The sequence below is a fragment of the Podarcis gaigeae genome (assembly GCF_964106915.1).
Source record: "Podarcis gaigeae genome assembly, chromosome: 3".
NCBI classification, from domain to species: Eukaryota; Metazoa; Chordata; class Lepidosauria; order Squamata; family Lacertidae; genus Podarcis; species Podarcis gaigeae.
The window spans coordinates 40,236,547-40,308,635 of record NC_139680.1 but is presented as its reverse complement, the minus strand read 5'-3'; the positions used below and the strand labels follow the sequence as shown (position 1 = coordinate 40,308,635).

General features: G+C 41.5%; 2 long non-coding RNA genes across 3 annotated transcripts; both read right to left on the bottom strand.

Moving 5' to 3' along the window:
• Positions 1 to 13,878: 13,878 nt before the first annotated feature.
• LOC310840847 lies at positions 13,879 to 15,412 on the bottom strand. Its single transcript, XR_014562203.1, has 2 exons — positions 15,343 to 15,412; positions 13,879 to 14,012 (listed from the first exon to the last, which is right to left on the bottom strand). It is a non-coding gene; the product is annotated as an uncharacterized lncRNA (long non-coding RNA).
• Positions 15,413 to 32,124: 16,712 nt separating this feature from the next.
• LOC310840753 lies at positions 32,125 to 70,408 on the bottom strand. Of its 2 annotated transcripts, none has more exons than XR_014562090.1 (4): positions 70,287 to 70,408; positions 69,440 to 69,507; positions 34,585 to 34,719; positions 32,125 to 32,265 (listed from the first exon to the last, which is right to left on the bottom strand). It is a non-coding gene; the product is annotated as an uncharacterized lncRNA (long non-coding RNA). The 2 variants fall into 2 exon arrangements; XR_014562091.1 differs by lacking the exon at positions 32,125 to 32,265 and adding an exon at positions 33,897 to 33,995.
• Positions 70,409 to 72,089: the final 1,681 nt, after the last annotated feature.

Genomic DNA, 72,089 nt, shown 5'->3' with positions numbered 1-72,089 from the left:
GATTCAGGTATCTGTGTTCTCTTATGTGAGTGAATTTTTTTTGGGGGGGAGGGGATGAAGAAATGTATGCTTCTTTGCATTTTTTGTTATTTCTATTTATTTATTTTTGACTGTTGACACAGGCAACGCACAGGCAATCAAACACCAGTTATTGGCGGATGTCTTCAAGTACCTGCCGCAAGAACACTACTTTTTCACTAATAAAACATATTGGCTCAGGTGTTGGTCATTACGTTCCGAGGCTGAGGAGAGAAAGTTTTCTAAGACTCATATGAAATGCAAGTACGTGTGTAACACTGTCCAGAATGTTCCTGAGAGGAAGCATAACGGACCTGACACAAAGAGGAGGCCAGAGAAGTTAGGTAGAGAGCAATGGAGAGTGGTAGAGAGCATGCGTTGCCTGTGGAACATCCTAGGTTCCACCTCCAGCATGGTCTCTGCCTGAAACAGGGGTTGCTATTGTGGCACCCATGGGTACCAGTGTGCCCAACAGTACGTCCCATGGTGCCTGTAGAAAGCAGTAAATGTTCCCAAACTTCCTTTTTTTATAATATTTTTATTAAGTTTATGAAATGTTGGAAGTTTGGAAGTTTTGAATGTTCCCAAACTTCCAAAGTGGATTACTGCCGTGCACTTTGTGTGGGTCTGCCCTTGAAGGCTACTCAGAAACTTCAGTTGACCCAAGTGTATTACCAAGATGACTGGCTAGGGTTCCATTTAGATCTCCTGAAACTCGGGTTTTAAAAGAGCTGCATTGGTTGCCATTTTATTTCCAGGACAAATCTGAGGTGCTCACGTTAATGTTTAAACACAGGCCCCAAATATCCGAAAGACCACTTCCTTCCCTATGGAAGCTCTTGGGTGTTAAGGTCAGCCCTCTTGGTATTTCTGCTGCCCTCAGAAGCGCAGGAGCTGGTTGCCCACAAGAGGATATTTTCTGTGGCAGCCCCTAAGTTGCGGAAAGCCCTCCCCACAGAGGGACACATTCAAAAACATATTCTGTCAGTGTAGAAAGTTTGTTATGCACCACATGCCTAAATTAATTTAGAAACAAACATTTGTATCTTCATAACCTTTTGCGCGTCAAACAAACATTTGTATCTTCATAACCGAAACCCACCCCATGGAAATAAAGACACAGTGGAGACAGAATTTAGTTTAAAGGTTAATGGGCAAATTTAGGCCACAGCTTTATTGAATACACAAGTGTGACTGGCATTGGCTTAGGCATTGGTATTCAGTGGCTATAATTGGCTCCTGCCCACCCTGCTGGGAGCCTGCAAAGGGTAAACTACCAACAGGGGGAGCTCCATCAATGTCTATTGACTGGTGCTCATCCCTACAGTTCCCGGGGCTCCTGGAATGGCCTTAGCCCCTCCCTGGGCTTTGGACGAGTTCCAGACCCCCGGATTCCTTTAACGGAATACCCTATCAAAATGGAGGTGCAGGTGATGGCCGCACCTCCCCTCCCCACATTCCCCTAAACCAATGCCGAAGCAAGAGGAGGTCCCCACGTCGCGCTACCGCTTAAATACCCCCGCCCCCAACCATGCCACCCCGCTGATTGGCTAAAGGCCAGTGGCAAGATTGTGGCACCACCAGTTGGAGCAGGGCAAAGCCCAACCAATCCGGTTGGGGGAGTCCCAGTTCTGCACACAACATGGACCCTCAGTTAGGAGGATCCAACCTGTCACTGTTTTGCTGTGATGGTGGTGAATATCTTGCTTTCTGACTGCTTTGAGAGAACAAAGCAATAAATAGATCCGTCGTGATTGTAAAGGTTAGTGGTCGTGTCAGAATGCCTACATAGCTATGGCATCCCTTTGCCACATTGGGCAGGGGGGTGGGGAGGGAACGATGCGTAGCTAACATCTCATATTATGCCCCATAAACAGCATCTACATTTGCAGTCATCTCGTCTTAAAATATTTATTCAGCTTAAATGAAGAACAGATTTGTAGGGAGATTTACAAGAGGCTTACGTGCTTCTTTTGGGACTTTGTCCTAATGTTCCATGACCTCAGCATGCTCTTTCTTTTCTTTTCTTTTTAAAAAACTTATCCAATAATGATTATGTGAGGGTTAGGGGAAAGCATATGAGCTTCCAACATTCTTGTTCTTTTGATCAACTTTCATTGACCTTTATGGGTCTGTTTTCTTATCTAAGCAAGGGATTTTACATACATTACTTGGAGCAGTTTTGGGAATTTCCCACAAAACCACCCACAAACCATATGTGTGATGATGCTCTAGGCTACACATTATCTTTAAATATATGAAAGTGCGAAGAAATAAGGAAGCTGAGATTGCTAAGCCATAAATACTGAGACCACTGCAGTCAACAAATAATTTGTCATTGTGTTATTTGAGTGCATAGAGGTGATCACAGCACAATGTTCATGTTAAGATCACACTTGAAGCAATAGTTCATAAATGTTTGGAATACAAAATTCCCTTAATAGTTGAATTAGATGACTGTGGATCCATGGAAGATAGCCAAGAGACCTAAAGCAACATTATTATTATTATTATTATTATTATTATTATTATTATTATTATTATTTTATACCCTGCCCATCTGGCTGAGTTGCCCCAGCCACTCAGGGTGGCTTCCAACACACACAAAATTAATAATAAAACATCAAACATTAATAGTGACAATCAGATCGTATATAATAACTTTAAAATAAACAACTTTTACCAAATAAAGCAATATGCAATAATGCATTAGAATCCAATAGTAAATGCTAAAATTAAACATCAGCAAGTCAAGTAATAATTAGAATGTTTACACTCATTACAATAAAGAATTACTCATCAATAATCGATAAAAATAGCAGGAAATCACAATGCATAAAATACCACAAATAATAAAAAACAATGTCAAAGGATTAAATTAAGAAGCAAAGACACACAAATTATTTAAAACAAAACAAAAAAACTATTCCTGAACTCTCTCCTGAACTCTTTGCTTTTTCAAGAAACATATTCTAAATATTTCTAACATAACATATTTTTATTCCAGAAGGAATAATGGCAAACCAATTAAAAGAATCATTCATTTCTAGGTCCTGCCATCAGTGATGGCCCCTTGGCCTTTTTATAAGGCTCCAATCCGCCCTCTGCCAGATTTCTAAAGAGCAGCCACCACATTCACTTCCTCAAAACTGCATAATTGAACCACTGCTTTTTTGCCCACCCGCCCCCCAACACAGTTACAAGTGTTGGCTATATCATGGCTTTGATGGAATTCAGAAGTGATTTAGCCTAACCTTTGTACCTTCTGAACTTCATCTTGTGAAATGGTAAATTCAGCAACATATGACATCAGTTGTGGTGTGGTGGTTATCGTTAGACTGGGGTGATCTGCATTCAGATCCCCAGTGAAGTCGTGGTGCTCACTTGGGTGGGCTTGGGGAAAATTCCTAACTTCCAAACTAATCTGTCTGATATGGGTTTTGCATGGCTTTAGGTGGCACAATTTCATATACAGTTGGTACCTCGGGTTAGAATTTAATTCATTCTGGAGGTCCGTTCTTAACCTGAAGCACCACTTTAGCTAATGGGGCCTCCCACTGCTGCCGCACCACCACTGCACGATTTCTGTTCTCATCCTGAAGCAAAGTTCTTAACCCGAGGTACTATTTCTGGGTTAGCGGAGTCTGTAACCTGAAGCATCTGTAACCCCAGGTACCACTATACAATGCCCTAAATGCCTCTGAGGAAGGTGCACTACAAATGTGATACAAAGCTAAAGAAAATCAATTTCTTGGATATTTGCGAATGCAAAACAATAACCCAAACATCTATGTTACAAAAGTAAGTATCAGAGAGCCAAGGTTATGATGTTATCATCTGGAAGGGAAAATGCATCCTTATTCATCCAATATTATCATCTCCCCCAAAACTGAAGGGTGAGTTATAATCATATTTAGCTCTTGCAGCATAGGTGATGAAGCTACTCCACACAGTGTGAAAATCATAGGTGGTTGTTCACTTATGCATTGCTCTGAACTTTTGCATGCCATACTCCACACATCTTGGTACCATTCTCCCAGCATCCCGGGAAATGCTGGGAGACACTATTCTTTCCAGGGTCTCACTATTGCCAGTCTAGCAGCAGCAAACAAGAAACCATTTATATATGCCATGTCAGTTTTGCTTCACCATGTGTGGGAAAGCCTACATGTCAATTCCTTCCCCGTAAAATAAATTGTCACACAAACCTACCCTGGGTTTGTTTGTTTGTTTGTGTGTTTGTTTCATCATTTATATCCTGATTTTTTCGCTATTTCCCCCTATGATGTCTAAAAAGCGAAAGTAATCCAAATAAAACAGCCACACAAAAAACACATCAAAATGTATCAGCAAAAAACCCTCAGAACCATCATAAAATGGCTGTAAGTCCTACTCTATTAGGACCCACCTTATTCTTGTGGTTGCAATTTGTTTTAAAATGTTTTTAACATTGTACTGTATTTTAAGTTGTTTTGGCCTTCCAAAGGACTCTAGGGTGAAGGGTGGATAATACATCTATTTAAGAATAACAATAATTAGTCATCTATCACAGTCGTTCCATTATTGTGTGTATGTGAGACAGATGAGACTGCAGACCAGGGAGATGCCAACAGCACCAAGAAGGAAGAGAAAGGCTTTCAAAGCCTCTATGAAAACAGTAAGTTTGGAAGATCTCCCCAGTGAGTGAATTCCATAAGTGCAGTGCCAGCACCAAAAAGTCCATGTCCTTGCTACCCACCAATTGAAATAACCTTCCTAATCACAGACCAGAGAGAAGAGCCTCAAATGTCAGTCTTGGGAGTCACCTGACTTTATATGTGTGCAGATAGTTTTCGTCCTAGACTGTTCGGGCACTCGAAACTGAGCCTAGACGTGATGAGTTGGCAACCAATAAAAATGGTTTGGCACCAGTGTAATGTGTGCTGGCCATCTTGCTCCTACCAGCATCCTGGTAGCTACATTGTGCATAAGCTGCAAAAGAAATGCCAGTAGAAGACTTTGTAGCATGTGAGTCGGTGGTCTAGGCCCATGAACCCTAACCTTCTCAATGTGGTCCTCCAAGCATTTAAGTTGCTAACTAGGGAGATGGCATGAATGGTTCATTTTGAGACAATCATTTCTAAAAGTGATTTAAATCTGTCGAGTTAAAAGCGTGAGCTTCCTCTGGCTTCCTACAGGCGCCCTGTACCTCCGAAACCACAAATTTGTGCACGCAGTGGATTCTCTCTGGCTGCACTTCCAATGGCACAGTCTGTAAGCTCTTTTAATAAGATCTTGTGACATACTTCCCCCTCCCCCTGGGCCCCGAATAGGACTAGTCCAAATCCCTTGTGGCCAACAAATCATTTACATGTGCTCCATCTTTTTGGAATTATTTTCCTGTGTCAGCTTTAAGAAGGCGGTTGCATAACTTTGCCCAAAGTCGCTGCTCTGACAGTTCTAAGTAGGTCTGAAGTGTGTTTCCAATTACAGGCCATTCAAAGAAAAAGATGGGAAGTCATTTCACACAACTGCTGGTGCACATTGCCTCCAGAAATGCAGGGCTGGTGATGGGTGGAATCTAGATAGATGAAGATGCAAGCATGTGGCCACTGAGAAGAGGAATGGTCGCCCAAAGCAAGGCACATCTGCCACAAGGCACCGTCCGAAGCTTGCCACAGATGATGAAAGCAAATGGCCAGCCTCATCTCTCCAGAAGGAAATATGTCTCACCACTGATAATATAGCACACAGAATAACTGAACATACTAATAGTTCGACAGGAGAGAGAAAACTAATAATAACCCAATTTTCATCAGTCTGAATGGCTTAGCTACCCATGATTTCTGCCAGTCCCCAGGCATGCCTCAATAAGTTTCCCTCCTCCTCTCAGGGTAGTAAAAGCCAGTACCAAAAAGGGATTGTGAGACACTCCAAAAAGATGTCTCCAAACTTGATGAATGGACAATAAGCTGGCAAATGCTCTTCATGATATGCTAGTCTAAGGTAAGGTTACCAGGTTTTTTTCAATGAATCCAGAGACACTTTTCAACTTCAATGGATTTTGTATGGGGACTGATTTGTAAATCTGGGGACTGTCCCCGGGAAACGGGGACGTCTGGTAACCTTAGTCTAAGGTGATGCAGATTGGGACAGAAAATCCTAAGAACATAAGCAGAGTCCTGCTGGATTAAGCCAGTGGCCCATCTCGTCCAGCATCCTATTCTCACAGTGGCTAACCAAATGCCTATGGGAAGCCCACCAACAGGGCCGCAGCGCAACAGCATTTTCCTCATCTGTTATTCCTGGAAAGACTCTCCTCCCTGGAAGAGAGGGGAGTGGTTGTGGGCGGGAGCCCGAGCACCGCCCCTAGCAGGGGGCGTTAGCCCCCTGCCTCCACCTCTCCTGGCTGGCGCCCACGCCCCTCGGCAGGCACCCAACCAGGTGCCTCCAAGTGGGCGTGCTCAGCAGCCTTTTGCTGCAGCGCCAGCCTCTCCCCAACCTCATTCTTCACCGTCGTCTTGTTGCGAGTCATCACAGGGAAAGTCATCGCAGGGAAGAGCTCAGCCACGAGGTTTGGAGTCGGGGGGTGTTTGTGTGTGTGGAGGCTGTCTGGTTTCTGGTTTGCCTTTTTAAATTTAGGAGGCTTGCGTGCGCTCATTGCTTTACTGCTTTTAAAAAACCTAGGCACCCAAGTTTGCCTTGCTGTCTTGCTGTGCCCTCTTTTCTGTGTAAAAACCTACATTTTATTTTCCCCCACTCCTGGTGCTGGATTTGTTTGGGCGGTTTAAGTGTGAATTACCTTTCTTAAGCTGCAGCTTTTTCCTTTGCCCAGCACATGGTCTCTCCACCACCAGCGAGGACTGAGTGTGAGTGCCGTCTTTCTATCTCCCTTGTCTCCTCACTTTCCTTCCCTGGCCTCTGCCTTGGTGGCTGTGCATTTTATTTTAATTTTGGCCAGGGCGCCTGTATGTTTTTCTCCTCTATTGCCCTTGCCCGTCCGATTGCCTGGCTGGTCTGGGTGACTGAGTAGGTTTGCCTTACATTTTAATTTGTTGGCCAGGGTGCTTGTACGTTTTCCCCCTTCCTTGCCCTTGCCTGTTCCTCTCTATCCTTGTGTATTCATTTCACATTGTGGGGGTCGGGTCCTCGAACCACAAACTGGGGCTATGTGGTATTACCTCCAACAGTGGAGGTAGAAGCCATTGACAGTCCCATTCTTCATGAATGTGTATGGTCCTTTTTTCAAAGCCATCCATGTTGGTGGGCACCATTATATCATGTGGGACCGAATTCCATAGTTTAACTAGGAAATGTGTGAAGTAATTTCTTTGGTCTCTCTTGAATCATCAGACATTCAGAACTCAGTGCTGTAGGTGGGGAGGGAGGAAGGGAACTGCAGCTTTCTGGTCCTTGTTGGAAATGAAGTGCTCTTTCCTCCTCGATCACATTCTGGAGGCAGTAACAGATCCCCAAGCACCGTATAACACACAAGAAGAATTGTGCACTTACTATTCAGCTGCCCCTTGGAGGCTGAGCATGAAATAACTCTCTTTATGTCCTCCTCTAACCCACCACTGCTGAATCAAACCTGCTATTATTATTCCCTTCTTGCCTCTTCTGGTGGAGGAATGGCGGCAGACTTACAGGCAAGCTTTATGGGACCAAATGTGGTAAGGATGCCCTTTCAGTAAAGTTGAACCTCTTACCACCTCAGGAGACAAAACACCTCAAAATTATGTCTGGTGCAACTAATTTATTAGGTCTGGTGTGTGTTTGTGCTTTAAAGTTCAGAAATATCAACACTTCAGAGGTAAGGGAAGCCATAGCTGCCCTTAGTTACCCTCACTGACAGGAATCTCTGACAAACAGCTTCATTTCTTTGCGCTATTATATTTTTGCAATGACCTACCAGAGCCATTCATGGAATTACCAAGCATTTGCAAAAGTGCTTTGAGACACAGGCATGAAAGTATTTCTGCGTATGTATGGTATTATTTTTCTATGCAGATTTGTTCAGGTTTCTACTCTACGTGCATCTGAGAATGTACCATGTCCCATATTCTTCATCCATAAAATATTGTCTGTTTTTGAACATATTACAGTTTTTCCAAGCTACTTAAGGAAGTACCTGACCTAGTAATATACAGTTAATGTCTTTACATTCACTCTTTTCGTTCCAAGATAAATATATAGCGTTCAAGAGTTTTCAGTGCGGTTTCATCTTCTTGCTCCTAGGCCAATCCCTCTAGTCCTATATAAAACAGAGCTGCTTTTCCTTTTTCAATGAAGTAAATCTAGATTTGTTATGACTCAACGGCTAATAGCATTTTGCTATTTATTGGAAGCATTCCACTTTACTGTCGCTATTTAACATTTGCTTAGTGCCAAGAGGCAATTGACAAATCTAGGGCACCGGGAAGGTAGAAGAAAGTTAGCAGGGATGGGAGATGAGAGAAGCAGAAACGTGAAGCTATTTGGACACCATTTATTTATTTGTTTTATATAAACATTCATTAAAAGGGGCACCCAGGGCAGTTCACGGCAATTACGCATTCAAAACAAAGGTGAGGGCAACCAGAAATGCCACTAACATTGGCAAGGAAGGAGGGCGGCTCCATTAATTTCCTCTGGTGAGGATTCTATCTGCCAACAAGTCAAATGCCCACTATCTGCTGGTGGGGAAGCCTGCATCTTACCGCCCAACAGCGGGAGTCACTGCTGCTTGCCAGGAGGTGGAGGGGAGGTGTGGGTGTTGACCCAGTGTGGTCACCCACACATTGGTGCACCCACTCAGTACTGATATTCATGCTACGTTATCCCTCTCCCAGTAAGCAAGTTCAGAGACTCACTGTTGCCTTGCCCTGTTGGCTACCACTACAGCTGTCTGAGGGAAGAACTGTGTGCTAGGAGCCACCCTGTCCTCTTGGCCTGGGCACTGTCACTGGCTCAGGGGAGTGCTTCGGGAGAAGGCTGCTGTTCTCCTAATTTTGAGAATACAGTGGTACCTCGGGTTAAGTACTTAATTCATTCCGGAGGTCTGTTCTTAACCTGAAACCGTTCTTAACCTGAAGCACCACTTTAGCTAATGGGGCCTCCCGCTGCCGCTGCGCCGCTGGAGCACAATTTCTGTTCTCATCCTGAAGAAAAGTTCTTAACCTGAGGTACTATTTCTGGGTTAACGGAGTCTGTAACCTGAAGCGTATGTAACCTGAAGCGTATCTAACCCAAGATACCACTGTAATAACTACAGTCTTACCTCAGCTCCTGAATGCCTTGGGAGCTGAATGTTTTGGCTCCCACACAATCAAAAACCAGAAGTGAGTGTTCCAGTTTTCAAATGTTCTTTTGGAAGCCGAACATCCAACAGGGCTTCCGCAGAGTCTGATTGGCTGCAGGAGCTTCCTGCAGCCAATCAGAAGCCACGCTTTTGAAGTCGAATGTTTCGGAAGTCGAACGGACTTCCAGAACAGATTCTGTTCGAATTCCGAGGTACAACTGTACAGCAGTTCTCCTGCAAGGGCAGACATTGCCATTTCAGGGTGGATGCAAACAATCATGGGGGGGGGGTGATAAGTGGTGGAAGAAGAAAGGATTATCAATTTCCAGGGGAAAAACTGGGCTAGGACACAGACACACTACCAGAAATTACTCAGTAGCCCTAAGAGTTGTTGGTGGCATTTTGCTCCCATTCCGTGGATTTTCTCTCCCCGGCAGAGAGATTTCTCTATAAACTTGCATGGGGGAAGGGGGAGTAGAAAACTAGCATAATTCCCCAGGAATCATTAGGCTGGGCAAAATGTCAGAAATATCCCAACAAGGACACTGTTATCCCAAGGATCACTGCTGTGTTAAATGGGTTTCTCTTCCAGTGACTTGAATGGAAAAAGGAATGTAGGATCAATCTCCAGAAAAGGCTGGGGCGTATAAAGTGTCACACTCCTACCCAACAAGGACCCCATTACACCAATGGCCATTTGTAGGGGCGTGCCTCTACCCCACCTATGGAGTTTTGAGGCTATAATGGAGATCCATTGATTTGCATACAAGAAGGCATAGATCCACATGGGGGGGGGGAACACACCATTTTAATCCCCTCTCCATTTAAATTTTATTTATTTATATTTTTGTTGCGATTGGAGTGCTCAGGGAAAATTTCACTGTAATTAAAAGCCAGGCCTGTATGTCAAACAAATGATGCCCCCCATCTCCCTTTCTCCCCTCCTGCGCTCTAGTGAGGATGGCATCATGGATCCAGCATCCCATTACCACCAGCAGCAATACTGCTGCATTATGGGACAGTGCAGGGGTGGTGCAGGTCATGCACATTGGTAGAGCTAATCTATCACTTCCACTGGAATACCTTCACTGCTCCAATGTAGTTGTGGCTGCCCCGCCCACAACTGTCTCATATGCAGCAGCAATGCTGCTGCTGGGAGGTCAGGTCCGCTGGTCCTAGGCTGGATCTATACAGATTTAAAAAACACTATGAAAAAAATGCTATAGGGGGAAGGAGCTCCCAAGGCAATCTGCCATTGACTTTGGATTCTGCTCTACAGCGCCATCTGGCGTCACATTTTTATAACACATTTATAACGTTAGAAATTGACCTGTGTAGCTGAGTCCCTGGGTAGAGATGGTGGAGCAAGTTTGTTCCGTGCATGGTTGCTGCTGGTTATTCAATGCTAAATGTTAGATCACAGTGAATGAAGTTTCAGATATTCTATAGGTTTGTGTAGAGGATAAGCTTCCATCAGTCTTATTCATTACTGTTTCTCTCGTTCTTATTCTCTCTCTCTCTCTCTCTCTCTCTCTCTCACACACACACACACACACACACTGCCTTTCATTTCAATCTTCCCTTATCTCAAATGTATTTTTAATTGCTGCTGCATGTATCCATTCACAAATGATATACAGAATGCAGAATATCACCTTAACAGCACACTAACTGCCTGCCTCTAGGCAGAACTCATATTTTTTAAAAGAATATATATATATATATATATATATATATATATATATATATATATATATATGCTTTCGTATATATATATATATATATATATATATATATATATATAAGCCTAATAATCTTAATAGTGTTTTGGGCAATAGGTAATTTAAGCATAAAAATGGTTCTTCTGGCCAGAAATGTGGCTGTTACAGATAATTTCCTTGCAGGCAGAAAGCCCTTTCATATTTTCCAGGGACTGCTGAGATGGTAAGGCAAATCAGTCAAACTACCTTGGAACACTGACTAAAATTCCAGAAACGATACAACTTTACTAAGCTTTTTACCTGAGGGTGAACTCATAGTCACCTTTTGAATCATCTCTGCTATTATAAATCATCTTCATTGGAAGTCTTTCATCTGAAATGCCTGATCCACATTTCCATTTTTTTTTCCTCTGCAAGGGAAGCCTTGAACTCTGAGATAGAATATAGAATTTATCTGTAGGGATAATGAGTAGTTCTTCCCCAGCCCTGCCCCCCTCCAGCATCTACTTGCCCAAAAAAAAACATTAAAGCTCCTTCAATTGTCTAACCTTTAACAGAAGTTTCCCATCTGTGTTACTGTACTAAAAATGTGAGTTTTGGACTCTTTGAAGTCCAAATAAATTTTGCTTCAAATGTGCCATACCATACAGCTTAAATAAGTCGCTTGCCAATGGATGCTCCTGAAGAACAGCTTCCTGAAATGTGCATGGTTGCCATAAGAGTGTTCATTTAAGGAAGATTATATATATGTATAAATATTTCACTTTTATTTTATTCCTGCTTGTACAGAAACTAACTATACATAAAGTGCCAATAGATGTAGCAAGAGTTCACACACCACAATCTTGCTTTGTTTGAAAGGAAAGCAGCTTTGAAGTAAGAGGGCTTGAAGAATTCGGTGGGTCTGAATTCTCAAGTGAAATCACCTGTTTTGCACCTGCATTTATGTGTAAATCAGAACATGATCCTCTTTGAAAACTGCACCCATAACAAATTTTGTGAGGTGGTTGGAGGGCTAACTGTTATTCGTTTATTTAAAACATTCTGACATCGCACTTAACTGAAAGATTTCAAGGCAGTGTATTGTTATTATATTATATATTGTTATTATCATTGATTTATTACCATTCATTTATCGCCTTGTATTCAATCAACTTTAAGTGAAGTATGATTATTATTATTTTTTAAAAAACCAGCTAATACATTTCATTTTAAACAAAACTCAAACCATACACAATAAGCATTCATGGCAAAGACCCATTTATCCAAGTGGGACAATCTGCCAGAACAAAACTGTCCTCAGTTGATTCTGGAAAGTGCAGTTTGGGGATGCCTGTCCTAACTCAACAGGAATGCTATTCCACAGAACGAAAGAAGTCACACTAAAATACCTGCTCCAGGTTACTGCAGAGTGGGCTTCTTCTGAGATCTTTGAAACTTTGCAAGAGAAACTCTCCCCCAGACCACAGCAATCTACTCTGCATACTGCCAATCAGGATACATAAAGCATAAAACAATAACCACAGCATCATTAAAAAGGCAACAATACCATCACCACAAAATTATATATATATTCATCTGCCTGAGTAAGCTAGCTGGCAACTAAAAACCTTCAAAAGTAGGTGCCAGGCACACCTATATATATATATATGAAACCTAGGACACCATATTTCAGTTTCTTCCACCATTTTAAACCAGTAATAGCTATCCAGAGTGGCTAGAAAGCATGGCTTATACCTTGTGAGTTGAAAATGCCCTTGGAATGATGGGGAATCTTAATGGGCTATAATAGGAGTTTGTACTGGGGAGGGGGAGATGGCTGCCCCAGGAGAGGCCGGTGGGGAGGTCAGTTATATGCAGAAAACTTGGTGCAGCCAATCAAATGCTCCCACCAGTGATTTTGCACCGCACTGACCTCCCAATTGCCTCTCCCCCTCCCCTTATTGTAAGCTGCAGAAATGCCAGTACAATAAGGCCAGGTACCACTGCCCCTCTCTACTGACCACTCCTGGTTGCCCCACTTCCTGGCCATTGTTTTAAATCCTCAAACCACCTCATCAGACCTTTAATAATAACTAGATATTTTTCAGTGAGGTGTGGAATCAGCAGATGAAATGCAGTTTGAGCAGATAGAAGGTGCAGAGGTGTGTGGTCTTTCATTTCTCCAGGGCACTCCGATCACAGTCATTGGGGTGGGGGTGGATTTTGAAGTCAATATTAAATACTGTGCTGTGGTTTTTTTCCTCCACCACCTATTTCCCAATGCAAATCAATGGAGAGAGTTATCTCTCCCAAGTGGAAGAGGCTGTATCCCCAAATATCTGTGGTGGAGGGCAGGGGCCCACACTCCACCAACAGCTGCTGCTGGCTCCTGGGAGGAGCAAGATGCAGGGAGTTCAGCCAGATGTGGGCACAGCAGCAGAGCAAATCCAAAGCTTCTGCCACCTGCACCATGCTGCCGTCCCTGTGCCCCATCTTTTACTATCTCTCAAAGTGGCAGCAACATTCAGTGTTATGGAGGCACGCAGGCAGGCAACAATACCCTGCTTGCACTACTCCACTGAACATTACTGACAGACAGTGCAACCAGTCCCAAAGAGTTAATCGCATTGTCCCCCCACCAGCACCTTGGGCACTGAAAGCAGAAAATAAAAATTGCAAGGCTGCAAAATGACCTAGTGGATCATCCAGAGAGAATGCTAGGAGATGAAGTTGTTGTTTCTGTTGTTATTTAAAGTGGGCTCCGAGTTAATCCAGAGCTTTAAAAATTCATTATCATGTTTATTCTCCAGTATTTTGGGTGTACCCAAACACTTAACTGTAACCATATTTATAAGAGTCTCCTAATTTCCTGAAGATGCAGACTGTATGACCACAGACCACAGTTGGGAACTTAATTTATTTCCAACGCATTCCCCACTCCACACTGCTATTGCCTCCATTTGTTGTGGACGCTGCCCCATATCTCAGGCTTCCAGATTTCCTCAGGATCTCTGCTGCTTTCATAGTTAATGCTGAATCTGTGGAGAGCAAGGCAAACACACCAGTCATGGTGGTGCAATGGGAAATGTTCATGTCTTCTCAATGCCTACTCAATTATGCTTGTAAACCATGACTAAGTTTGTCCGCACCTGTTTGCATATCAGTTTAACATCAATCGTCGTCACAGCCCCCAGCACCTTAAACTAAAAATGGCTTGTTTACTGCCCACTTAATCTCAGCACAAAATGATGAGCAATGAAGTGCTTCCTGCTTGTTACGTGTCACAAATCTTCAGCGCAGCTTGAAGACAAATACATCAGTTACCCTTTTCAGTCCTACTTCATTTTATTTTTTTTCTAAGCAACAGAAATGGCCCTTTGGCCAGGTTTGATGAGTCAGAGAATGGTTTATAGAATTTACTCAGCACCTACACTCAATAATACCATGACATTTGCTTAGGCTGGGCCATCTGAAATTTGCTTCCTGACAGGAGGTAGCGCAGAACTGCTTTGTAAAATTCAACAGCTATTAAGGAAGGGCAAATCTGTCAATTTGGATTTCAGTTCTGTCTCCACATTTGCACATCAATTTGTGACTTAAAAAAAACCAATACCTAATGAAATTTGTAAGCCTTTAAGCGTGCATTTATTCTAGCATGTACATTTTGGTATGCAAATCTGCTTAGTATACATACTTTTTGCAAGCAATATGTCTTAATATGTGTGTTATTATGCAGTTTCCTGTAATAGATGCATTTTCATGCACATTTTTTGGTGCAAAATTCAGAAAAGTGATAATTTCAAAGGATAGCTAATTCTTGTTTTATTAAGTAGATTTGCATTAAAATTTGAACCAAACTGAGCTTCATTTCCATCCCTAATTACAACTAGCTCCAATGGAAGTTTAGCAATGCACTGAGAATTTGGTAGTAGCTGAATTTTGGTAGAATAGGAGCACATGGAGAACTTCAAGATTGTGAGTTAAATTTTAATAGCCAAATTCTGATTAGAGATGGCTCCTTCTTTATTTAAAGGTAAAATATTAGGAAGATTCCATTGCTAAATACCATGTATAGGAATAGGACAATATCACTGCTTTTACTCTTGCCAACAGTCCCCCTCATCCTTTATTTCTGCACTGTGGCTGCAGACCAAATCACCTGTCAGGAGAGTTATGAGATTCAGGTGAGGGTCAGATGCCTTGTCAATCCCAGCAGGTATATAAGAGGCCTTCGCCCTGGCCAAAAAGAAAGTGCTTTGACATGGACCCGAAAAGCACAGGGCAACAGGTAAATGGGTAAGCCCCCTGGAAATTATTAAAATATTAGTGACCCTCTTGAAAGGAATATATATGCCAGTATACCTGAAGGAGCAGCTCCACCTTATTCATTCAGCCTGGACACTGAGGTCCACTTCCAAGGGTCTTCTGGCAGTTCCCTCACTGTGGGTGGGGTATAAACAATTCACTGGGCAACAATTTTTTACTTTTTGAATGTTGTCTCGATTTCTACAACTGATTTAGGGTATTTTTGCACTGCTGAATCAGGAAATGGCATCCGTTTCTCTCCATCAGGTCAGGTTTACTGTAAACTGAATGGTGGGCATTGATAAAGGTAAGTACACGTAAATTGCATGTTGCTTCACCATTTTTCAAACTTCAGGGCTTGAACTTCTGGAATGCTCAATGGCAGGGAGGTCTCTCTTCAGAGTCCAACAGTAGTCAGCCATCATGACTGCGTCCCAGCGACCCTGATACCTGGTCTCCATCTCTTTCATGTCCTGATGGAATCTCTCCCCCTGCTTGTCACTCATTGAACCCAGGTTCTCAGGAAACTGGTCCATATGTGAAAATAGGTAGTGCATCTTGACGCTCATGTTGCAGCCCAGGTTTCTCAAAGCAGTCTGCATGTTGTTGACAAGTTCTGCATAGTTTCTGGCCTTATTGTTGCCAAAAAAGTTCTTCACTACCAGAACAAATGCCTTCCACGCTTCCAGTTCCACTTCGTTCATTGAGTTTCCAAACTCTGGATCTCTGATGAGCTGACGGATCTGAGGACCGTCAAAGATGCCACCTTTCAACTTCTCCATGGTCAATCCTGGAAAAGCCTGGCACAAGTAAGTGAAGCAGTCACCATCCTTGTCCAGAGCCTTGGTGAACTGCTTGATTAAGCCGAGCTTAATGTGCAGCAGTGGGAAGAGTATTGGTTTTATGATTTCAAACTGATCCCTTTTCGACATAATCACCCAGAACTATCGGACCTGAATACTTCTTGTCATTAAAATAATCGTTTCCAATCAAAACAATTATTTGACATGGCATTTTACCCACTCCAACTTATTCTAAAATGCTCCACACAAGCGTACATGTGAACAAAAATGTAAAAAAAGACATGTGGCCATAGCTCAAAAACTTGACCTGATTGAGCAAAACCAATGTGATTTTTGGATTCAGCGCATCAGATTCATCCTAAATCAACTGAAAAAAATGCAGACAACAAATTTTTTGTTGACCAGTGTATTATTATTATTATTATTATTATTATTATTATTATTATTATAGATGGCTGTCCTAGTCAGTTTTAACCAAATTACCATTCCGATTGAGCTAAATACATTGCTAAGGAACTGCATCAGAACCAGAGCACAAAGTACTCTTTTGTGATTTGTTTTTAGTGCACAATGCATAAAGATTAACATTACATAAAACCATTACCCTAGTGTTTTCTAGAATCCCCCCCCCCCAGTAAGAGTAGAAAATTGATAAATTATATAAAATTCCCTCGGGGAAGCACTTATGGTGTATATATATATATCCCACCGCCCCGTATACAGGACAGAAGTGTATATCAACAACAAACAATAAAAAATAAAGTGTGTGTGTGGTCTGCATTGTTCATTTATGCAGACAAAGAGAGAGCTGTCTAGACTGGTCACAATATGTTATGCTCTGTTATTCACTCAAGTACAGAACTCCACAGTGATCTCTGAATTTTTGGCGGTGCCCCCTTAATGTTTGTGAAAAATGGAAACCATGTTTCAATAAAATTCCTTTGTCTAAAAACCCCTATTGCCAGTTTGCTTTCATGTGTGAGTTTTTCTCAGAATTTGCCAGAAACGAGTAAACCGGTATAGTATTGTATTCCTAGTTTTCCAGTGTTCGGCTATTTCGATCCCAGCAGCTGCCAGAGAAGGATGACTAATGCTGCAATCCTAGCCCCACCTACCTGGGAGTAATTGCCATTGAATTCAACAGGAATTACATCTGAGTAAACATGATTAGGATTGTGCTGTTAATCTTCAGGCAGAAGGTGATGATCAACAGAGCTAACAGTGTCTCTGGATTACCCATGGGTTGTATATGGGGAAGGCTCATAGCTCACTGGTAGAACATTTGCTTTGCATCCAGAAGGTCCCAGGTTCAATCACTGGCATCTCTAGGTAGGGATGGGACCATCCCCTGCCTGAAACCCTGGAGTGCCACTGTCAGTCAGCATAGACAACCTAGTTCTGAACTAGATGAACCAATGGTCAGTTTCTGTATAAGGCAGCTTCTTATCATCCTTTGAAAGGTTCCTATACCCAAAACTAAGTCACCATGAGGCAAGCCCATCATATCTGACACAGCAATCATCTCTCCTGACAACCTCTCCACCAGTTAAGGGACAAAGTCCAATTAACACAGTGCAATCAAACTCATGTGTAACTCTACCTAGGCTTTTCTTAGGATTGTGAAAAGCATTTTTAAAAAAGCTACATACTACTAACAAAATAATCAAAAAAGCCACTCAGAAGATGAAGCAATGAAGTTTGTTATGTTTTAAAATATTTTGGCATTATGAACTTGGTAAATGAGTACAGTATTTAATTCTTGTGCGGTATTCGGGTTAGGAAGTTTCAATTAATAACTTGCCAGTGGGAACTGAGGTGGCTGCACAGCATAATGAAATGGGAATAATCAGTTCCCTCATGTGGAGATGACAGTCGCTGCATCTTCAGAAGCAATAAATTGAGCTGGATGTGTAATTCTCTGGATTGGCATGGAATTTGGGATAGAAGATAATGACCAGATGTAGTTGTCACTCAATAGCTTATGAACTACTAAGTGTAGCTGCATGGGGGGAGGGCATTTCCTCTGTAAGCTCTTGCCACACAGCAACTGCAGTGTTACCAACAACTTCCACCCAAAGCCATTCAGACGAAGCAACACCAAAACACAAGGGTCACCTTGCTGTATCAGACCAAGTCTGTCCAGTCCACCTTTGCCTGATATAGCCATCTCTGTCTCGCTTCTGTCCGAACTTACTATGGGTGACTATTGTACAGATGGCTATACCAGCTATGACTGCAGTGGGCTGCCATGACAGAATTCTGGGCATATGGATTCATAGGATATGTTTTTTACTAATGAGATGCAGATCCTGATGTCCAACTATGGTCATTAGGTTCCATAAGAAATACATCAGAACTAGTCCTGAATACCATGCATAGTCGCCTAATTTTTTAGTGAGTTGCTTTTAAAAAAGTAAGATTACTTTTTGTAAAGGATTATTTGTAAATTTTGCACTTTATGTATTTGTATTATTTTTAAAGAACTCTGTGAACTTTTAATATGCGTATGATTTTCATATACTGGTGGGTAAAGGTAAAGGGACATCTGACCATTAGGTCCAGTTGCAGACGACTCTGGGGTTGCGGTGCTCATCTCGCTTTATTGGCCAAGGGAGCCGGCGTACAGCTTCCGGGTCATGTGGCCAGCATGACTATGCCACTTCTGGCGAACCAGAGCAGCACACAGAAACGCTGTTTACCTTCCCAGCAAAGCAGTACCTATTCATCTACTTGCACTGCGTGCTTTTGGACTGCTAGGTGGGCAGGAGTTGGGACCGAACAACGGGAGCTCACCCCATCGCGGGGATACTGGTGGGTAGTTTTGAGTAAATGATGGGCATGTGTGCCACTCTGATAAATTAATTAAACAACCCCATTTGCACAAGCCCCAAATAATGTAAGCACAGATTGCTATGATACAGCTGGCTTTCCAGGTGTCAAACTATTATTTACCTCCATATACCTTTGTAAATTTAATGTCGTCACAAGCTGTCTTTACTGTTCCAATTTCCCATAGAAGCAGCATCTTGTGGACAGACTAAAATGAGAATGAGACTGCAAAGTCCCACCCCTTCCTTTGTAATGCCAGGTGTCTTCCAGGTCAAGGAATCCTAGGAAACATTTTTCTAGAGCAAGCAGGTCTGTAGAATGGACCACTTTCCATAGGGAGCTATGGTTCCCAGGCTCTCTGAATGCTATAGTAGCATTCTAGGTAGCATTCTAGGTATGAGGGAAGAAGTCCTCACCCAGACTTCTCCCAAGAAACTTCTGTTCCCAGCTAAGTTTAAGTCAAGGGGAGCAAGCATTAGGGCAGGGCTTGGAGCAGGTGGGTTGGCTGGAATCATGAAGATGGATGGGTAGGGAAAGTATCCCTATTCTCAGAACATCATCTATGCCTCTGCTTTGAGATGGCTGTGTGGTTTCTTAAAATGCTTGTTTTATTTGCTGCGTTATTTCTTCTCCGTATAAACTGGAATTGTGATTTTTTAGCATGTTTTATTTTTTTTTACATTACCCAGAATTACTGATATCAGAAAAATGGAACAAACAAACATGACAGGTTTCCCAGTTTCAGAATTGGGAGTGGAATAAACACAGTTATTTCCCAATTTTTTTGGAAATTGCACTACAGCAAACTAATGATGGGGTTATTGTGCTTGAACAGCCATTTCTATAATGGCTCCATCATTCACTTTCTGGTTGCAAACTTGTGTAAAGATAATACATCCCACTGAAACATCTGAACATTAACATTTTCAACGTTCTTTCTCTTTAGAAATTGCAATGAACTGTAATATTCCAATAGTTTTGGTGACTTTCCAAACCCCCCTTACAACACACATGCACAAATACAGAGTTTTTCACTGTGGCCTGGACTGCCTCTGAAAATGTTTTGGAGAAATTTCCCTTCTCTTGTTTTAATTTAAAAAGTAAAGGATTCCCTCCACATTTTTCCTAAAGGCAGCTTCTCAGAGAAGAGTAGAAGGTGTTTAGAAACGGTCTTTTAATGCTTCTGACCCACTGCAGTTTACTACGTACATCTCTTTTGTCATCTTCAAAGGATCTAGTTACCTAGCACTCTGTAAGTGTTCCATGAATGCTAACTGTAAGATAAAGAAACTGTAACAGGAAAATAAAATGAGTGTTCAATTTACAATTCTTTGTAGAATCTGGGTGTTGGCCATTTTGGAAACACTTGAAAAGGAGCTTATACTGTATTTACAAGCTTCATATTTTGTTAATTATTGAAGAATGTAATCAGAAATTTCATGGTATAGTTTAATGGAAACAGTGGAAAATATGGAATTGCTGGTCTCTGTAAATCAGAAGCCGGAAGTGTCTATGCCCCACATATTGAGTCTGTAGTCTAACAGAGTTAAGCATGCTTATGTAAGTACAACACCTGCCCCGTTCCATTTTAAGGCTATTACAAACTTCAGATCAGGGTTGTTGCTGTTATTTTTCGTCTTTCCCATAAATGTCCTTATCTTCCCCTCCCAACACTGGCTTTTGCTTTGTAATTTAAGGTTCAGCCTGACCAAACAAAAAACACTGTGATGCAGTGAGAGCTTGCTGACTTCTCTGGGACCTTTTCATTGTTCCACTCCTATTAAATCTGCTGTGCTACTGTTACTTTTGGATTGTTATTTTTAATCTCCTTCTCAAGGGGTGACCCAGCAATCTGCAAGCATTGAATAAAGAGGCCCTGAAGACTTAAGAGTCCAGTCCATATCACGGACAGCTTTCAGAGACACATTTGGGAAGTCAGATGTTGAAAGTTGTCTTTGCAGCTGTTTCGCTTTGTTTTAATGTGCCTTGTCTTTCCACACCCAGCCAGTTCTGTTTTGTGTCAGATGTAAATGCATTAGTAACAAGAGACCTAATCTGATGAATAAGGACATACTGCTAAAGAATATGCAGTCAGGTTTTATATATTACTTTGTTAATTTCGGTATGACTCAGGAAATTAAATGTGCACTTACAAAGTGAATAAATGAAGCCATGAAGTTCTTTGGATCTTTTTGTGAGTTTGGCACCCTGGAGAAGTATGGACACACCACTCTGCTACCTTCTAAACACGAGAGGAGAGGAGACAGGGGCTTTGATCGTTTCATAACTATTGGTTCCCAACTTCATGGCTAGGAATGTAATCCTGAGAGCTTTTTTGGAACGTAGGCAAAGTGTGTGTGTGTGTGTGTGTGTGTGTGTGTGTTTTCATGCACATGTGCATGTTTCAAGAAAAGAAGCCAGAAACAAACAAACAAGCAAAAACATTAATCTGGTCCAGAGACAAGGAGTTGTTTGGCTAGCTTCATTCTCCATGGCAGGAGATATTGATAGGCAGCAGGAAAAGAATGAATGACTTGGCTTCTGCCAAGATTAGATCAATGTTATCCTCAGTGCCAAAAATTACCAGGGTGTGCTTAGAGGAGCTATAAATCAAGAAACGTGCTTTTCAAAGAAGAAGTCAGCAAGAACTTTAAAACAGGGAGGGGGAATAAAGATATTGGACAATGCTAGCTTGAACTGGTGGATTTTCATGTCAAGTAAATTCCTGCATGTTGTTTCAAATGCTGCAAGGAGGACCCTTTGGCTCCTGCAGGGCTCCCTAGCTTGTGAAAGGCAAATAAGAAGCCTAGGAGTAGATTCAGCTCCAGTCCAAGTGTGAAACCTTGCAGGCATTCGGGTGGGATGCACCGACATAGGAAAGCTCCCAAGCTGAAGATATGGCTCTCATATGAATTTGTAACCCGTTGGCAATCTGTCCTTAAGATTGGGCTGAAATTCTAGCCCTTGGTTGACTCAAATTCCATTTATGCACCTTTGAAGGTGACTCAGAAACTACAACTAATCCAGAATGCATCTGCTAGACTGGTGATTGGAAGCGCCCCCCAGGACCATATTACACTTGTCCTAAAAGATCCACATCGGTTCCCAGTACATTTCTGAGCACAATTTAAACTGTTGATATTACTTTTAAAGCCCTTAATGGCCTTGGCCCGGTATACCTGAAGGAGCATCTCCATCCCCATCATTCAGCTTGGACATTGCCCTCCCATCAGATGTGAAAATGATAAACAACCTCACAATTTTCCAAAAGACATCTGAAGACAGCCCTGTATGAGGAAGTTTTTAATGTTTGCTGTTTTGCTGTGTTTTGCAGCCAAATGGGCGGGGTATAAGTAAGTAATATGTTGCTGTTGCTTATGATTATTTTACTTTTCTGCTTATTGATCACTAGGTTTCTTTCCCCAGTCTCAAGCAATCCTACCTTTATCTTGTTTTCCCCCAAGCTAACTTTATTTCAGCGGCCTTTCTTATCACTCTCCTTCCTTATCATAAGTAAGATTGGAGAGAACATATGTCCAGGGCACAGGTGCCTGTCTTTCGTTCCTATCTGCAATAGCACTGGTGAATGGGATTTGGGAACAGCCCCATTATATGCCATCTGCATTGTGTTGAGCTAAGTTGAATGGTTGGCCCAATTCCATGTTCATGAAGTACACCATAGGATTCAAAATGCATATAGATATTTCTCCAAATGAGGAATTCAAGGGGAAGTCAGAAGACTTTGGGAAGGACTACTTACGTTTATTGGGGAATGCTATCATGAATTCCTAATTCAACAACACAAGATCAATCCTTGTTGATCGTCCTAAGAAAGGCACACCTTGACTGAACTTCCCATCTAAGAGAATAAGAACCCAAGTGGACCTGTTTGATGGTGTGTAAGCTATGCAACATTTCTGGGGACGTGGATGGCGCTGTGGGTTAAACCACTGAGCCTAGGACTAGCTGATCAGAAGGTCGGGGGTTTGAATCCCCGTGACGGGGTGAGCTCCCGTTGTTCGGTCCCTGCTCCTGTCAAGTTAGCAGTTTGAAAGCACGTCCAAGTGCAAGTAGATAAATAGGTACCGCTCCGGCGGGAAGGTAAACGGCGTTTCCGTGTGCTGCTCTGGTTTGCCAAAAGCGGCTTAGTCATGCTGGCCACATGACCCAGAAGCTGTATGCCGGCTCCCTTGGCCAATAAAGCAAGGTGAGCGCCGCAACCCCAGAGTCGGCCACAACTGGACCTAATGGTCAGGGGTCCCTTTACCTTTACCCAAGCTTTGCAACAATATGATCTGCATAGCCCCATTCATCAGGAGGACATTTTACACTCGTAGCAGCCTTTTGCACCCATAGTGGTAGCAGGAAGGAGATCACCCTGCCACCTTAGTGGTCACCTTAGGCAAAGTCAAAATGCTGGTCCACTACTTAATATTTCAATAGAACATAAAGACTGAGGGAGTACAGTTATGTTACCTGCAGCATGGAGTATGTGCCACATGTGATAACTGTTTGATGGTAAGGCTGGCCAAAGGGAGTGTCATGTGTAGAAAAAAAATTCAGTATGCAGTATTCCCCTTGCTAGACCATGGTCACTGAGCACAACCCTGAAGTCAGTGACTAAATCCCAGTGCCTCTTTTGCAATGCCTGAATTGCTTATTGCCTAACAGAAGGAAGAGCAGAATGGTGTGCATGTTGCTGACAGCAGCATGATGATACGCAGATTTGGACATTGTTTGCATCCCCGAAGGACACATTAATTGAATGTGACAATTAAAAAAATGAAAACAGGCATACCTCCATATGCCTTTTTTTTTTTTTTTTTACTGCTCCAAGCTTTGCTATACAAAGGGAAAATAATGAAGCAAAGACACATTTGAATTAACCTATGATTTACATTTATATATGTGACATCTTGGAAGGAGCACACAAAAAGATGGAAATGAATGGAACTAAATTCTGTTTAAAATTTCAGAGTACAGTATAAGATTAGAAAAACAAAAGGAATTCAATAGCTATAGAATGCATATTATTTGGGGCGGTATTAAATGAAGTCCTTGCATAAGCAGAATCACTTTCTTCCCTTCTGCATTTCCTGTGTCATCCCTAGATTGGCTCTGGGGGGGTTTAGGGGAACCCACAAAACAAATATAAGGGAGCACACAGGGGGAGAAGAGGGGGAAAGCCCCATTGCACAAGCTGAAGTTGCACAAGGATTTACTTAGTGCTATGCTGAATGTAGCCATTCTTATTGGATATCCATATTTCTTCAGTAATATAACTTAAGGCAGTGTTCAGAGAGTTCCTGGAATGTCTCCTGTTCAAGCACCAGGTAGACCTAAACCCAGTTGGCTGTACTGGGCACCACCTGTGATAACACACACACACACACACACACACACACACACACACACGACTATTTATTATGACATTTAAATGACATCCAAAGCATTTAAATGCTCCATGATAGATAGCCAACTGAAGTGCTATGGGGGGGGGGGAGTAATTTGGTCTGCTTCACAATATGCAAACTGAAATATGGCGATCCTTCAAAATTCACACTTTTCTGAATTTTGCATTGCTGTTTTCCAACCAAATGATACAGACCAAAATGTGCATGTTAAGGTAGAAGGTGCATGGAAAAATGACATATATTAGTGAAAATAACATACAAAATACTTTATATCCAAGAAAATAGTTTTGCAAAAATGTGTATTTTAGGGAAAACTGCATACAAAAATGTGTATATGAGGATAAATGCATGTTATAATACAGGTGAGTTTTGTGAGGTTTTTTATTTTTAAAAAATAAACTTATGCAGAAATGTGGAAAAAATATACTTAAGATTGGGAAAATGAGGAAAGATTAGGTTTGCTTTCTTTACTTTGGTGGTTAGTGCCACTGCAATCTGAAAAGAGGCCTATAATTTCTCCCTCCTCTTTCTCCCACCCACCGCTTTATCAAGACAGGGAGACAGATGTTAGTAGCGCTGGGCATCATCTCCTTTTACCTCCTCATTTCCTTTAAATGCTATATAATGCACAGCACAATCCTTTCAGTATGAAAGCGGTTCAGTCTTTACTTGCTGGAAGCTTTACCTCTCTCCCCAAATGGCAAGTTTCCGTGCTGAAACTGGAACCCTGTGAAAATCCAGCTGAGGGAAATCAGAGTTGCCGTGAGTGAGTTTCATTTCAGAGTTGCTCAGCTGCTGAAAGCAATGAAACAGCAAGCCCTCCACATGGCTTGCAGACAGGAACAAACAAACAAAATCCCATAGAAGGGAAGCAGTAAGGAAACCTCAAGCTTGAATTCAGCACCAGGGTTGAGAGGAAGGAGAGCATCTATCAGCAACCTAAATAAATAAATGATACTTTATCGTTTCAAAAACAAATTGTTCCCTTGGTTTCTATGGGAAGGCGTAGCCCATCTTTGATCACAGGTTTCCTGATGATAACGAAAAAAGGTACTCCTAACAGAACAAACACATGGCCTCTGGATGAATGTAAAACAGTATTGTCACTTAAAGGGAAAGCAAACACTTGATAATTTTGCATTGTTAATGCAACCAATGAAAACACAGGGTGGTATTCAACTAAATTTTACTCAAAGGAGACCTGCTGAAATGAATGAACATGACTATGTTAGGCCCATTCATTTCAATGGGTCTACTCTGAGTAAAATTTAGTTGAATACTCCCCATCGTACTTAGGGAAGTGAATTGCTTTCTTTGGTGAGAAAGTGTTCAGACTCACAAATACCAAAGGTGTGAAAATACAGCATCCTGGGCTTTTAACTGACAAGGCATTTATATAATTCTTTTTTTAAAAAAATCTATGCTGGCCTGATCTTCTTTGCTTTACAGAGGGAGTTCAAACACTAATTTGCTGGTGTCGAATTCTGAATTCAGAACTATCGGATTTAATGGGATCAGTATAAGAAACTCTTACAGTTAAAAAGGGGGCAGTACATGGAAAGATTAATGGCTGCTAACTGGACAGGAGATTATGTACATACTCCTCATATTGGTTCTGCAGGATCCATGTGTAGGATTATGTCCAACGCTGTGCCAGTGCAATTTCTCTGGCACAATTGTTTTCTCTTCTCCCTGTTCATGCACACCAGAATTATGCTTTGGACCCCCCCCCCCCAGAGCTACTTCTGAGAAGGTGCGGGGTGCTGGAGTGGACAGGTGAGGATTGGGTGTTCCATTGCATGCTCACAAGTCCCTTGCACCAGTGTATATGCAGCATTGTATATACAAGGTCTCCTCTAGTCGGTGCAACAGGAGGCAACAAGAAGAAAGAAGCAAGGAGCGGGATTCAGCATAGTGCTAAGTGAAGTGTGCATGTGGGGAATGAGGTCAACTCATGCAATTGCACTTCCCTGCTCCCCATGTGCACCCCTAAACTTATTCTAAGAGTTTCCCCAACCCACCAGAGAAGATTTGGGGGGCACAGGGGGCAAAAAGAGGGGGCCCATTGGCGAGCAGACCTTGTTCCACCCATAGAATCATAGAATTGTAGAGTTGGAAGGGACCATGAGGGTCATCTAGTCCAACCTCCTGCACTGCAGGAATCCTTTGCCTAATGTGGGGCTCAAACCTACAACCCTGAGATTCAAAGTCTTATGCTCTGCCGACTGAGCTATCCCACAACTTAGCTGAATCCTACAGAGGAATCCATTCTAGATTGTAATGGGTGTTCTGTTATCTCTAAAATATAGTTCACATTTAGCAATTGTCATATTTTTTTTGAGGGGGATGCATGTATTTTTTGTTTGTAGCTGTTCACAAGGGGAGAATCCATGATGGGCTTTTTCCCCGGTGAGGAAACTGGCCATGAAAAAAAATCTGAAATTTAGGGTTGAGAATCTAAAATATTTGAGTTACGAACACTGATGCAATATGGCCTAGCAACTCAAGCTCATATTAACAATGAGCAAGCCATTTAATCATCCCTTTATTGTGGCAATGTTCCCTGGAGTAGAAACATATATTTTAGAAGGGTTAGTGCTGGCAGTAATCTGTTTCCAAGGGGAGCTGATAGAAGCATCATCTATCTTCTCACAAAATTTCTAATTAACAAACCACAAACATCTGGCAAAATATTCCTTAAGAAGGTTACAGTGCCATGGACCAGATGTGTCATTAAGCCTGCTACACAGAGATGTGCATATGAGTCTGATTTAAATATTGTTATGGATTATTAATTGTTTTATAGCCATGTTCTTCCATCCGGAGTGCATTTTTAGAGTTGGAGTCAGTTTTTTTATTATTACTTAAAAGCCGGAGGATCTGCATACATGGGATGATGGCAAACTATTAACCAAGCTTCAAACTCTTTGGCTGGGTAGATTCACGCCTTTGACACATCCTTGTGGGGAGAGAATTCCACATCTATGGGGCTGCCACAGAGGATGCCCTCTCTGGGGCCACCACTGTTTTTGCCTTGCAGGCGAATCTGTGCCATCCTTTGATCCTTTCAGGTGGGGCCGACCACTTAGAAATGTGATAGTCTAGTCTCAGTATGATGACAAAGAATGTCATCATCAAACCTTTATTGGCATCACTTACAAACATTCAGAATAAATAAAGGTAAAGGGACCCCTTACCATTAGGTCCAGTCGTGGCCGACTCTGGGGTTGTGGCAGTCATCTCACTTTATTGGCCGAGGGAGCCGGCGTACAGCTTCCGGGTCATGTGGCCAGCATGACTAACCCGCTTCTGGCGAATCAGAGCAATGCACAGAAACGCCGTTTACCATACCGCCGGAGTGGTACCTATTTATCTACTTGCACTTTGACGTGCTAGGTTGGCAGGAGCAGGGACCGTGCTAGGTTGGCAGGAGCAGGGACCGAGCAATGGGAGCTCACCCCGTCACAGGGATTCGAACAGCCAACCTTCTGATTGGCAAATCCTAGGCTCTGTGGTTTAACCCACAGCGCCACCTGTGTCCCTCAAAATAAATAGGCCAGTACGATCTCATCACCATTTCAACAATACAGTCATTTGCCAAAGCGAAGAAGAGGAGGCAAGCAATCTATTTCACCTCTGTGGGTCTCCAGCAAGGGCAGGGTCCTGTAGCATACTTCGGCCACACACAAAAAATAGAGGAACTTAGCTACTGTCTTGGTGAGCTCCTGATCTCTCCCCTGTAATAAGAAGCGTATGACCTCTGTCTCTGGTTTCCATATTGGGATACATAGATGGTCTAAAACTTGTTGGCGGAGATCATCATACATTTTACATTTAAGGGCCATGTGAGCTAGAGTTTCCACCAGGTGGGCATCACGTGGGCATATCCTATCTCCTTCTGCTGTACCCAGAAACCTGCCCCAAAGGAGGTTAGAAGGATTAGAATTGAACCTAGCCAGCGAAAAAGCCCTTCTTTCTTGCGGGTTAAACAAAAATTGTAAATAATTAAGGTTAAATTCCTGTGCCCAGGAGAGTCGAAAATAAAGAGGGGAACATGTTTTTTCCACAGCTGAGATTAGTTCCTGGCGATCTGTGTCCCACAGCCTAGTTTTTAGCATGGCCTTGGCGACTGGAAAAGCCACAGCACCCAGGAGATCCTCTGAAAGCCCAAGTTGCGGCAAAGAATGTGATCAGGGGACTTTCATGCCAGGCAACAACCAGGCAGGCAGAGAAAATAAATGTGTCAGATAGTAGCAGTACTCATGAAGTGAGTGGGAATAGGATGACAAAACCCTAGATCCTATATGCGATTTCATAAAATAGCTTAGCATAGAACCAGCAACAAACTGCCTACAAGTAACATCCAGTCTGCTAAGAATTTTCCTCTGGAATGAGCACAACAATAGCCTCACTGGTTCAACACAAAAGCCTATTGGTTGATCCTCTGTTTTCCCTCAGTGACAATCAGAAAGCTCTGGGGACCCCACAAGCAGGGCCAGAGACCAAGGGTTTGGCCCCATTTGAGTTTTCCAGCAGCTGGCCTTCAGAGGCACAGGACCACCATTCCTGAAGATCACCTTCAGCTGTCATAACCAGCAGCCAGGGATAGCTTTCTCCTGCATAAACTGCCCTACTGTTGAACAGCACCGTGTAGACAAGAGGAGGGAGCACTGGGGGACTTGACAGAGGAGGGAGCAGGGGACTTGACAGGCCAGACAGTAGCATGTTGTCAAGTAGCAAGGGGGGAAGGAAGTTGGGAGGTTCTGATGAAGTAAAAGGTGGAAGCCTAATGTGTCTGACAAAAATAAGCAAAGGTTCAGCTTCTTCTCCCTTTTCACATAAAATGTAATTATATACAGAAACTGTGATCCAAGCGCCATTTTATAGCCTATAGTACAAGGAATCTAGTACGCCAACACATTTTTGTGGGTAATTATACACGAAGGAATCTATAGAACAGATGGCAATATTCTTTTACTATATTGTTTTTGTAGTGTGATATAAGACGTCTTGAGAACTTCTTTCAATAAAAGGCTAAGACTTAAAACAGTGAGCAATGGCTCTTGTACAGCTAAATATGCCTTTTCTTTTGGTGGGGAGGGTGGGGGAAATAAAATTAAAATGTTGTAATATATGATGACGGTCTCTCCCATCTTTTGAAAGCTGCTTTGGGAAGCTCTTGGGGAGATAAAGCAGGAGAAAACTTTTCTAAATAAGCAAAAGAAAAATTCACACTAAAATACTGAATAATTTTCATGAAGATTCATTTAAAAAGAGAAAACTGCAAATTGCTGCACAAACTTTGGTAGCTGAAAAAATGAGAAACTGGAAGAACCAAAACTGGCAGATTCACCCATCCCTAGTTTGGAGTAAGGCATACAGCCTGAGACCCTTCTTGCGCAAGTCGCTGCCATTCAAGGGGATGTGCTGGTGGTTCATATCTTCTAGCTACAGGTTCAGTGTCTCATATGTCTTGAGTGGGCCTTGTCCTATACCTGGGTGCTCCAGAGCTGCTCATTGCCCCTGATGCTTGGATTTCCTTCTCCTGTGTCCTAAAGACATGTATGCTGGACTCATACCTGCCAAACTTGTGTGCCACAGCACATACACTGGTGCCATCCCATACACAGTCCAACACTTCCAATTTCTTTTCCAGCGTGGGTTTGCCATTTTTGCAATTTTAAAATTCACTTCCAGTTTTTGTGCGATGTGCATATGCATGGTCACGCACATATTGAACGAGTCCAGAAGCAAATATGAATAAAACCTACACAATGAGGTAAAGGTACAAAAAACCGGCTACAGTTAGTAGCTCTGCAGTCCCTAAAATAGGTCAGCCTTGATCAGGAACTGCTGCTGCTGATGCACTTCACAGCCTCAGAAAGAGGCAAAGACAAATTGTTCTGAAAACTATTAACTAAATGCTGTTAAACCACCCTGTTAAACCAGCCTTTCAGATGTTTTGGACTACAACTCCCATCAGCCCCAGTCACTCATGCAAATTGTAGTCCAAAATATCTGGAAGGCCTCTGACTGGAGAAGGCTGGTTTAACTCTAAATGCATGCATTCCCAAATGTATGGTCAGGAAGAAAGCCTTGATATAATCATACTTAAAATGTCCATCAATATGGGTGGTATCTCTGCTTGTTTGAATTCTATTTTCCCACTTTCAGTATATTGTGGCCATAGCTTTTGATGGCGGGTGGGGGCAGACATTTTTGCGTTCGCTGGAATTACGGCTGCAAAGCACAACCTCGGCTCTGTCTCCTGTTTAAGCCTGTTCATTTCGTCTTGTTTTATTGTTCTCTTCTTAATCTAAAATAAGTACCATTCTGGCAGCATGCATATGGATTCTCTTTGCACTGGAAAAGAACGTAAGTGGGCCCCACCCAGCGCTGCCTGTTACCTCAGGCATCTGGTGGGTGGGGTTCACACTATGGAAAACAGCTTCAGTTTTCATTTTCACAGATGTCGCCCAAGGGGCTTGTGCTAAACTGGAGTCAAAGATAGCTTGAGTTACATAAGCAATTAATCTCTTTAAAATAATTTTTACATTAAACAATGCCATATCATGATTTATTGGGGAGTGACATCGTCTCCAAAATGCAACTTGCAGGCCTTTGTTTCTTTCTGCTTAAATGGAAAAGCAAATTCCAGAATTGTGTAGCAACAAACAGCATTGATTTGATATTTGCATGCTATTGCAGTTGGGGGTAACCCTGCGCCTTAGATTCCTCTATTTCTGTGGAGCCAAGGAAGCTTTGGATTACAACTCCCATCAGCCCAAGCAGGGTTGGTTGGGTCAGATGGTGAGGATGATGATATACTTATATATATATCACCTTTTTCCTTGACAGGGAGTCAAAGAGGCTTTCAGATAAAATAAGAACAGCTAAAAGCATTGGAGGTGTAATTTAAAAAAAAAAACCTATTTGAAATTAATAGAATTAAATGTGGGATGGGGGGGCATGTTTGTGATCTATTAAAAACACAGAGACAATCACAGCAAAAATAGAACAGCACCAGCCCCCTCATTACAAAAAAAAAGTAGTCAGTTCCCAAAAGCCTGTTGGAACAAGAAAATATTCACCAGACAGCAGAAGGACAACAAGGAGGGATCTAGTCTAACTTCTCTAAGGAGGGAGTTCCCAAACCTGGGAGCAGCCACAAAGAAGGCCCTCTGCCACGTACCTCCAAAGTGTGTTTGTGAGGGTGGTGGGACCAAGAGAAGGGCCTCCCCTGAAGATCTCAGAACCTACGCAAGTTCTTATGCAGGAATAGGGTCTTGGAGATAGCTTGGATATAAAGTTGATGGGAAGTTCAGCCCAGAACATCTTGTGAGCACCAGCTTGGTCAAGGCTGAGTTAGGAGGACTTTTCCTGCGATCCTCTGTGAGTAAGATTTGGTATGGCATGGTTGTGTTTCAAGAATCCATTCAAGGCAGCAGAGGGAGCAGTGCTCTCCATCCCGCTCCCCATTTCAAGCCACATGTGATTATTTCTCAAGAACATCTGTCCGCAGCCAGCTTGTTGGATCTACTTACCAAGCACTTTCTTATGAAGAATTAAATGGGTTTATATTTCAAATGTGTGTGCCAACAGCACAAATCTATTTGTTTCCAGAACTGCAAAAAAAAGGTGCTATGTTTGCGCTGTGTTGATAACATTGCTATAGTTATGGGGTATGAAAAGAAGATCTCTACAACCAATGCTCATGAAATGCGCTACAGTTTTTCTACTTAATTGTCAATATATCCTTTGAACCAGCTATAAAACTGTCCACATACCTTACTCTGAAACTGAAATACTTCTCAAGCTCAGCTCATAGCAGCAACAAAGCAGTTCCAAAAAGCAGCTTCCATAGTGCAATCCATAGTTTCGAAATAGTTCTCCTTGTTCCTTTGTTTTCATTTACTGTTTCTTGTTTCTTTCCTCTGTGAATATATAGTCAGTGCCTCTTGTTTTGTGTTGAAGCAGAAGCCCAAATTTTACATTATGATAGCCATCTTCAAATGTCTAAAGGGCTGCCACATGCAGGATAGAGCAAGCTTGTTTTCTCCTGCTCTATAGACTAGGAGCAGAGCCAATGGATTCCCATGACAAGAAAGGAGATTCCAACTAAACATCAGGAATAGCTTTCTGATGGTAATAATAATAATACAGTGGTACCTCGCGTTAAGAACTTAATTCGTTCCAGAGGTCCGTTCTTAACCTGAAACTGTTCTTAACCTGAAGCACCACTTTAGCTAATGGGGCCTTCCACTGCCGCCGTGCCACCAGAGCATGATTTCTGTTCTCATCCTGAAGCAAAGTTCTTAACCCAAGGTACTATTTCTGGGTTAGCGGAGTCTGTAATCTGAAGAGTATGTAACCTGAAGCGTATGTAACCCGAAGCGTATGTATGCCTTCAGATGTCTTTTAAAAATAGGATAGCTTCCTTGACATTTGATGGGAGGGCGTTCCACAGGGCGGGTGCCACTACTGAGAAGGACCTCTGTCTGGTTCCCTGTAACCTCACTTCTCGCAATGAGGGAACCACCAGAAGGCCCTTGGCGCTGGATCTCAGTCTCATCCTAATGATCCCTTGCAGCTTTCCAGTTTTATTATTCTATGAACAGAATAGCTCCTCATTTTGTAGCAAAGAGTCACTATGTGATGGTTCCCATGAAGTCTGTTGACTAGGCCATCTTACCAAGGACTTCTGGTAATTGCAGTCTACTGCCACTGAGGCTCTGTGTAACAGCAGAACCACCATACCATATATAGCCCAGCCACTCATGATGGAAGATGGGTCTGATCCCTGAGCCAACTCTTAACTGAATCCAGGATTCAGCAGATCCCAGGTTGGCTCCCCCTAACCCAACCCCAGGAATGCCCCATTTCAGGAGTGCCCACTGGCCTCCACTGATGGGGCTTTTGTTCAGGATGTAGCAATGGCCTGCACTCATGCTGGCTTCATTCTGCCAGCAGTGGCCAGCAGGAGGCCAGCTGACGCAACAGAAACGAGCAGAGGGATGCCACCACTCAATCCAAACCAAAGGTAAATTCAGATATTTCTACATCCATGAGTATAATGCAACCATATACATGTCTACTGAGAACTCAAAGAGTTCAATGGGGCTTACTTCCAAGTAAGTCGGTACAGGGAAGCATTTGCAGCCAGCATTTTAAGAAGGTTTCATAAAGGCACAGCAAAACTTGCTCAACTGTCTTGAGTTTCCAACACAGATAGCATTGCCCACAGGCAAGCTGAAAGCAAAGATCTCGGATGTATGAGTGCCAATAGGACAGTTCTGCACAGGCAAGTAACACAACTGCAGAACACTAGATTCTTAGATTACAAAATAAGTCTTTAGTTCAATAGCAGTATGTTTTATGGTTTTAGTTTTCACTGTTGCTTATCCTTTTTATTACTCTGCCCTTTGGTCTGATTTATGTTACAGCTATAATATGCACTGTGAACAGAGCTCTGCTTTTGGTTTGGTGACTTTAATCCATGGGGGTGAAAGTGAAGCAATCCATCCTACATAAGATTAAAAGCTTTCATTTATTTCATCATTTATATCCTCAAGGCAGAAAATGGAGAGGGATCTTGTTCGCAGAATAGTTTCTCCTGATACTCCAAACCACAGAACTCTAATAGGTTTAGATGGTACATGGTTTCCTAAAATAACATTTAAAAATAGACTAGCTTAAAGCAGACATCCAGGGAAGGTTAATATTAATTGTTCTATAATTACAAGCAAAATAATGCTTAATAATACAGTCCCCCTCAAAAAAAATTCTATCTATCCATGTCATTTGGGTATACATATTATATCTACTTATTCTCAATAATGAAACTTTGCCAAAAATTATTGAAATATGTAGTCATATATTTAGGATGTGCAACATGTACACACAGAGACACTAATCTGGACACTATTCTTCTTCAGATGTTTCTCAGTGTAGTGGTAGAGTATAATTTTTAATTTCAGATCTTTGCCTGGTTATTTTACGACTTCACTTTTACGTTAATGTAAAAGCAAGTAGTCCTAGCAATGAGAAGGCAAGCAACGAGAAGAAGAAACCCACAACAACATTAAAGTCCTCCACCTTGTGGCTGAACTTTTGACACACATTTCCTCTTTTCTGTTGCGTAGCCGAAATAGTAACCAGATCCCCTGTGATCCATAAGCATTGCTTTCCAGCATGCAGCCAAAATAGCTCTGGAGAAGGCATTAAGATCGTTAGTGAAATTCCAGGTAGCAAACCTTTCTCTCCTTCATCGTGTTGTTCCGTCCTCATAAGTATGCTGTGTACTTATAATGCCTCTTGCTGACTTAACACCATGGCATGGGTAGAGAGCAGCTTCTTAAGAGACACACATCACAGCAGTGCCAAGGAATCTGTAAAGGTAAAGGCCCCTGACAGTTAAGTCCAGTCACAAACGACTCTGGGGTTGTGGTGCTTATCTCGCTTTACTGGCCGAGGGAGCTGAAGTTTGTCTGCAGACAGTTTTTCTGGGTCATGTGGCCAGCATGACTAAGCTGCTTCTGGTGAAACCAGAGCAGCACATGGAAATGCCGTTTAACTTCCCGCCAGAGCAGTACCTATTTATCTACTTGTATTTTGACATGCTTTCGAACTGCTAGGTGGGCAGGAGCAGGGACCGAGCAATGGGCGCTCACCCTGTTGCGGGGATTCAAACCACTGACCTTCCGATCGGCAAGCCCAAGGCCCAGTGGTTTACACCACAGTGCCACCCGTGTCAAGGGATCTGTACTGACTGCGTATTAGCCACCAAGCCACTTTTAAGGTTCTGCTACTTACACACAAAGCCCTAAGTAACTCAGGACCAGATTACCTGAAACAATGTCTTCCTCTTCACTGCCCAGTAAAGACACAATGGTCAGTTAATGCTTAGCTTTGCCAAAGCCTGATGACTATCAGCTTGTGGTGACATGGAGATGGGCCTTGCTGAAATATAAAATGCCCCCTCTGTGTTGGCAGAATGCATTGGCATTCTGCTGACACACAAGTTTAGGCAAGAATTTTTCCAAACCGAACAAGTGATTTTATGGTTTACATTTTTTAAAATGGATTGATTTTATGGTTGCAAACAGCTTAGAAGCTATTTTGGCATATAATGAGTATATAAATGAAATCATTACAATATGCATATTTTAGTAAAAAGAACCAGGGCGCTTTTTTCTAGAAAAAGAGGTGTGGGAACTTGTGAGCCTTTCTTTAGCTTTTTTTAGGGGGAAGACTTTTCTTTTTTGCCGGCTTTGCATAATTGCTTTGCGTAAATATGTATTATAGGGGGAAATGCTGATCAATTTTCACAAGAACTTTTAAAAGAAGAATTCACAAACTTTGAAGAAATGTCAAGAGTTGAACTTACAATTGGAAAAATGAGAAATGGAGAAAAAATAAAATAAAATTGACACATTTTCCCATCCCTGTTTTAAAATGATCCCAGGCCTGGTTGCAGAAAAATCTGAGCAATGAACAGTGATCTGCTTCTTGCCCTATATACCTGAAGGAGCATCTCCACCCCCATTGTCAGCCCAGACGTGGAGATCCAGCTCCAAGGGCCTTCTAGCAGTTTCCTCATTGTGAAAAGTGAGATTATAGGGAACCAGGTGGAGGGCCTTCTTGGTAGTTGTGCCTGCTCTGTGGAATACCCTCCCATCAGATGTCAAAGAGATAACAACTATCTGACATTTAGTAGACATTTGAAGGCAGCCCGGTACAGGAAGTTTTAATGTTTGATGGCTTTATTTTGTTTAATGTTTTAATTTGTTGGAAGTGGCCCAGAGTGGCTGGAACAACCTAGCCAGGTGGGCAGCATATAAATAATAAATTACTACTTTTACTACTGCTACTACTATATTTCACACACAATATTTATTCAAAGGTAGCAATTAATCTTTCTAGGGTGTTGCTTATATTGGAAAAGTCCTTATATACAGAAATGGTCATTGAAATAAAAGGAACATAACTTGAACAAAAATTAATGCTCCACAGAAAGCAGAATATTTTCCATAATTATAAACAGTAAGCTTTTTTAAAAAAAGCAAATGCTTTAATTGTCTTAAATTGTTAATTGGCCCATTTCTTCCACTGAAGTCAGATGATTTATGCATCCAGACCTCAGTTGCTCCTTTATGGATCCAAGTTTTTGTCTGCCCTGAGAAGCAGTGTCAGTATCTGTTTATCCAACTTCCATATTTTTCAGATATTTTGATTTTACCAACTGCTGACATTTGGCACTACAATTCAAATTAATTCAAGATTAGATTTTTATTCTAGTTCTGATTATTGCTGACAACCATCTTGTAGGGGAAAGAAGAAACTTTTGCTAGTTGAGGGAACTCAGCTCGGGAAATATATTACAAGCTGTTAAGTTATTCCAAGGAGAAGGGGGTTGGGGAGAAACATATCTGCATTAAAAGGAACAATGGCATCACCAAGCCCAGCTAAAAGTGAAGAAAACTCTTAATTAGAAATAAGTAAGAAGCTCTTAATTGCAGCTAAGTAGTCACTGTGATAATATAACTGGGCTATGATGGATTTTCTATGCCTTGAAGTAATTACAGAGGATATTTCCTTCTAATACACCCCAGAAATCCTGGCTTTGGTTCAAGAGTTGTTGATTTTTGACGTGCTCTGGGCATGTTTACATTGAAATGTTTTTTAAAAGGTTCCAAAGTATGTTAAATCAACACACCCTGCTTCCACAAGCCACGTTGCACTAGTGCACAGCTGTCTGCAGTAACTCCCAACAAGAATGTGCAGTGCAGTCTCCCCCCCTTACAGTGGGGAATAGGTTGCTGCAAGGAAGGTTGGCAAATTAGAGTTGGGTACAGAACCATAGTGGGTCCCTTGGTCAGGAAGGCTGTTTCTGCATGTGCTGTAGAGGGAAGTGAGGGGCAGATGGGGCTCATCAACCTGAGAAGGCAGCTCATCTAGGAGAAGGAAAACTCCGATCCTAAAGCTCTGTGTCCTTGTGGAGCATCTTTGGGAGAAGAAAGGGCAAAGGAGTAAACCCTAAATAAATGTGGAGTGGTGTCCCTAAGACAGTTGGATGGTGCCTTGAATGTCTCCTTCCAGCAACTCCTGCAGACAAGCTGGTGTCAGGAATGAGCCAGCTCTAAGCGAAGATTTGCAGCCAACTGCAGAAAGCAGCCAGGAACAGAGAGGCTTAGATGTTAGACAGGCAGCTGCAGATTTTGGCTCTTCCTGACCTTGACGAACCGACTGATAAGGCAGTAGCTGAGAGCAGGCAGGAACACAACCAAAGCTTGCAGGAAGCACAAATAGTCACGAATAGACTCAGCCTCTCAGCACAGGAGGAAATTGGAGCTGATCCACTAAGTCCGAAAAGTCAGCGAATGGGAGGGCTTCAAGATAGGAAGCTGAACAAAAGATGTAAGAGTTGTAAGTTCAATATCTTCAGTCACAGCCGGAAGGAGTCTTCAGAAGGGTCATCTTAAGTAATGATGCCGGCAGCTTTGTCATAGCCGTCCGGAGCTATCTGTTTGTTTTTGCAATTAGTCCTCCTTTTTAATTACCCACACTTACTGTGTTATCAAGCTGAGAACCTGGACTTCTGACATCTGCTTTCCTTTAAACCACATCAGTGTAGCCGAGAGGGCGGTCTTGCCATCTGGGCAGCTCAGGACCACCATACACAATGCCCAGGTTTGCATCCTTGGGAGGTCACTTCAGTGATGTCACCACAGCGGTTTTACTTCACCCATGGAGGCGCACTCTATTGTTTTTCCTTTGTTCTGGGATGGCTTCTCTAAATCAGGGACATGCCTGAAAAATAGGGACACTTGGAGAGTCTGTAGAATACTTTTAGAAAAGTTTTTCTCTGACTGGATATGCACAGGTTAGTAAGACATCCTGAGTACTATAGTTTTTAAGGACACCTTAGAACCTATATTGTATTACAGGCACTCTAGAAAGAACTGTAGCTACCATAACGCACTGGGGCCCAACACTCTTTTTAGTCTGAACAATGCAGAACTTAAGGTTTATGAATGTCTCCTTTTTTAAAGCCAAATTAAACTCTGAAGAACCTCAGAGGTCTTCCACTATCTCTAGTAGCGTCCAAAGCTAAAGGGCCCCTGGGACATGAACTGGGGAGACCAGGAGAATAAACCTGAGTTGATAGCCCGGTGATTATATGTTAAAATCCCTTTGGAAGAACAATCCACTTTCTCCCTGTCTCCCAGCAATGATTTCCATGAGAACATTTTTAAAAGCTTATGTGAATCATCAGTTGGATGCTGTAAGGCCCAGTCAGCTCATAAATTACTTTCTCTTCACAGTGATGGCCATGGGACCACTCTGGGGGGGGGACTGTATGAACTGGGCCAATCTAACTGGGTTTTTTCAACACAGACTGCTGCTATAGGTGAACAATGCACAGAAGGTCTGCATCATGCAGAGTCATTTCAGTCATGGAAAAGAAGAGCTCTCTGCCAGCTCTTCTGATTGACTTTTGCTTTATCTCAGCCTTCAGAAGGGTCAACCTTTGTGACTTGGATCAGTTATCCATGTGACTGCATGGTTGGTGATGCAGATGTGTTTTCCTGATGAATATTCACATTTTCCAGCTACGATCAGAGCAGCTGCGAGCAGAGGCTAAAAACAGTTTAATATAACTTCTGTTTGGAAATGCTTTGTCATATAGCTAATCTATAGCAGGTGACTCTTTAATCCAGAACAAGCCTTTCTTGATCCTTAATACTTAAAACTGGACTGCGCTACCATCAACCTTAGAATGAAGGACATTACTGACTACTAAAGTCCAAGCAGATTAAATTGCTTTGGTTAACAGGGGGGCTGAGAGTGCAAAAGCTTATAAGTCTCATTATTACTCCAGCTATTAAACCAAAACATTTGAAGAATCTAAATAAGCTTTTGATTTAAAAATGATCTGTAAAACCTGCAGATATTGAACTCATGGACTGAATTTAATGTTGACTTATTCCCGGAATACAATCTCTCTCAATATATAAAATTTGCTCAGAAGGCTCTGAGGTTTTGCCACATGGCCATGCAAACAAGTAGGCCACCTTTCTGGTTAGCTTAAGGATAGGCAAATCTGTCATTTTTTGTTTCTCTCAGTTCAGTTTCTCATTTTTAAAGTCTTCAGTTCAGTTCGGCCTATTTCCATATCTGCCTGTGATTTTTTAAAAGAAGTCTTCATGAAAATTTATCAGCATTGTAATGTAAATTTCTCCTAATATGTATCTGTATACTTAGGCTATCCTTTATCCTAGTATATGCATTTTTTGAACACACTACATGGCTAGAGAACTGCATTGCAAAATTCAGAGGAGTGTGAATTTTGAAGGATGGCTATGTTTGGGTTTGCATCTTGGTTTTGATAAGTATGAAATGAATACTGAATCCATTTCACTCCCTACTCATTTATACAGGCATTTGTTTTCTCCGACAAATTTTCCCCCAGTGCTTTTGTTTTAATCTGCTGCACTTTCTCTGTTTTGTTTTTTAAAAAAACTGAATTATAATTTCTAATAGAGTTTAAGCGCTTTTAGCTGTCCTGAGGCACCAGAAAAGGCTTGATATTATAGATAGATAAATACATTACTGCCCCCCCTCCAAACGGCCTCGGCCCAGTATACCTGAAGGAGCGTCTCCACCCCATCGTTCTACGCGGACACTGAGGTCCAGTGCCGAGAGCCTTCTGGCAGCTCCCTCACTGCGAGAAACAAAACTACAGGGAACCAGGCAAAGGGCGTTCTCGGTAGTGGCCCCCGTCCTGTGGAACGCCCTCCCACCAGATGTCAAAGAGATAAAGAACTATCTGATGTTTAGAAGACATCTGAAAGGAAGTTTTTAATGTGTGACATTTTAATGTATTTTTAATCTTTGTTGGAAGCCGCCCAGAGTGGCTGGGGAAACCCAGCCAGATGGGCAGGGTACAAATAAATTATTATTATTATTATTATTATTATTATTATTATTATTATTATTATTATTATTATTATTTTAAAGTATATGTCTCATTTAATAACATGTAGAATTAACCTTCTGTATGATTGTGGTAGCAAAAATGATGTATGCTTTAAAAAAAAATGGAAAGCTGCAAAACTATCCTTGGCCAATGACTGGATCATCAAACTCTGAGAATTCTAATTATCAGAAGCATATTGGTTGTAATGAAAGACAATGTAACAGGAGAAATAAAATCATGAAAATAAAAAAACTTTATCAGCACAATTTACAATTATTCATTAATTATATTTTTTATATAACAGAAATACTTTTAATGCATTTTTATAGTGTTTTTAACTGATGTTGCATAACTTTTGATTTTTAAACCCCAATTGAAAACTTTTCTATTCCGTCAGGCTTATGCAGACAATTAAAACAATACGTCTTTCAATAGCTGTTAGCTGATTTCTGATTTTAACATTTTAATATGGCTTCACTGTTTGGTTTCATGTATAATTGTTGTAAACCGCTCAGGTACTATTTCTGAATAGGGGTATATGCATATTTTTCTAAATGAACCAATAAATAAGAGATTGTGAAACTTGTTGAAAATAAAATAAATAAAATGGTAAAAATAATACAGCTATATTAAAATAAAATAAGCATTAGAAAGCAACAGAATTCTCATTTTTGTACATAATATGTGATGTGAGAACCGCACTGGAAAATTCAGAGAAGGGCAGATTTCCAAGGATGACTCTGTTTCAGTTTGCACATTGTTTTGGAAACTGTGGATTAGCTAAGTTCACCATGAAACGTGAGGTGAAGTGATTGATGCCTTTAAAAGCTCTTAAATTTTATACGTGTAAGATGGATTCTGCATCTCTGACATTAGCCAAAATAAAGAAATACTGACTTGGTTAAGATCATTTCCCAATGATTTAGTATTAAATTAAGCTTTATTCTTTCATTAAAATTATCTCCCCTTCCACACGCAACTCCTAGTTGCCAGTTCTTTCTACCTTAAATGGAGGCAGTAGCACTTAAGGCAGTTCACAAGAGGCCTTGAAAACAACATTGTCTATGTACTGCTGACATGAACAGACATGAGGCCAGGCAAACTCTGGGAGGGGAAGAAATTCAAATATCAAATATCAAACTTAAGACTGTGGCATGCATCTCAACAGTCCCAATTTGAGTGGGGACGCCCAAGAATTAAAGAATCCATCCTGGCCTCACAGATATACTGAAAGCATGTGATATTCGTTTGTGTGTGTGTGTGTGTGTTCCTTTGTACAGCAGCGTACAATATTATTCAGAACAAAACTGTTGCAGGTAATAGTACCAAGGGAAAACCCATTGGCTTGCTTTTTAAAGAAGACAACCATTAAAAAAAAAAATCACAGAAATCCCTAAGTAAAGTGTTTTGTAGAAAACAGAGAGCAGTCTTCCTTTGATAAATAGCCCTGATAACTTTGTCGCAAAGTTATGTGTTATGATTTCATTCCATACTTTCAAAGCATCATTTTCCACAAGCAGGGAGTAAATGTGTCTGGGCTGAAAGTGCTATGTAAAGTTGCTGTGATTAACGTGTTTTTGTTTTTTTAAATGACAACACTGAGATAACAAAAGGTGTCATTTTTCATTGATGTGCTTCAGGAAAAAAACCTAGAATAGTTATGCAGAATTGGTAGTTTGGGCAGGCACAATTTATCAGATGGAAGTGAGAAAAGTTCAAAATGTTTCATTTCTGACTGGGTAGTTAACTTCCAAAAGTCTTGAGGTCTAAATAGCATTAAGTTTAACCTGCTTCTGTATGCAGCATGGCTAGCCTATGGGTCTTTGGCTGTTGTTGTGGACTACAGCTCCTGTCATCTCTGGCCATTGGCCATGCTGGCCGTGCTTGATGGGAGTTGGAGTCCAACAATATCTGGAAGGCAATAGGTTAGCCATCCCTGTTCTACATGAACCTTAATAGCTACTTGAGTTGCAGGTCATTTAAGTAGCCACTTTTGGGTGGGAGTTAGCACAAAGAAGGCTGATCGCCGAAGAATTGATGCTTTTGAATTATGGTGCTGGAGGAGACTCTTGAGAGTCCCATGGACTCCAAGAAGATCAAACCTATCCATTCTTAAGGAAATCAGCCCTGAGTGCTCACTGGAAGGACAGATTGTGAAGCTGAGGCTCCTATACTTTGGCCACCTCATGAGAAGAGAAGACTCCCTGGAAAAGACCCTGATGCTGGGAAAGATGGAGGGCACAAGGGGACAACAGAGGACGAGATGGTTGGACAGTGTCCTCAAAGCTACCATCATGAGTCTGACCAAACTGCGGGAGGCAGTGGAAGACAGGAATGCCTGGCGTGCTCTGGTCCATGGGGTCACGAAGAGGCAGACATGACTAAACGACTAAACAACAACAACAAGATTTGCAGTTGCCTTGGTTTATTTGTAAAGATTATTTCCCCCCAGATTAGTTGACATTAAGTGACACAGACCCAAATTCAGAAAAGGGTATCTGCACTTTTAGGGGGGTGAGGGGAGCTGGACTTAACTCTGCTTTCCATTCCCTTTCTCCACTAAACAACTGGTGGTGAGATACCAATTGTTTGTGTTAACTTCACGTATATGTGTAACTTCACATATGTTGTGCCCTGTGTTGAACTGGAGCCATTTGGACCAAGTTCACATATCCTTTTCAAGCAAGAATATCTTATGACATGGACATGGTGTGGATCAAACACTTTAGGAATTCAGTGAGCAAAATAGCTATTGATCCTTTATGTGAGAAATGTCTGAATATGTTAGAAAGTAAAAAGGACAATACAAGTCAGCGCTATGAGTCACAATCATCTGGCGTATAAACCAGTTTGCTTAAGAATGGGGAAATGATGTAATCACTAATTAATTTTCAGCTGGAAGTCCACATCTCATCAAGGTAGAACTCCCAAGAATTTGAATTAATCTCGGGTGAAGCCTGCCAGAGTAACTCGAAAGTCAATTAGTTAACAGAAAAATGCAATGGATGTCTGTGTGACTACTCCAGAGCAACGCTTGTAAAAATTGCTTCTGGCATTTAGCTTTGCAGTCTTAGCCTTTCAACACTATGTGAGGTGAAACCTCTTTCCCCTCCCAGTTTTACTGATCTGTGAAATAAGGGTAAAGAGTTTAAACAACTTGCCAAAGATTGTGTGGTATGCGACAGAGCCAAAAATAAAGCTTTGGTCTTCTGAAACCCATCCCTGTTGCCTTATAACCACAATATCATGCCTTTTCTTTCTCTAGGATTTCTTTGAAGTTTTTCATAATTTATAGCAACCATGGAAGATTTAACTTTCCTGGACTTTTACAATACAGGGAGTTTTATTAAAGGGAAGAACGAGTCATAAATCACCAAAGCTGATTTGAGAGTTCACATCAAAAGGCAGTGTTTAAAGAAAAGAAAAGCCGAGTTTGAAAGCAAAAAGGCATGTTCTCCTAATTGTACAGCAGATAAAACACACATTTGGCTTTTGCCAGTGTAAGTGAGATGAAACTTATGCAGCCTAGCTATAACCCTTAGGCAAGTTATAAGATGGAGGCTGGCTAGAATTTTGGTTCTCCAAGTCAAAAGACAAGACAACATGTGCAATCAGAAAGCCATATTGATTTGTTAATCATATAATATGATTTCTGTTGTAGTTGTGATCTTTAGCTCATTTTTAGTTGCTATTTTGTTAATAGTGTTTTATAGATTGTAATTGTTTTATTGATACATTAATTATTTTATATGATTCATGCTGTATTTGTGATGTTCTATTATGTTTCATTAGGTTATTGTTATTTATTGTTTATAAGCTGCTTTGAGATTCATTTGAATGAAAAGTGGCATAGGAATACAATAGTTTAAATCACTAATGCTCAGTTCACACATTGTGCTGCTTTTGCTAATACACAACTTGTTGTATGTTAAAATGCATAAGTAACATACAAACTGGCCTTGATGACCTCTAGGGGCCACACCAATTCTAGCAAGGCATGAAATATAGTCACATTTCAAACTCTAGTCCTGCAGATGTGTGCCTGTGAAGAGATATGTCTCATCTTAAAACTTTCCACACAATAGATGCACTCTTCCATTAAGCATTTTGGAACAGGCACTTGTAACATCTCTAACTTCCTAGCACTTCCAAAGATGACTTATTTAGAGTCATTTTACTCATGGCAGAACACCCAAGCGTTACAAAGATGTGTCCTTACCATTTTCTGTTTCTCTACACACATTTTCACAATGGGGGCACAGTATGCAGCATCAGAAGAGATCAGAGACAGAGATAATATGTGCACTTATCTGTACAATTATCATTGTTGCCTCTGTTACATGAAAACAGACTCAGCTGCTCTTTACAGTCATTGGAGAAGGTCCTCTTTGTCATGCTTTGGCTGCCAAATAGACACCTAATAACAGTGGCATCAATTCTCTGGAACATCCCTCCGCATGCAAACTGAGAAGTGTCGACTGTGACATACCTTGGATGTCTCTTAAAATCTTATTTGGGGGGGGGTGTCATTTTGATTCTCACTTTTTATTTGATATCCTGGACACATTTGTCATCCTCGGATAGCAACCATGGCTATGATATGGACCATTACATATGGTCTGACAGCCATTTCCTAACAGTAGTTCCAACACTGCTTATAGTAAAATGATAATGTAGATCCAGCCCTATTGCCTTTCTTTCAGATATGAGACAAATTGTTCCTACATGATGGTCTTGTGGTCTGTGATACTCATCTTCGTTCCGCCAGAATTACAAGTAAAATTGATACAACTGATACACTTCAACGGATTGTATAAACCAGGCTATGATTCTGTTATTTTTTTGGGTGTCCTGGAAGCAGGTAGAAATATTGTGTTACTTGCCAATTTAATGACAAGATAGCAACCACATACATGCCACTGTTATAGCCTATCACACTTCCTGATTCAGCCTCGGGGAAGCTGACCATTGACATCGATGATCCATTTGAAAAGGCACCTGCTATTATGCTGTTACCATTACAGATTATTCTAGTAAATGGCCTGAAATTCCTTTTACTCCACATGTTATTTCTGTTACTGCTTTCAAGTTTCTTACTTCAGTTTTCAGTAGAGAACCCCAAGGGAATTGATCTTAGATGATGGCACTCAGGTTTTCTTCTGTAGAATTTGAGACTTTCCTGTCAGAAAAGGATATCCAATATACTAAACCAAAGTTAGTCATTAATGTCAGTGGTTCCAATCTGAGTACAATTAACATCAGATACATCCCAAAGTCTTCAAACAGCTGGCCTAGAAGATTAGGCATGGAAACAGAACCCATCACCACAGTTTTCTTACACATCTATTTAGCTAAACAGAATGCCACAACACAAGTCACCAGCTGAATTCTTACAATGCAAGTTCACTGTTGCTGGGCAACAGATGCATAAGCCAAATGCACTCTGACAGAAGACAATCAGGACAACAGAAGCAACAACAATATAAGAAGCATATGGGTCACCATAACGAAGCCAAGGCACCAAAAATATAACATGGTTCACTTCTGTTGGTCGGAACACTGGGCATCCTGCTGAAAAAAGAACCAAGGTTCGATTTACCTCTCAAGGTAAAGGGTAGGAAAGTACAGTATGAATTATCAGATGGCTGGATATGAAGTGCCTAGCATCTGGTTCCTACCCATTATGATTCGGCCACAAATGGCCACATAAGAAAGGCTACACACCTGGGCCCTGCTGATTATGATGCATCTACTGATGTCTGGTCTCTTGCACATAGTCGCCAACCAGAACATCTGCTGCTCAACAGTTTCAATAGAGCAGGGGACAATAGTTAAATTACAATGTTGATGATTCTGGATTGCAGTTATATGCTTAAATATATTTGCAGGAGTTGGTTCTTCTTAGATAAAGAGATATATGGGTAATTTGCATACGTAGGGTTGTGAGTCAAGGCATAAAAGGGAGCAAGGAGCAATAGGAAGGACAAGGTGGGTTGGAGTGTTTGAAGAAGGACCAAGTTCTACTTCAGTTTCAGCTCAGAGTAAAGAACCTTCCAGCATTTGGCTTTGGTATTTTGGATTCCCCCCCCCCCCATGCAACACATTCCCAATTAGAAGTGAAAAGATATAGCAGCTTTAATGTCAAGAGCAAAATAGGTGTTTGTGTTTGTCTCATGAAGAAAAAGAAAAACATCATTTGTTACATAGGTGACCACAGGATAGGGAAATACTGTTATTTCAAAATACCATCACCAATTAAGCACACATTCAGTTTTAGTAAAAATAGAAACTTTTGGTTCTTCACAGGTTTTGTTAAAAAAATCACTGGTAACAAAGAGGGAGAAGTTTAGGGCTCATTATAATAGAACGACTGGTGCCTTTTGTTTGTAGATAACAAAGTACATGACTGAATGTACTAATGGAATATATAACCTGTGTCTGCTGTCAGACCTCTGCTAATATAATTATGACTCAGTCCAAAACACACTGTCTTTTGTTTCAGCTTCTAAAACATGCTGGTGTCAGCACTTCAGGATCATCCTACACATTTTAAAGAGTAAGATGTCTGAACTTATCACACTATCAACCCATGGGCCTTTGAGGACCTTTGCACAGAAAGGAAGGAAAATAAGCCAAAACGAGAACAAAGTGTAGACTAAGAGCAGGAACAAACAGACAGAAGATTCTAACAAAGCAATAGCCTAAAAGATTTTGCGGGAACGACACTTTGTGTAATTTTATACAGTGTTTCCCCCAAGAAGGGCTGACAGCATGATTCCAACACTCCTTTATGTCTTTCTGGTAATATATCTATAAACATAAAGGTACAAGGTTAGCAAAAATGTGGGCTGCAGTGGAATCACTAACACATAGAAGTGTAGCTTTGGATCTCAATATTATTGTTTCATTGGGCGTTTAGCTTTTGATAGCTTTTATTGTTTCATATTGTGTTTTAACTGTATTTGTTCTGTGAGCCGCCCATAGAACATATGTTGAGGCAGCTATTATAAATTATGTTAATAAATAAATGCCAAATTTATTAACTTTGGATTTATTTATTTCAAAGATTTCTTAGTAATCCTTCACCATATGGGCTCACAGCGGGTTACAATAATATCATCATACAGTTGTAAGAAAGAAGCAAAACAGTTATCATTCAAACTTTTCCAAGCAAAACAGAACAGTATTGGTTCAACAAAAGAGGTGGGTCACACAAGACAAAAGACCTTAACTGTCAAAGGCCAAGAAAGAGGGGCCTCTTTGGGGAGGAAAGTGGGCAGCAAAGAAAACACAAATGAGAACAAAATTGAACATGGTTCCTGTGCGCCAGTGACTTCAGGCTGAGGACAATATGAGAAAGGCAGAGTCAGTACAAGGACTCAGGGTCATCATGGGTAAGGAGGTGGGAAATGATGAGGGTACAAAATAACGAGAACTGTTGGGCTGCAAAAGCAGGATAAATAGGAAAAGATATGGCAGTGGCAGGCGTACACAACAAGGTTTTTTATTTCTGTGAGGAACAGAAAATATCCAAAAATTATTCATTTTATTTATTGATCATACAATCATAGAGTTGTAGAATTGGAAGGGACCATGAAGATCATCTAGTGCAACCCCCTGCAGTGCAGGAATCTTTTGCCCAAACCCACAACCTTGAGAGTAAGAGTCATATATTAGCCCAACTGAGCTATCCCAGCTGCCACAGCCAATCAGTGTAGACAGTGCTGAGCTCGAGGGACCAATGGTCTGACTTAGTGTAAGTAGGTAGAGCATGAGACTCTTAATGGTGTAAGTTGGTGGAGCATGAAACACCTCTTCTACTGGGGGGGGGGGGGGCGTGTTCAGCAGAGGTGCCACTCAGAAGAGTGTAATAGATTTTGGTTTCCTTTGCTTTTTTTCTCTTTCTCTTTTTGTTTTTATTTAGATAAGTTTCTTGTATTATGATAAAGCATCAATAAAATTTTATTATAAAAAGAAGAGTGGGGTAGAAATGTGGTTCATAATACTACATATTGAATAAGCAGAGGTTCAATAAGAGAGCTGATCACAGGCTTTGTAAACACATTCTATACAGTGGGAGAGTCGTATATTATTCTCAACCCAGAGTTCCAAGTTAAATTGCTGAACTCCTTTTGAGTTATTTTTAGCAAAGCACAAGTCATTTAAGATGTACTTGAGTGACTTCAGTCCTGAAAAGGAGAGGGGTGCTCCGCTTCATGTCTGATTTCAGATCTGTTTGCATTGGGTTTGATTTATCCCTTCAAGACATCTTCATAAACTTGGACCAAAAATAAAATGGAAAGGAATGTCCTGGGAAGAACACTTAACTTTCAAGTATTTACCATTGATATTCAAGTGCACTCACTCCCTTTGTGCTCAGCAGAACAAAAACAATGGCTTTCCTTCATGGTGGGGTGACTCGTTCTTTCTTGATGTTCACTTTCATCTCCAATATTATCATCACAATAGAGCTATTCAATTCGGATGCGGCAGAGAGCTGCATCTTGCTGATAAAAATGCACACAATATGTTTTATTATTACTTAGAAAAGTATAAGCATTTAAGCAATAGGGTGCCCGGGAGGCTGATGACCATCATCGGCCACCTGAGGAAGTTGCCTCACTCTGCCTAATGGAAAGGCTGGTGTTGCCACAGATAACCTCTTAGGCTAGGAGAGGGGGGAAGAGAGGCCTTGCAATGCCCTCCTCTTCCACTCCCTACCTTGCCTCCTGTCAGGAGATCAGAGTTGACATCTGTTTGGCAAAGAGATGGCTCCACAGACATGCCACCTCCTCCTGTAGCTCCTTTTCCTTGCATGAGAGTTAGATCATGAGACAACAGAGAGATGTTCCCAAACTGCTCCAAGAAGACTACAAATCACACCACAGATTATTCTGTTATAGGAAATACACTAATGGAAGTCTCACAAGAACAGTTGTGCTTGCTTCTGACATTTCCACAATATACTATGATAAATTTTTAGCTTTATTCTGTGTTCTGCTCCAATCCTATTATGACCCTTTGACAGTAGCCCAGCAGTTTGTTGCTGTCGTTATCTGGCTGGTTTTGAGCTTCTCAAATAATTGCACATGTTGTTTTACTTATGGGGGGGGGGAGACTCTTGTCTCACTAAAAGCAATGTGCATTTTGAAAGTATCTGGTAATTGGGAATTATCTGGTATTTCTGTTTGTGCTAATTTTATTTTATTTTTTAAAAATGCTATTAGCCTCCCTGAGGTTTGGAGGTTAGAATGCTAAAGTCTAAAGTAATGAGGTAACTAAGCTACAGAAGACTGGAGCCACTGCCATATCTGCAATCAAGCATGCAGGCCGGGACTAGCAGGGACTAGCCCATGGTCACTGTTAAGTTGTGGGTGAACTTATCAGATGACATAGTGATTCTTCAAACAGCTCTTGTTTATTCACAGGCCAGAACTGAACTGAACTGAAGGGTTCAGCCAGCCTGCTTATATAGAGCTCCACTTGAACGCAACAGTAACCATTTTCTGTAACTATCCAATCACTGAACGTCACTTTCAATCCCTTATTTGCATAAGTGGACCTGAGTGAAAACTATCTACAGTATCCCCCTGCTGGCCCAGGGTGAGAACTTCAGTACATAACAGTCACCCAGTGAACTTCATGGCAACTGAGTAGCAACTGAGCCCAAACGGAGCCTGATGGTGTTGTGTGATGGCAATAATGCCAGGCTCAGCCCCACGCCCTTTCCCTGTCCGAGAACCAGGGATGGCTCACTCATGAGGCAAAGTGAGGCAATTGCCTCAGGTGGCAGCATCCACCAGGACAGCAGATCCTGATGTTGATCTTTCTCTCCTCCCCTCACTTGTTTTAATGTAGATATTCCTTCACCCCTTCTTCCCTTGCATTGGGGGGGGGGCAATTTAGAGGTCCACCTCAGGTGCCAAAATGTCTTGGGCCAGCACTGCCCAGAACCCATTTCAGGGTTCCTGTTGGCAGATTCTACCACGTTCAGCAGGCAGAAGAGGGAGGTCTGCATCATGGAGGAATACCTTCTTCCAATCCAACTCCCACTCCATTAAACTCTAAGGTAGTTCCGATTGCTATGTTAAGATGCAATTCTAAATATACTTTCCTGGGTGTAAGTGCCACTTAATTCAATGGGACTTACTCTAAGTAGACATCTGTAGAACTGCACAATTTAAAAAATGACATTTTAACTGTCTGAATACCTTCCAAAGTCCCACACTTCCCACATTTAGCCAGGATACCCTTTGCCCCTGAAATAAACTTTAACGTACAGATAATCTTTCTGTGCACGGCCTTTTTGATTGATGCCCTATATGCCGAATCAAGACTACAAACCAAACAGACTTCAAAGATTCTCATGTGCAACTACATGTATGTAGCCCACTTCTTTGTATAAGGATCTCTGGGCCAAACCAATTTTCATAGCTGTTCATAAACTAGCGACTAATCACATCTTATCTATTTTAAGAAGATATGTGTTGCAGGGTTCCGCTTTTCTGCAAACCCTTTGAAGATCAAAAGCACAATATGCATACTAAGTGCATACTTTTCAGCCTTTTCTGAGACAAATGTGACCCACGTCGCAATTGTAGGAGAACCAGCCTCTGCCCTCACATGATTCACACCAAATAGCAACAGCATGTACCTATGTAAGGCAAATGACCATTCAAGAGAGGCCCCCCCCCCCCGCCACACATACACATGCTGTTTTGTCATATTGAGATCCCTATTCATATAATGTTAAGCAGCACATGGGCAACAAGTTGAGTATGGGGAAATAGTACTGCTCCGCTTCACATCTGGACATTGTTTTCATCATTTTTCCATAGCCTGAAGGAGGCATCCAAGACCTATACCTGACCCACAGCCAGTCAGCTTAGATTTTGTTTGTAATATTTTTACAGTGACAGAATAGTTAGTTCTTAGAAAAACATTATTGGACATAATTGTTTACTGTCAGATTCCATGTGTGTTTCAGCAGCTTTCCCTCGGCCTGTGCTTTGCTTGTCAGTCTGTTATGACATGCTGTCCTTGGGAAAAGCATCTATGAATAGAGTGACATTTTAATTAAAGAACTAAGCCAGCTGAATGCCATTAATCAGTCACAATGAAACACACACACGCACACACATTGTTTATGGATGGAGAGATTGGTCTTTTTCTGTTCCATGTCAATTTGGTTTCTGTTCATTCATAAATACGTCCCATTCCTTTTCTACAATAATCTGCCATAAAAAGACAATCAACACAAACATATACAGTGGTACTTCAGGTTAAGTACTTAATTCGTTCCGGAGGTTCGTTCTTAATCTGAAACTGTTCTTAACCTGAAGCACCACTTTAGCTAATGGGGTCTCCTGCTGCTGCCGTGCCGCTGGAGCATGATTTCTCATCCTGAAGCAAAGTTCTTAACCTGAAGCACTATTTCTGGGTTAGAGGAGTCTGTAACCTGAAGCGTATGTACCCCGAGGTACCACTGTATAATGTATTTCAGGGTAGGCATGTTGGCACCAGTCTGCCTCAAGAGACAATGAAGGAGTATGCTATCAGGGGTAAAGTCAAACCTGTCTTTCAATATCGATTTAATATTGTCCTAAAAATACATATCTGAAGCATTTTTGTATGTTTGAGCTGAGAAATATATCACAAGATTTGGAGAAGTAGAAGAGCAACTTTCACATAAATCGAATTCCTCAAACAGCTGTAACTGTGAAACAGAATAGTCTTTTGATCCATAAAGTCTGAATTCTGCATCCCATTTGAATTTGCTGGACCTCGTGGTAATTAAGAACACAGCAACCTGTGCCATACCAAGGCAGACTATATGTTGATCCCACACACTATTACAAATTACTTGGCTGGTAGCAGATTTCTGGGTTTCTCATCACTTGGGCCATTTAACCTGCAATGCGAGGGATTATATCAGGGAGCTTCTGTATGCAAAGGATACGTGCTACGACTGAGGTTTATTCACTCTGCAGTTGTTGTTGTTGTTCTTGTTGTTGTTTAGTTGTTTAGTCATTTAGTTGTGTCCGACTCTTCGTGACCCCATGAACCAGAGCACGCCAGGCACTCCTGTCTTCCACTGCCTCCCACAGTTTGGTCAGACTCATGCTGGTAGCTTCGAGAACACTGTCCAACCATCTCGTCCTCTGTCGTCCCCTTCTCCTTGTGCCCTCCATCTTTCCCAACACCAGGGTCTTTTCCAGGGAGTCTTCTCTTCTCAGGAGGTGGCCAAAGTATTGGAGCCTCAGCTTCATGATCTGTCCTTCCAGTGAGCACTCAGGGCTGATTTCCTTAAGAATGGAGAGGTTTGATCTTCTTGCAGTCCATGGGACTCTCAAGAGTGTCCTCCAGCACCATAATTCAAAAGCATCAATTCTTCGGCGATCAGCCTTCTTTATGGTCCAGCTCTCACTTCCATACATCACTACTGGGAAAACCATAGCTTTTACTATACAGACCTTTGTTGGCAAGGTGATGTCTCTACTTTTTAAGATGCTCTCTAGGTTTGTCATTGCTTTTCTCCCAAGAAGCAGGCATGTTCATTTTGGTTTCTCACTTTTTCTATTTCTCTCCATTTCTTACTTTCCCAGGCTTAAATTTGACTCTCAACATTCCCTCATCAGTTTGCATTTTTAAAAAGAGTTCTCTTGAAAATTTGCCAGCATTTTAGTGCAAATTTCTCCTAATATACATGTCTGCATGTTTTGCCTAATAATACAGTATATATATATATATATATATATATATATATATATATATATATATGCAGGTTTTGGTGTCCTCGGGTGTCTTCCCGTGTAAAAGTTGGGGTGTCTAGGCGACGTTTCGACGAGGTCTCACTCGTCATCTTCAGGCTGGTGCTTTCGGCTTCTTGTTACTGGAACAGAGCGGGATCTCAATGTTTGAGTTCCTATAAATACTGTAGAGGGGGTGTGGTGTCTAGCCTCCAATGTTCTGGGCAGAGAGGAAGTTCCCAGGCTAGTGTGCCTTTTCTTCTTTTGTTCCTTAATTACTTGAGAGATACCTTGAGTGATTTCTTGAGTGATATCCTGAGTACCACTTAGGTGGGTCATTAGGTGTGGATTAGTTGCTAAAGTCTTTGTGTCTTGACCTCTTGAACTTTGGTCAAGACACAAAGACTTTAGCAACTAATCCACACCTAATGACCCACCTAAGTGGTACTCAGGATATCACTCAAGAAATCACTCAAGGTATCTCTCAAGTAATTAAGGAACAAAAGAAGAAAAGGCACACTAGCCTGGGAACTTCCTCTCTGCCCAGAACATTGGAGGCTAGACACCACACCCCCTCTACAGTATTTATAGGAACTCAAACATTGAGATCCCGCTCTGTTCCAGTAACAAGAAGCCGAAAGCACCAGCCTGAAGATGACGAGTGAGACCTCGTCGAAACGTCGCCTAGACACCCCAACTTTTACACGGGAAGACACCCGAGGACACCAAAACCTGCATTCCTGTACCCGTGAAAATCTACGAAAGCAAATATATATATATATATATATATATATATATATATATGTTATTGGTCCATGGGGTCACGAAGAGTCAGACAAGACTAAACGACTAAACAAATTATATAATATACATGCTTGCATTATTTTGCCTAATAACACATTTTTATTAAATGTGGGCAACCAGTGCTGCTATCGCTGAGGGCAAATGAAGCTCATTTAGAGTGGGGGTACAGCCCATTCAGAACAATGCATCCTGAATGTTCCATCAATTCCACAGCAGTACACACACACACACACACACACAGCCAAAGGGGACACATTTCAGTGATGATGGAAGTATTTGTGAAAATTGCCTGACTTCTCCTTTAGGCTTTAACAAATCAAAATACAATAGGGTTGTTTTCTGAATAAAAAGGAATGCCATCTTGAACTTCTTGGAGAAATGACTCAACACAAACAGTTTAATACATTCTTCAAATCAAGAACTGGCCTTAGTGAATAGATATTGTCAAATGTGCATTATGACAAGGACCTTTAAATTTTGAAATAGAGAAAGCTTTGAAAAATTTCTGTTCTTCTGAGTAAACCTTATTTCTGCAATTTGGAAAACAAATCCATCAATGATGAAACACCATGGGACATTTACCCTGTATCAACATGATAATTGGAAATTACAGTCATACCTTGGGTTAGGTATACTTCAGGTTGTGTTTTTTCGGGTTACGGACCACTGAAACCCGGAAGTACCGGAACGCGTTACTTCCAGGTTTCGGTGGTCGCGCATGCACAGAAGCGCTAAATTGAGCTTTGCGCATGCACAGAAGTGCCAAATCGCAACCCGCTCGTGTGCAGATGTGCCGCTGCAGATTGTGAACACTGCAGGTTGCGAAAGTGCATCCCGCAAGGATCACGTTCGCAACCCGAGCTTCCACGGTAGTATATTAATGTCTATTACAGCTGATATAATCATTATCATTCTTATTGCCTGTTGCAGACTAGCAGATGACCACATCTGACAGATGTCCAGAATGACAGAAGTGCTGATCTGGCCTACTTGTACTTTACAATAGTTAACTGTAAACCAGGGGTGGGGAACTAGTGGACTTCTAGATGTTGCTGGACTACAACTCCTACCAGCCCCAGCTTGCATGACCAATGGCCAGGGACGATGAGCGTTGTAGTCCTGCAATATCTGGAGGGCAACAGCTTTCTTAATCTTGTAATAAACTGAAGTAGCTTAAATATAAGAGTGGAGGTTTGCAGATCATACCATTTGAAATAATTTCCAGGGGAGCAGCCCTATCATTGTTATTTTTCCTCTGTCTAAACACAGTCCTTGGTGTGTACTAGAGATCTCAGTCATGCTAGCCGTCTCCATGAGAAGCTTCCAGCAGGACTATAAAAACATTTTTAAAGAAATATGGTCTTCCACATCCTTTTCTTGGCCAGGACTTAGCAATGGCTGCCTCTGAGCATTTGGAAACTATTTCCTTTCCTGTCTTAGGGATGAGGGAGAAATGTAATTTTATTTGCATTTTAATTTGAAACTACTTAATTTACATGTTTTGAATCAATACAGGGACTGGAACACAATTATCTTTTGAAATTAACACTTCTCTTTTTTGTGCTAAAGTTGCCCAACCAAACAAGGTGTAAAAAAGAAATGCAAATATTTGAGGGAAAGCATATCTACAAACGCATACATTAGTGGAAATAACATGTATCATATGAGATAAATGTGCTTGCAAAAATGTATATATTAATGAAAACTAAATACAAAAATGTATATATTAGGAGAAATTCATACTGGTGAATTTTCACAAGGATCTTCAAAAATTAAAGTTGCAAATTGCTTCAGCAGTGTGGAGGACTGAATTTGTGACTAGGAAAATGAGTAACTGAGGAAAACCAAAATTGACAGGTTGTCCCTACTTATGATAGCACATTTGGCATATATATATAACATGAACAAGCGTGACGACACATCCCGCTTGCCAGACATCTGGAAATTAGCCCTCCCCACAAAAACTGACACCAGATCCAGAGGCACACAGAACGCCAACACCAATCAACCACACCAGACCCAAACCCAGACCCTCTCCACAGATGAATTACTGACACCATCCAGTAGCCAATCCATGGTGGCACCTCCGGATGCTGCACCCCCCTGCAATCCCTACACAGATCTGGCTGACACAAGCCACAAAACCACAGCTCGCCCCTATACACGAAGCCAAGCCAAAGCACAACTAAGTGCAATACAGCCATCTTCTCAGGAAAACTCTTCACAAAGTTCAAGAGGTCAAGACACAAAGACTTTAGCAACTAATCCACACCTAATGACCCACCTAAGTGGTACTCAGGATATCACTCAAGAAATCACTCAAGGTATCTCTCAAGTAATTAAGGAACAAAAGAAGAAAAGGCACACTAGCCTGGGAACTTCCTCTCTGCCCAGAACATTGGAGGCTAGACACCACACCCCCTCTACAGTATTTATAGGAACTCAAACATTGAGATCCCGCTCTGTTCCAGTAACAAGAAGCCGAAAGCACCAGCCTGAAGATGACGAGTGAGACCTCGTCGAAACGTCGCCTAGACACCCCAACTTTTACACGGGAAGACACCCGAGGACACCAAAACCTGCATTCCTGTACCCGTGAAAATCTACGAAAGCATATATATATATATATATATATATATATATATATATATATATATTTTAGCTAAAAGAACACCAGTGAGGGACCGATTGCTGCAGCTTCCCATCCAGAACGAGAAACATGAACAAGAGTCATCATGTAAACCCAGGCACAAGTTAATGGAGCTGTTCAGATTTATGTGCAGACAGGCAAAATGGATTCCCTTGAAGATAATGAAGAATGTGTCCTTGGCCCGAACTTTATTTCTCAAAAGTATAAGATGATGACATTAGGAATGGAGCTGGACAGAGTATTTGTCTGGAAATTCAAATCCTGGAAAAATGAGCTCACAAGAGCCTGCAAAAAAATAAAGAAAAAAACTCGGCTATCATCCAGCAGAGAAAGATCCTGCTGACATCATTAGCAAGTGATGTGATTTGGTCCAGTGCTAAAACAGCCTGTTAAGCAGTCTGAAGTGCAGTGTCCTTCTGCTTGCAAAAAACCAATAGAAGAAGAAGGATTTATTTCCTTTTTGCTTGCTTGCTTTCAAATATGGTACAACAGAGAGAAATGGAAGGAACATTCTGGGGTGAAACCCAGCATAGAAATCAACTCCAGGGGACTGCAGGTGCTTGGGCACCCACAATAATATAATTGTGGGGGAAGGGCACCCATAAAGTCAATGAGAAAAGCCGGCAGGCGGCAGTGATGCTGCCTCCGAGAGAGAAGCAGTTCAGCTCCACCCTTCGCAGCCAGCAAACAAGGCACCTTTTCCCTGAGGGAGCGGCTCAGACATGCTGGCTGTGGATAGGAAGAGGAAGAGCTGTGTGCCTGTGATGTCACATGTCTGCATTGTGATGGTGGGCACCCATAATCCTGAGAATGAGATGGCACCCCTGAAACCAAGCCATCCGTGAACAAAGGATTGATGGTTCCTAATTTCCGAAAAAGGCTGATCGTCGAAGCATTGATGCTTTTGAATTATGGTGCTGGAGGAGACTCTTGAGAGTCCCATGGACTGCAAGAAGATCAAACCTCTCCATTCTTAAGGAAATCAGCCCTGAGTGCTCACTGGAAGGACGGATCGTGAAGCTGAGACTCCAATACTTTGGCTACCTCATGAGAAGAGAAGACTCCCTGGAAAAGCCTCTGGTGTTGGGAAAGATGGAGGGCACAAGGAGAAGGGGACAACAGAGGACGAGATGATTGGACAGGATTCTCGAAGCTACTAACATGAGTTTGACCAAACTGCAGGAGGCAGTGGAAGAATGGAGTGCCTGGCGTGCTCTGGTCCATGGGGTCATGAAGAGTCAGCACGACTAAACGACCAAACAACAACAACAATTTCTGAAAGACTGTTTGGTGAATAAATTGAATCCACACCATGCTTTCCTTTGGGTAGGAAAATGAGAAGACCCTGAAGACTCTTTTTACAGCCTAACCTTGAGACTCTTTTGTCTAGCAAGGAAGTGTTTAGTACAAAATGAAGCAACCATGATGCCACCACAGACATTTAGCATCAACGAAGGTAGCCCCCCACCCCCCCGTCTCCATGTACATTTTAAAACGGTGCCCTTTATAACTGCTTGTGCCTGGATTTGTCTATGCTTTACTTTACTTTCGGGAAAATATAAAGAAAGAAAGCTTATTTTTTTATTTTTAAAAAAACATACATTAGAAAAATGGATAATTGGAAGGAATAGCACTTAAATGTGAGGAAATGGCCATGGGCTTACATATTAAACTGTGGGAACTGGAAAAAAATGGCTTTGGACAAGGTGTGATACATAGCCATAAATCTGTCTATCTATCCATTCAACTATCCATCCATCCATGTAAAAGGTTGGAGACAGATTTGCTGCTCATCAAATGGAAGAAGGCACTAAGATGCAGCAGACACTCCTATTGGAGCAGTTCTATGCGAACCAGGAAGCAAGCTCTGCAAACAATGGAACAACTCCTCTTTTCTTATCTCTGCAGCTCTGATCTGGGTGACACAGATGCTGTTAGGCAGTTGAATGTGCATGCCTACTCTGTCTGTTTCCCTCCCTCCCACCCTCCCTCCATGCATCCCCAGGCACTGGCAACCTGCACTAAGCAGCTGCATTGGAGAAAGAAGAAGAAAGGGGATATTCACCAATCCCCTCTTCCCTCCACAGTCCTCCATTCCACCTCCAGAGCTTCAGATTTGGGGAAGTATGGAGGAAAAGAGAAATTGGTGAAAATCACTTTCCCCATGCTCTGCCAAGAGTTGGCAAGGGAGGCTACTTCCTTGCTGCCATTGTTGGCAGCTGCTGCTGTTCATTGGCCTCAGTGTTGCTACCACCTGCTTACTTCTCAGATAGAGTCAATGGGAGCACAGGCAGTGGCAGTTTTATCTCCCCACTACAGCCCAGAGCAAGAGGCAGGTGAACAAGCAGAATGCAGTGGGGAACAGATGGGGCAAGTCAAAGGAGTTTTTCTCAGCGGGTTCCCGACTGCGGGTTGGGCAACGATAGCGAGCCTTAACACCAGCCCTAGTCCCATCAACAGAGTTCCACACATGGCGAATCTGGACCCAACCCATATGCAATAAATTCTTTGCTTGCTTTATGCTTGACTTATAATAGAAATTTTTTATTTCTATCAACGAACAGCCTTTGCCAGATTGTTTTTCTCCACCTACAGGCACTGGTAATAGCAGGCAGAGAAACCAATTATTCTTCTGTGTGATTTCAAACCATTTCTTTCAAACTACCTTTTTATCCAGCCGCCCATCATTCCAATCTTTATATGATTAATCATTGAGTCCTGTTTTCGGTTTCCCACCAGCTGAATAAACACACATGCTCTCTTATAACTTTTTCACCCGAGCTCTACTTGGCTGTAGGTGGGTATATACAGTATGACATCTCAAAGGAAAATGCCACAGTTGTCAGTAAATGTGGGCTAATGTTGCAGGGTGATAGCAACGCACAGATTTAGGTCAGTAAGGGGACAGTGAGGGGTTTTCTTTAGGAAGCAGAATGAATTCTTTAACTCTAGACCACTTCTGAAAATGGAACCTCATGTGATGGTGACTAATACCATTGCCATGTAGCAAACAGTTAACAGCCCCATATAAAGAAATGTGCATGGTGCCAGGAAGTTTCAGGATATGGAATAACTGTTGCACACTGCCTTTCTTTATGCAGTAATGCCAGGTTTTGCAGGAGGGGTGGCGGGGTGGGGAATATGTAATGGTAATTGACTTTACTAATTAGGAAATACTTGTTTGGCCAAACTATAAATGTCATATTTGTGTCTGAAATTATAGAAAATGTTTGGGAAGCCAAAGGTTTCCTGGGTTATATGTTTTCTTTGATGTGTATGAGAGCAGCTATTAGTATTTTAGGATTTGAGTCATAGCTTTACATTTGGCATCTTATAAAGTTCTGCTTTGGAAAAATGTAGTCGAGTGCATGCAGAAATACTGGTGATAACTTTAACTTTGCTTGAATGCCTTTGAGACGCCTGTTAATCGAGCAATCAAACATTCTCAGGTCAACTCGGATTTGCAGATTACTTCATTTCCACCCTTCCAGGTAGGCCTGTCAAAACACAGAATCAATATTTGTCTGGATAAATACCATTTTGAAAAGTTGAGCAGACACTGGTCTTTTTATTAGGGGACTGAACCTCAGATGAGCAGCTAATAGGTGTGGAGAGGTATGTTGGGCTTCCCCATACTTCCTGTCTAGCTTTGCAAGGAGGCTGCTGCACATACATATTTGGGAATTTAAATATGAAAGGAAAACCATTTCCAAGGAATTATGCAACTTTGTGAGTTTCTAGCAATTTCCAGCCCAAATAACAGACACAAAATATTCTTGTCTGGACAGTACAGTGGGATAGATTGCCTGCCATATGATCTGTCATTGTTGGATTTTAAGGCCCGTTCACACACTCGCCACAATATGTCCTCTCCATATGTGGTGTTGATGACACATGCTGCCATTTGTACTCTGTTTACATCACACATAGCCCACCTTTCACATAGAGGCTGAATCCATGGCTACCACAAGGCATTGCTAGCAGGTGCATTGTTGTCAGAAGGGTATAATCCTGCTCTCTCCGTGGGGAAAAAGTTCATGCAATTTTATTGTGCGTTTCATTTATTTATTATTTCATTTTATTACATATTTTACATATAAAAATTTTATTTCATATATTTTTTACATATAGAGTTTTTTATCATTTTATTGTCTGCTGCATTGAAATTGTCTATATTGTTGTCTTGTAAATGAATTATTGTTCTGTGTTTTTTTATTGTAAGCCATTCATTGAAAATTAGTTGGGGTATTATTTTGTTTTGTTTGTTAAGCAAATGAAACAAAAAAAAAAATAAAACTTCTAAATCAGAGGAATGGCCAAGCCTCTCTCTGTAAATATTGAATAAAAAGCGGATGGTAAAAAACTTTTCCTTGTCTTTGTATATTCTTGGCAACCAGCCATGCAAGTTTCTTATGTAAACTGTGTTACTTTTACTGTTGTTAGCCGCTCTGAGCCCGGCTTTGCCTGGGGAGGGTGGGATATAAATATTTTTTTTATTATTATTACAGCGGCCTGACACCACCCAAGCGCACACCACCATAATGGGAAAGAATCACTGGTGTTGCTGTAGCTCATGAGCCACTGATTTGCTAGTGAGACAAGTAGTAAGTTGGCATGGTTAGTACATTCACAAAGACTATCTGGTATATGGGAGAATTTTGATCGAAAATATCCTCATTTTTGTTCTCTGTAGGAACTTCGCTTTCCATCCCATATTAATCTTCAGTGAATGCTACTAATCTTTCAGTAGGATGTCATTTTCTGGTCCAAAGGTTTGTTTTCATTTTCTTAATTAATCCAAATAGCAGCTCAAAATGAGGTGCAAGTCGGTTTTATTAATTACAAGGTCATAGTTTGAAATATGTGCAATGGCACTAAATGACCTACTGTCATTATATATGTACCTCATGGTCATCTTGTCAATTTATACATTTCATTGTAAAGAACAAGGAACCAAGAAAAAAGGGGGGGAGGGAATGTTGCTTTTGTTCTTGGCTATTCACTGCTGGAAGGGATTTTTTTTTATAAAAAAAAGATTTCTGAGTCAACATGATGCAGAAGAGGAGGGAGGGAGACCGAGAATCATGTGGGTTTAAAATCTAAATTTAATCCAGTCTTAATGGTCTGTGCTCTTAGTTTACTAAAAGTTCCCTACCAGTGATTTTCTGCTGTTACCTAGGGAAAATTAATTAACAAAACAAGTTGAATCCTGCATAATCCCCTCTTCAAAGCAGCATTTGTATATATTTTTTCCAACAGGAATCAGCAATTGATTTTTTAAAAAATATACTTGACTGAATGTTGAGAGCCATTGGAACAAAACCTGCTGTTTAATGTGGGTTTATTAACTGTCATGTTTCCCCCCCCCCCTTTAACAAGCTGAGCATTATTCTTCTGCTGCAGCGACATCCTTGTTAGTCTGCTCATCACAGTTTAATGAGCTCCAGTGGAACTTGGTGGTGTGAAGATGAAGAAGAAGAAGAAGAAGAAGAAGAAGAAGAAGAAGAAGAAGAAGAAGAAGAAGAAGAAGAAGCTCCTAATCATTATGATTACATCTGCCTCTGTGTCCCTTTTCCTGGTGAAAATGTATTTTACATCTGTGAGAAACTACTTAAGGATTATTCAAAATCCATATTCCGTGAGTGATCTTCAAGACATCACACTTTCCGAAACCATATGTAAGGACAAGAGGTCTTGGTAGCACAAGTTCATTATCCTAAAATGCTGTGTTCTCTTCCAACCTTGATTTTCCCTCTAGTCTAGTCAATTCATGCGACTTGTTAAAATATTCCCCAGAGCACTGGAAATTCTTGTGCAAACTTTCCCACTGCTTCAGTCTCTGCTAATATTGTTCTGCATCCCTGCTACAGTCCGTTGATGTGAATAGTTTCACTATTACCAATCCCAAGATTGGGTCAACACACATATTATTGGGTCTACACACTGTATTATCACACTGTGTTGTTGTTGTTGTTGTTGTTATTGTTGTTTCAATTTATTACCTGCCCTTCACCAACAGGTGCCAGGACAAGTTACAACAATGTAAAATCTATTAAAAAAAACAATTTACAGTCGCAGGAAATGGGTAGGTCCTGAAAACATGTGTCTTAGTTGTCAACACAGCGAAGAGACACATCTTCAGCATTTGACAGAAACTACATGATGAAGGTGCCACATGCACTGATGACATTATTACAAGATCTGGCAGGTGTCCAGGTAACTGTTCTCCTATTTCTAGCTGCAAGCAACACCCCCCAAAATATTGATGAGTCAGTTGCTCATTAATCCCTCTGCTGAGATCATCAAGGTCTTCATTCCATCCCATATTCATTCAATGAGGCCACTGGGCTAGATAGCATGGATACTTGCCATTTGCCTGTACTGTATACTGGCAACACCCAGTTCTTCCATCTGACCCCTATCCTGATGTCTTACACTCTAGAGCTTACCCAGGGTGTTGTTGTTATTGTTGTTGTTGTTGTTGTTGTTACAAATTGTTAGTCACCCTTTACCCTTTGGTCCCAAACCTTACCTTGTTTAGTGACTGGGCACTTTGAAAAAATGGTGCTTTGCAAAACTTGTGAGAGACAAAGAAAAATGGCCTTCCATTATCACTAGAGATAAGCATATTTTGTGGGTACTGTTCATTAAGTATTTGTAATCTTGTGAATATCCACTTGTGAATAGCATAGTGGCAGATCACCAGATGCATAATTCATCTACATCAAAAATATATCTGCTATATCACCAAGGTTCAAATAAAGGTGCTGGCTATAACCCCAAATGGCCCCTGTTGAGAGACAGCTTTCACTCCTATGTCCCAATCCAATTTCTAAAAAGTCAATCAAGAGCACCATCTTATGCTTACCTTTGTCAAATTCAGACTGCTGCAGAGAGATTTCTTGGTTGCTGCCCTTCAGAACTGCTAAGGCATTTCAGCAGCTCACGAACAGCTAAACCAAAGTGTTTTGTCACTCAATTCAGTGTAACCCATGGATGGGGACTCTGTGGCCCTCTAGATATTGTTGGACTTCAACTCCCATTACACCCCAGCCAATGACAAGGAATAATGAGAGCTGTGTATCGGCAATATTCAAAGGGCCACAGCTTCAACATCACCAGTGCAATTGCTAAATATATATTAGTTTTCAGTATAGTTGCCTACATTGTTCCAATTCTGCAGCTGCTTACAGCTGGGAACTCCACTGGCAGTGCTGCAAGGGTTGTGGGTTATTATGAAAACAGTAGCAGGATGCCTCCCAGAAACCTCCAGCCAACATCATCTTCCTGTCCAATGACCTGGCCGGACACATGAGTTGGAAACAGAAGTATATAAATGTGGGCTAGAAATGGGCTCCGCTGCAGACCTAGTCTCTCATGAAATTTCTTGGCAAAGAGCTGTAAGCATATCATGTGGCCCTCTGGGAGAGGTGAACAAATGTTAAAAATGCTTCAGATGTTAACTAAATGTTAACTAAAATTAGAACAAACCAGATTCTTCATTTAGAACAACGTACATTAACGTTCATGAGAGCAAAAACTGTTTGTGGAGCATTTTTCTTTCATTTTCACATTTCTTAGCATTTTTGTATCCACGTATGACCATATATAATAATAATATGACTCTATGTAACAACAACAACAACAAGTACCAGTACTTAAACATATACAGGGCATGTATATACTATTAAAAATACATAAAACTGGCTGCCCACTATTACCATAAGGAGTTCAGGAGTGTTGTTACTTGCCATAAACTTTTAAAAAATAATAACCCCAATGAAAGCCATTTTGCTATAGTGCATGAAATGTTAAGTTTCAATAATGGAGAATGAGGCTAATATTCCCATTTGAAGCTCATCCATTGTTCTTAGGTTAGTTACTATACCTGCATTTCAACACCTTGTTAAATGATAGTTTAGCATGAAGAAAATGAGCCAAGGTGAGCCTTGTTCTCCCCTCTCTTCCTTCTGGGTTGGCCACAAGGAAGAGTGTGGAAGCTTCTCATTCTGATTTTGATTAATCACAGGTAAGCATTAAATCTGAACCCTTAATTGTGGTTCGTCTTAACTATAGTTCATTGAAGCATGCCAACTTCATAAGTCAAAGTTTGAAGTTGGCTTGCTTCAAATGAACCAGAGTTAATATTAACCACTGTTTGTCAGGTTTGGATGGCATGACAAGCTGTTATTTAAATAATAATAATTTGCGGGTTACAAAAGCACATACATCATCTCTGTTTTCAGATCATAAAATCCTTGGTTTACTGTGTATCAGCAGTGTTCGAGTGCATGCAGCCTCAACAGTGCTTCTTCACTAGCATGAGTGGAAGCAACATAGCACAGCACTTCACTTATCTTGGCAGCTGAAAAAAGTGCTAATGGATTTGGTTCTCTCCAAACAAACCATGATCTGAAGCCAAGGTTTGTTCTTTGCTTCTTGATTGTGGGTTGAGTGAAACAAACCGCAAGTGCTGCTTTGGACATCATGGTAAACCAAGGGTTGTGTGAGCCAATGGGAGCTAGAAGAAGAAGAGGAGAAGAAGTAGAGGAGGAGGAGGAGGAGGAGGAGGAGTTTGGATTTGATATCCCGCTTTATCACTACCCTAAGGAGTCTCAAAGAGGCTAACATTCTCCTTTCCCTTCCTCCCCCACAACAAACACTCTGTGAGGTGAGTGAGGCTGAGAGACTTCAGAGAAGTGTGACTAGCCCAAGGTCACCCAGCAGCTGCATGTGGAGGAGCGGGGAAGCGAACCCGGTTCACCAGATTACGAGTCCACCACTCTAAACCACTGCACCATGCTGGCTATTGGGCACCATGTGCCACACTCTGGTCATTCACAGTAAGCCATGGTTTATGGTATATTGTGATGGCCAAATGTACCCAATGACACATGAAAACTAAAGTAGCCTTAAAGCCTCATGGATTGAAATTTATACCCACCTATTAATCAATTAAAGCTTCATTTAAGTGGTCCACTGATTAAAATATAGTGGTGGTAAGGGGCACTTGTTAGATCCTGTGGGACAGAAGCATTAAATATACCATTCACACAGGCATGCAACTAAGTCCACATGGCTCTAAGCTGCTACCACTGATGTAGGAAGGTTAGTAGGACGATTCTGAGCAAAGAGATTCTCAGAGTTCCACCACTGTGCCACTACTACAGCTTAGAGATATTGAAATGCTTATGATGTTGTTGTTGTTGTTGTTTAGTTGTTTAGTCGTGTCCGACTCTTCGCGACACCATGGACCAGAGCACGCCAGTCCCTCCTGTTTTCCACTGCCTCCTGCAGTTTGGTCAAACTCATGCTGGTAGCTTCGAGAACACTGTCCAACCATCTCGTCCTCTGTCGTCCCCTTCTCCTTGTGCCCTCCATCTTTCCCAACATCAGGGTCTTTTCCAAGGAGTCTTCTCTTCTCATGAGGTGGCCAAAGTATTGGTGCCTCAGCTTCATGGTCTGTCCTTCCAGTGAGCACTCGGGGCTGATTTCCTTAAGAATGGATAGGTTTGTTCTTCTTGCAGTCCATGGGACTCTCAAGAGTCTCCTCCAACACCATAATTCAAAAGCATCAATTCTTCGGCAATCAGTCTTCTTTATGGTCCAGCTCTCACTTCCATACATCACTACTGGGAAAACCATAGCTTTAACTATACGGACCTTTGTTGGCAAGGTGATGTCTCTGCTTTTTAAGATGCTGTCTAGGTTTGTCATTGCTAGGCAGGCATGTTTTAATTTCGTGACTGCTGTCACCATCTGCAGTGTTCATGGAGCCCAAGAAAGTAAAATCTCTCACTGCCTCCATTTCTTCTCCTTTTATTTGCCAGGAGGTGATGGGACCAGTGACCATGATCTTCATTTTTTTGATGTTGAGCTTCAGACCATATTTTGCGCTCTCCTTTTTCACCCTCATTAAAATGCTTATAGTTGCTTTTAAATAAAATAAATACTCTTAAGGAGCTATGGGGTGGGAGTGGAGAGTTTTCTACATCTCCTACAATCTACAATTCCAGTTGGAAAAAGAAAACCAATTCTTTTACAGGGTAGGCAGTTCAGGTCACAGGGGTAAAAAGTACATTCAAAGACATGGCAGCATGCTTTTTTGGTTGATTACAATAGATGTTGGAAATTGTACATTTTCTCCTTGATGCATATTCAAATCTCAATCCAGGTTCTATTCATGGAAAAATGCTTCATTTTCTTAGCACTCATGACTTCCCACAAATTTAGATCATACAGATGGCACACAGAGGCATTGTTTGCATGCACACGGATTTTCTTTTCCATGAGATACTAATCAGTATATTTTGCTTCACCCATCTGTTCCTTGTTGAATATTAAGAGGCTCTACCTAGCCACTGCCGTGATAAAAGAAGGCAAATGTGCTTTGCTCCAGTTCCCCCTGCAATTAGCATGGTGTAAGAAACTAAAGAGCAAACATCACAGAGCCCAACGCTGAACTATGATAAATCATAATGCTTCTGAGTTGCAAAAAGCAATAAAGGTGTCATTGCTTCTTAATGATACATAGATAAGAGAAAAAGAAGTTCACTAAGACTGCAATCTAAACACATTGAAGCCTGAAGAAGAAGCCAATGCAGTCGATGTTACTGCCATATACGGGGTGTTATGTTGATATAATGGGAAGATGGGTATGCTTGTATCCAGAAAAAATCTATAGGACTTGAATTCAAGTTTTAAAAGGGGCATAGTTATACATAACATTCTTGAGACTGCATCTGAGCACCACAGTCAAGTGAATAGTAATTTGCATGGGGCAAAAAGCTTTCCTGAAGTGGATTGCTATGACTATAGATGTAAGACGTTGCTTTGCAGAAATGTGCAGGGTGTAATATGAGGTAGCCTGAAGCAGGGGTGCCAACCTGCCCCTTGAGGGACTTGCCCCTTGAGGGGGTGTGATCATGTGACGTGTCACGTGATGCATCATATGATGCCACCCAGCGTGTGCTGGGCAGGGGTGGGATGCACGGAGGCTCGTCCCAGCCCCCGCCGGGCTGCTGGGCTGCCAGGTGGAGTTTGGGGCTGGGGCATGCAGAGGGTGCCCAGCAGGGAGTGGGCAGTCCCCTCAATATGGGGGGGTGCTGCCCCCTGCCCAAAAATATTGGGGGAGCTGAAGCCCCCTCCTTCCCCTCTACCTGACACCGCTGGCCTGAAGCATGTTGTCCAGAGGGGTCAGAGGTTCCCAGCAGAATCCCCTTTTCCTTCTTGACAATCATCTGTTCAGTGACAGTGGGAATACCACAAACATCTGGACAAATGTGTTTAGGATGGGGATAATTAGGGTTAAATGACTCCAACCATCACTAAGTTTCCAAGTAATAAATTACAGCCAAGTCTGCAACACATTTACCCAAAGTAGGGATTGGCAAATAGGACAATTTTTCTACCTCTCCATTTCTCATTTTTCCAGTGGAGAAGTTCAGTTCTTCACATTTCCACATGAGTTTGCATTTTATTTTATTTTTTAAGTATCATGAAACTTAACCAGCATTTTTGCATGCATTTTCTTCTAATGTACACTTTTGTATGCAATTCTGCCCAATATAACCATTTTTATTTTTATTTTGAGCAAGCCAATTACTCCACAGTACAACACATTGTTGTAAGTTACTTTCAGATTTTGTGTGTGTTTTATTCTGAATTTTTGTACTTATTACTTTGCTGAATTGCATTGCAAACTTCATAGAACTCTCAAGTTCAACCAATAATTGTGTTTCAGTCCTTGCATTGTAATGGAAATTATGAATTAGGTGCATAGCTTCCCCTTTAAATGTGAACCAAGTCAAATTTCTTCCCCATCCCTAGTCTTAAATATTAAGTTGGTTTTTCACCTCATTCTCCATTTTGATTGATCCACTATGCATTCAGTCTTGCTTCTCAGTAGTGTGCCCAGGATTATAACCTAAAGGCTATTGCATAAAAAACAAAGCTAGCACTATCTGTAACTAAAGCTAGTTACTATCTGTAACTAAAGCTAGCACTGTAGGTCTGGACTGTATTCAGGAGAGAACTACAATTAATTCTTATTCCCAGGTGACCATAACTTTATGATACCCACTGCATTCACACAACTACTGTATATTTGTAGGCAGACCTTGAAAACATATTAGGTAAAAAAGTAATGTCTGGTATGGTTCATCCTGTACTGAGATTATTCATTTGAGAATAAACAAATCAGTTAGCCTTGTTAATGGAGGTTCTGTTGACCATTGTGCGTTGTGTGTGTGCTTTTTTTAAAAAGGCCATGTTGCTGATCTTTATATGCGTGTTGTTAAGGAACAAGCATTCTACCAATGACGCACCACCACCAACAGGAAAGGCATGCTAAGTGTATTTTGTGACTCATTTCAATTTGCTATCTAGTGCACTCACAGTTTGCTTATTAGCCTCAGCGTCAGTAACTAATGGATACTCAGTAGGAAGCAATTTTTCATCATGAATGTTTGATGGAGAAATGGAAATGGAAATTGGGAAGATCTAGTCAATGGCAAATCATATAAAGGCTGGCTAAAAAAGGAGCATACTTTGTGTGTGCGTGTATGAGGGAAACAGACAGAAAGTTATTTTAAACATTTCAGCCCCCTTCCTTGAAATATTTTGCTATTCAACACAAAACCATCTATATATGTGAGATGAATCAGAGAAAGACAGAGATAAGGAAGAAATGTGTGGTCAAGCACATTAAGCTGTAATACCACAGAGATAGCTTTCTATAATAATAATTTTTAAAAGCAAAAGAGAAAGAGCAGAAGCTCTGAATTTGCAGCAACTCGTTCCAGACAGAAGAGGAGCATCCAATTCCTGTTAGTGCCTCCTCCACCAACAGAAGCCCCTCCCCCACCCTAATGCTAATTGACATACAGGGATGGAGGAGTTACCAAGACCCTGGCCTTAAAACTCACCTCTCCATATGCCACAGCACAAATAACTCACACCTTCTGACTTTCACAAGTTCCCAAGGACCACACTCCTGTGTGGGGAAAAAACTTTCAAGGGTCACATGGCTATGGTGGGCGGAGTCAAAGGCAAAAGTTGGCATAGCAATGAATGTGATTCTTAGTTCTGTGCAGCAGGCTATATTCTGGTCACACAAAGTCAGAGGTTTCTACACGCACGCACACACCCTCTAAGAATGTCTTCCAAAGCAAGCAAGAGGCCTTGAGGTTCTTTGACAATCAAGCGGCGTATAGATGTTATGAAATAAATAACTAAAATGGTCACAGTTCAAGGACACAGTCCTACCACAGAAAAGCACTCAAGAAGGGTATGCAGTGCTGGTGAGGGATACAGCCTGGGGAGAAAAATGGCCTAGGGATGGGAATGGCCTGGGAAGAGTCCTGAGGGCCAAAGAAATGTGCCGGGGGCCACATTTGACACCCATACTGGGCCTGAGGCTACCCACCTTTGCACCACATGATAGCTAATCACACAATTTATGTATTGCGTGATTGGGGAATTCTGTAGTAACCAAAGTTACATTTGTAAGCTCTGTTACTTCAAATTTTGTGCTTTGCCTAGTGCTATCTGAACTCCATGTGGCAACCTCCCTCAAGAAAGGAGGGAGCTAGTTAACATGACTGGATTTGGGCATTTTAAGATTTAGACATTTCCTTGCCAGTAACACTTGAGAGGTATCTAAACACACTCATTGAGGGTTCCAGCCTAATGATGACTCTGATAAGGAACAACATTGTGTTTCAGTCAAAACTTTTCACAGAGATAATTAAAAACTTTGCTTAAATCTCTCACTTTAACCTGCTTCTGAATAAACTGTTGCCTCCTAGAATGGCTGTTTTGTTCTGCTAAGTCAGTAAAGCACTCCCAGTCCCTTCTAGGGTCTTTACTTTCCCCTCAGGCTAGTCATCTGGTTTGCCCTGCCTAGGCACTTTCTAAGCTCCATCTGACAGTTTAACTGTCAGGCTCTAACTTTTAAGTGCCTCCAGAATGGATGACACAACACCTGGGTCTGATCGCTTCTAGGTCTTCAGGAGGCAGGCCCAAGGTCTGTCCATCACACTCCAATTAACATTACACTATTTGTGTTTTAATAGGCCTGAGCTTCAGTAAGTCTGCCAAAGGTGGCTGAAGGGCTTGCTTTGCCTGTGTTTAATGGATTTTTTATACCATTTTAATTCTATTAGTGTTTAATTACACCTTTTCTATGTTTTTAGCTTGTTCTGTTATATCTGTGGGAAAGACATGATGATGATGATGATGATGATGATGATGTGTTTTATAATGATGATGATGATGATGATAATGTGTTTTAGAAGATGTGACCAACATAACACATTTAAATTAATTTATTAAATAAATATAACAATAGTGATAGCAGTGATTGGGGTAGTAGTAGTAATAACAACCACAAGAATTTATCTGTAACTTGGATTACTATTTCCTCTTCCAGCTCTATGTGCTTTTCAAGACGTTGATTAATTCTACTATAACCACTTTTGATAAAGGTCCTTTAGAAAAGTTAAATCTGTGTGTGCACTCTTTCTGTCTCTCTATGAGGAATAGAAGTGACCAGCAGCACTTCCTCAAAAATCCAAAAACATCCACAGGCCTAAATAGGTTGGTGAGCCCTGCAATGAAGTGTTTAATTAATCACTTTGCCTGCCTAGGCTTCTGTTGGTCTGTGTAGTTTCATACACATGTCTGCCATAATACAGTAACCAAATGGCTTAGAGGTATCCATTAATTAGTGTGATATTTTAGCAGAGTACCGAGTAAGGCCAAGGAGTTGTACACACAGCCAATTTTAATGACTTTGCATGATCTGCCCCAAAGGATAATTCCAGAAAACCTACGTCATGCCAATCATTTAAAAAACGACTTTGCATCTATAAAAATGAATGATTCTGGCATTTGATTATTTATAATATTTGGAGGAGGGAAACAATGTCAGTCTAATGTCCATTACAAAGCACTGCAATATGTTAAAGCACTGCTGTTGCAACCTTTCACATTATGACACCCATGAAAGAAGAGGAACTCTGACATTTGAAAGGAAACGACCAGCTGCAGGTGTACAGTTGAAGCCGACCATTATTCATTCTACTACCAAAGATGACCCTCCAACACTACTGTTATTTTTTCAAACTATATTATAAGCAGGACAGCAAGGATTAATGCTGTTTGACTGCAAGGTCACCCCATAGGCAGGTGCTAGATAATATTTGTCCACCCACATACACACAGCCACAGTCCTTGTCCTCTTCAACTTCCTTCCTGTTGCAGCTCAGAATCAGAAATTAATCATTTAGAATTGTATTATACTGTTTGCTGATGTGTTCTTTTTCCTTTCTTCAAGTGGAGATTAGGGGAGATTATGCAGTAATATAGGCAAACCAGTTTTCACAGGTCATTTTTAATACTGGGTAGAGCTACCTGTTCATTTCCAGCACCATTGTAATCGAAAGCTGGTAGATCTGTTCCCATTGACTACAGATTTAGGGTACAGCCAAAGTGGTTTTTGACATGACTCGAAGCACTGCCAGCCAGTTGGGCCAGTCACTATTAGGAGGGGTGTACATGTCACTTCCTGCTAGT